This window comes from Manis javanica, chromosome 3, assembly GCF_040802235.1.
Source record: "Manis javanica isolate MJ-LG chromosome 3, MJ_LKY, whole genome shotgun sequence".
In the NCBI taxonomy this organism is placed as follows: Eukaryota; Metazoa; Chordata; class Mammalia; order Pholidota; family Manidae; genus Manis; species Manis javanica.
In genome coordinates this window covers 43,102,526-43,162,681 of record NC_133158.1, presented here as the reverse complement: position 1 = coordinate 43,162,681, position 60,156 = coordinate 43,102,526, and the positions used below count along the sequence as shown (strand labels likewise).

Here is a 60,156-nt window from a genome sequence, read left to right as displayed (position 1 = left end):
CCCAGGAGTCGGCCCCCGCGGACCCCTGGCCCCCGCCACGCGCCCTGCACCCCCCACAGTCCACCTTTCTCTACCTTCAGGTCCCAAGTCCCGCTCCTCTCTCTAAACGCGCCCAAGAGCGGAGCGAGGTCTTCCCGCCCACCAAAGGCAGGGACGCGGGTGACCTAAGCCTCAGTCCAGAAAGCACGGCTTGCTCTCCCCGCCACTTACCCAGACCTTCAGCTTCGCACCCCCACCCGTGAGAGTTTACAGCGCACAAAGTACCCTGGATTGCTTAGAGTAAGGTGTAAGGGGGAGTGGCGGGAGTTGGGGGAAACCTAATTCATTCCCAATCACGTGCGGCCTTGGCGCAGCGCCCCTTCCTGGACAGGGCTCTTTCCTCCTAAATTCTTCCCGCCCACCCTCTCCTTTGGATCCCTCCCTTAGATCCACAGGGGGAACCATCGTGAATCTGCCCGGTCCCGCGTGCTCTCACACTTTACCCATGTCCAGGGTGTCCTGGGTAGAAGGCCCTCCAGGGCCGGCTGCAGCACGCAGGTCAGGCGGACTCTTCTTCAGGGAGTCACTCACTTGCCTCTGTTTTGAATAGTGTGTTTGGAGCCCTCTAGAAATGACACCCCTGCTCTCCCACACCCCTAATGTGCACCTGACACCAGGTATGCACATCTCTACATTCAGCCCTCTTGTGGCAGATCGGTCAACATCCATTTCCCGTCTCTTGACAACTTTGCGGAATTTTTGTTAGTGTATATACACTTCACAGGAGCAGCTCACCAGCTCAGGGAGCCGACTCCACCCCAGTACTGGCTGGGGGGCATGCAGCCAGTCTCTGGCTCAGCAGCTTAATCCCATTTTTGCCAGAATTTCTGCTTTGGGGATGTGGGTAAAATTGCAGTATTTCCAGAATCTCTCACCTGGCTTTAGTGCATCTCCATATCAATAGGCTATTACAAGGAATTGGGAAGGGGAGGCATATTTGGACCTGGGAAAGTTGGTAGGGTCCTTTTGCAGCCAGGTTGAGAGAGACACAGGCGAGCATAAGTAGATGACTGCTTGTAAGCAACAAATGGGTTTCTCCCACTTTATTTCTCCCTTTGACCAATTTCAGCTTCAAAGGTTATTTGCCCCAGGCTGGGAACAGATTTTCCCCCCAGAGTTACAGGGGATGAGCACAACCCAGCCACGTGAGACACAGAAGAGAGGTGTCCTGGGGTTTGAGGGAGGGAAGATGTTTTCCCACCCTTCTAAGGGAACTTGCAGAGACCCTCTTCCTGGGCTTGGAGGAGGAAGAAGCAAGTAGCCACAGGAATTGCTGATCGCCATCTCTCCATCTCTAAGGAGCTAGTACCTGGATAAAAATAGCTCCATGAAAAAGCACAGCATAGCGATGCCAAGGACCCCAATTCTATGGCACCACTCAACCTCTGGATCAAACAAGCAAGCTCTGGAGTTAAGCCCCCCTTTGCCACTTCTTTCTTCAGTGCAAGTAGAAAATCAGAATTGTTTACCAAGGGGAGTATCTGTGATGTAATAAAAGCAAAACTGTATTATTATAAGTTAAAAAATAAGCATTAGAGTTCTGTTCATAATCATATAGCAGACTAGATATCCTGAAATAATGCTGTCACTAAATAAAGCCTTAAAATCTGGATAGAATATATATTAATAAACTTTAAAATTACAGCTTAATTTGCCAGAAAACTTGAGAAACCCTCAGACACAGAAATGCAGTGGAAGCATATATCCAGGGAAGGAAAGAAGAAATCCCAAAGTCATCTAGCCATCTCTAGTTGTACAGTTTCATCAGCAGGGGCTGGGGACAAATGACAACTAAAGTCAGGGACCTCAGCAAGGTAGGCGTTTGGCTGGGACACCACCACAGTGAGTCAATACCCGAAAAGCTCCACCCTCAGAAAAGGATGATTTTAAATAAAAAACCTGATAACCAACCCACTGGAAGTGATGATCAATAAACTTGTTTATAGTTTGGTCTTAGCCCCCAATGCACAAGAAGTAATGCTCTCCAGAGAATGTATAACTACAAGCAAGCCCTCAGATGAGAATTTAGCTTTTGAACCCAAATTCTCACTATTTTTATAGTCAGAAAAACCTCAAGCCAAGAATTTGATCTAAAGTGGTCCTAGATTGGCAATGTCCTTGGCACATGGCCAAGTGCTCCAGTGGCATGCTGCTTGTGAGGTTAATTTTATGTGTCAACTCTCCTGGGCTAAGGGGAGCCCAGACAGCTCTTCTCCTGACTTCCTGTATCAGTGTTCCTGGTTCTCAGACCTTTGAACTCAAATTAAACTGTACCACTGGCTCTCCTGCTTGTCCAGCATGCATAGGGCAGATGGTGGGAATTTTTGGCTCCCATAATCACATGAGTCAATTCTTATAATAAATAAATACACACACTTGCATACATGTGCACACACACAAATATATTCTATTGGTTGTGTTTCCTCTGGAGAACCCAGACCAATATACCCCTCAACCCAGGAAAATTCCCACACAAATTTAAAATGAGCTTTAATTTAATTAAAAACAACTAAAATAAGAGCAAGCAATAGAATCAAATCATAGACATTGGCATTATTGGACACAGATGAGAAAATAAGTATGATTACTATGTTTAAAAAATAAAAAAGAACCTAAAATGAATAAGAAGCAAGAATTATTTAAAATTACCTAGTGGAGTTAAGGAGAAAATACTAAAGAGAGCTTGTAGAAACAAACAAACAAAAAATGTAAATCTTCAGTAGCTGAAGAAGGAATCATTGATATGGACTACAGACCTAAAGAAATTATCCAAAATTCATACGGAGGGACAAAGGAATTTTTTTAAATACATGTAAAAGAAGCTAAATGGTATGGAGAATAAAGTAAAAAGACGTAAAATATGTCTGATTAGACCTCCAATACCTGGTAACAGAGAGAACAATGTAGAAGTAATAATGATTGCAAAAATATCCAAAACTGATAAAAAGCCTTGAATCCTTAGATTATTGAAGCTCAAATCCCAAGCAGAAAACAAGAGGAATCCATAGTTACACAGAGTATAGTGAAGTTGCAGAACCCTAAAGAGAAGGTATGAAAAACATCCTGAAACTAAAGACTTTGCCCCCAAATAGAAGGTGCAATGTGGGGAAGAGTGGCTGTCAACATGGAATTTTATATCCTATAAAAAGATCCTCCATTAAGAAGAAAAAGACATTTCCTGACAAATCAAGGCAGTGTGCACCACAAGGAGCAAACTTGAAAAAGATGTAGTTTGGGAGAAAGAAAAATAATCCCAGAAGGAGAGTCTTACATACAAGAGGAAATGGGGAGCCAGAGAAATGGTAAAAATGTGGGTAAATCTGAACGAATTGACAGCATAAAACAACATCACTGATAAGGTTTAATTTATAAAGGTAAAGAAGCAATAGCAACAAAAAGCAAAATGAGAACCTGGAAAATAATAGCAAGGAAACCCCAGTGGGTGGACAACACTAAAGTATCTTAGTGATTGTGTTCTTCTGGACGAGAGTAAACGTACTGATTAACTATGGATTTTATTGAGTGTTCTAGTTCAAAGGATAATTCCAAAAGAATAAAAATAGAGCATACCTTGATATACCCAAAGAAGAAAAAAATGGGATAAAGGGGAAAAAATTTAATGAAACCAAACAAAGCAAAGAAGAAGGAAGAGGAGTAGAATTAAACCCAGAAGAAAAAGAAACACGGCAAATAGCACAAAACGTAAGTGTAGAAATAAATACAAATGCATTGGGAATCATAGTACATGTAAATGCTCTAAACTGTCCAATTTATATGAATAGATTTTTTTAAATATACATAGATTATCAGATTGCCTAACTTTTAAGTCAGCCATATGCTATGCATTTATGAGACATGTAGAATGGACACATGTAAAAGAAAGCCAGTTTGAAAAAGACAAAATAGACTTTAGAATAGAAGGCTTTATTGAGAATAAGGAGTTGCTTTATAACAATAAAACAAATCACTTGGAAAATGTAACACATGTTAGCGTGCAGATACCTAACAACATAATCTCCAAAAATGTATAAAGGAAACATGTACAGAACTATGAGAAGATCTTTACAAATCCACCATCATCTCTCTTAGTCATGAGAGGTCAAGCAAACAAACAAACAAAGATCAGTAAAACTGCAGAAGAATTGAACACCCCTGTGAGGAGACTTCATGAATGGGCATATATAGATGCCAACACCAAATAATTGGCCCAATGGTTTTCCAGGATAATTCTTAGAAACATTTAAGAAACGTATTATTCCAGTTTCAAAAATTGTTCCAAGGAATGGAAATACCAAAAATACTCTCCAGCTTATCAATGCCTAAACCATCAAAGATAGTTCAAGGACAATTACCCAATTGATCAGGAATATAAATGTAAAAATACTAAACAATTATTAACAAAAGGAATCCACAATGTGCTAAAAAGATCCTGACCAATTTGGGTTATCCTAGCAATGTAATATTGCTTTGACACTAAAAAAGCTATCAGTATAGTTCAACACAGTAACATGTTTAAAAAGGAAAACCATAAAACCATTGTAATATATTTCAAAAGAGCATTCAATGGAATTCAACAATCATCCATAATGAAAGCCCTTTGCAAAATGAAATAAATGGGAATTTTCTTACCTGATAAAGGGTATCTGTATAAATCTCCAAGCATATCATCCTTAATGGTGAAATGGAAAGGTTTACTGCTGGCCCCGGTCCTCCTCGACACTGTACTGAACCTTTTAGCTGGGGCAGTAGATGGGAAAAAATAAATTAAACTAATGAGAGTTACAAAGGAGGAAATAAGTCTGCCACTATTTGAAGATGATATGACTGTTTATCTACAAAGCCTCAAAGAAGCAAGAGAAAAAACACTAAAAGTATTAAGAAAATGTATCTATCTATATTTGATATAGATACCAGACAAATACACAAAAATTATTTGCATTCTTCCACACCACAACTAACCATTGGAAATTACAATTTGTTAATGTATCAATTACCATGTTAGCAGCAGTGTGGTATTGTAGGAGAACATCATTCTTAGAAAGACTAATGTGGAAACATTTAGGCATGAGGTGCCAAAATCCACGATTTAATTTCAAATAATTGATTCCAAAAAAAGCCACATTATAGGAAAATGTTAGTAATTGTTGGGTCTAGGAGTAGGATGTGTCTGTGTATCATTCTAATCTTTCATATTCTCTGTATCTTTGAAATTGTCATCATAAAAAGTTGGAAAAGAGCTACAAAAGCATATCATTTACCTGGGAACAAAAATTAGTTGCCTTGAATAAATATACCAAAATATGTGAAAACTCTTATGGAGAAAGTTGTAAGACTTTATCAAAAGGTATTAATGACTAAATAAATGGAGAGATACACAATTAATCCATAGAGGATGTAATATTATAAGGATGTCAGATGCCTCCTCAAATTGACATATAGGTTTAGTACAACTACAACCAAAATTGTAACACATGTTAACACCAATGACAACCAAGTGGGTACTGCCAACGTGGATGAACGCTGAGGACATGATGTTGAGTAAAGCAAGCCGAACACCAAAGGATAAATGCTATGTGAGTCCATTTACAGGAGGTCCCCAGAGCAGTCGAATTCATACAGATAGAAACCCAAACGCTGGGAGCCTGGGCCTAGGAGAATGGGGAGTTCCTGTTTACTGGGGACAGTTTCAGCCAGGGAAGATAGAAAATCCCAGAGATGGCTGGTAGGGGTGGCTGCGTGACAAAGCGTATGTGTCTAAGACCACTGAACTGTACACCTTAACGCATATGTTGTAGTTATACATATTAAATACTGTATTCTTACAATAAAGTAAGCTAGGGAAAAATTTTTTTTTCAAATTTTTGCAAATCTTAAAAAAATTTCCAGTATATTAAAAAAAATCTGCACTTAAGTGGACCTGAGTTGTGCAAGGGTCACCTGTATTATTTTCAGATACAGTAAAACTGAAAAAGAGAAAGACATGAATAAACACAAAATTCAGTATTGTGGTTTCCCCTCATGGGGTGCAGTGGGCAGAGGGGCACAAACTGGGGGGCTGGAGAGAATGGCACTGGTGACAATGTGTTTCTTACCCTGGATAGGGACCACACAGGTGTTCATTTTGCTTCTTCTTTCTACCTCCTTTTTGCATCAGACATGTTCTGTTTTATGTGTGGAGTATTTCATCATTTAAAAAAAGATGTATGTATATCCATTAAGGTAATGTGTTAAATGCTTGTACCCGAACTGGTCTCTTAATGGGAATAATTCATGATCTGGCAGCAGTAAGACAACCTTTGGCCCCATGATGCTCAAGACGGAGAAGTTAATTCTGTGTTTTAGTTTTGATGTTGGTCAGCTCCAAATGTCTCAGAGGGACCCACAGTCAGAAAGAGCAAAGAATTCACAAATGCCCAGAAAAGGCAGGACACAGAGAATTTATTCTTGGCAAAAATGAAGTAGCGTTCAGCACTCTGGTTTTAAGAAGCTATATGACTCCCCCTCAAAGTGAGCTCAGGGCCTCAGCATGTCCTCAAGGAATGGATGAGACCCCCCATCCAAGCAGCACTGGGAAAATAGCATCTCCCCCTGGTCTCCATCCAGTTTCCATGTTTGCAGCAAGTCCTTCAGATGAACTCAGATCCCAGTTGTTCAAACAAGGAAAAAGCTTTCAGTGTTTGTTGGTTTTTTGTGGCTGAAGCAAGTTATCAGGCTTGGCTCCAAGGCTCAGCATGTCCTGGGTCTCCAGCCCTGTAAGAATAACAATCACCTTTTATTAAACATTTACTGTGCCAGTCACCACACTCACATTTACCCTACCTCAGGGTGACATAGGTACATTGATTTCCCCGTTTCACAGTTGAGGGCACGGGGCTCCAGGAAGGCACCTGATCTGCCTGGGTCACAGAGGTGGGGTGGAAGGCAGAGCGGGGTCTGTGGGCTTGGCTATCTCATGGGCAGCTCAGTTGAATCAGGGACCCTAGACTGTTCCCAGGGACCCCAAGTCCTATAGGTCTCTTGGCTCCAGAACCCAGAGGGAGGCAATTGCAGGGGGAGGGGTGCTCCAGGGGTGTGGGGAGGGCCACTGAAGCTGGCATGCAGGAAGAGCACTTCCCATCTCCCACCTCCCTCTGAAGGCTCCTCCAGTGCCTTGGGTCCCAGGCATCCAGCCGTGGTTCCTCCACCCAGCAGCTTGGCCTCCTGTGGGAGATGCCCCACGTGGAGGGACCTGGGATGCGTGCTGGCTGATGTGCATTCACTGAGATCAGCGGGTCCTGAGCGTGGCCCTGGAACCTAGTTACAACTTTAACTGTCCCCAGCTCACCTGACTCATCAAGTTAGAGGGAAAACAGGATAATGGCAATAAAAATTTCACTTGGGAAGGGGAGAGGCAGCATCTGACGGCCTTCCCTTCCACCCCATCCAGCAGGGAGGCCCTGGACTCAATGCCCGGGTTTGGGGTGGGGAAACTCTCCTTGCTGCTGAACTGCCTCAGCACCCCTCCCGTGGCAGCGGGACCAGGAGCACCTGCGGGGACAGGCGCCAGGCCTCTCTGGCCTCAGGTGGGGCCGGGCTTCCTTTCTTTCTAGGAAGCAGAGCTCTGGTCAAACAAGCCCGTGCAGCGAGACTCAGGCCTGGTCATCTGGACCTCATGGCTGGGGTCCTGGTGCAGAGAGGAAGGTGCTGGGAAGCCCCCCCCCACCTCGCTGGGAGACCTCCACGAGGCAGGCCAGGTGGACAGCCACCTCTGGTCTTCTCCATGATGAAGTGACTTTTTCCTCCATTGTTCTTTCTCCTCCAGAGACTATGAATTCTTGAGCTACCAGGCTTCTTCACAGGAGACTCTCTACCTCTCCCAGGGATAAGGGATGCAGCCCGGTGCCCCCAAATGCAGGCTCTTGAGTGTATCCTGGTCAGTTCCTGGCTGCCCGCTGCGCACCTGCCCGTACTCCACGTCAGACTGCAAATCCCAAAGCTGCCCTGCAGAGAGAGCACTGCCTGGGCCACAGCCCCTTTCTGAGGGCAGTTTCCTGCATGCAGGGCCTGGTGGATTGCACCCCCACTCCAGCCCGGGCTCTAACCTGGGACAACTTGGAAGGGCCACCCCTGTGCCAGAGCTCCCCGGGCAGTGAGGAGGCCTCTGCAGTGACACGCCACTCCATGCTTCCCTCTGCCCACCTGTGCACCTCATGGGTCCCAAAGGCCTGCCCCAGGAGCACTCTTCCAGAAGCTTCCTGCCTCCCAGGGGACCTGACACTGGGCAGAAGTCACTTAACCTCTGCGTGTCCCGGTTTCCTCCTCATAGAGACTCAGTTCTGTCTAAATGAGTTATGACATTTTAAAGGTTTAGAGGGGCACCCAGCACCTTCCAAGAGCCCATTATGGCCACTACTACTGGGACTCTGGACACACCGCCCCCCAGAACCCATGACCTGCTGCAGCCCTAGGCAAACACCTCCCCTGACTCACACCTCCATCTGCTCTAGAAATAAACCATAACTCAGTACGCAGCTTCGTTCATCTCTCCTCTCGTGCCTCTAGTTCCGTTCACTGGGGTCTATGCAACATGCTGAGCCCAGTTTACATATACAGACATATATGCATACACTTCTATTGGTAGGCATGCACACACATAGGTTCAGTATGTATGTATAGTATATACATTTATATTCCTTGTCGCCCTGGTGCTGAGAAGCTCTAGCTGCTTTATGAGTCTGCCCTTTGGAGACTAAGAACTGGAAGCACCGTGGCCTCCGCCCCAGAGAGCTCCCTGCCTGCCTCCCCAGGCCTGCCCCCTGCACTGTCTTCTTTAGCATGCTTTGCTATTCCTGGGAGTCTGGCCCAGGCAAACGGCTTCATCATTCATGAAACCTCGGGGCAGGCCCATCATTTCTTCATTGGCTAATTTCAACAGCTTATGCCGTGAGGTTCTTTGAACCCCTGCCTCAAACACCAACACCTGCCTTAACCCAAACTTCCAGCCTGCCACCCCACCTGGCCTCCCCTGTCCACACTCTGCCAGCTCTACTTTACCACCAATATTAATAACCTGGGCTTTGTCTGGGTCTATAGACGGTTATCTGGGGAGCCTGTGCCTGACAATAATGGGCCTATTTAATGTAGGCAGTGACAAATGACTCAATAAAGCTAATAAAGAAAATAAAATAGTGATCGTGTTCCCAGCTGTAAAAGTTTCAGTCCTGGTACAAAGTGAGTAAAACAGTAAATTATTCTGTCCTCCTCTACTGACTAAGTCCTTCACAAAGGACGGCCTACCGTGCCCCAGGATCACTCAGGCAGGGCCCTGGAGGGATGGAGATCACCAGCCGCTGTGGGCCATGTGGGCATGTGGGCTGGGGTGGGAGTGAGCGGGCCCACCTGCCAGGAGATCAGCGGGAAGAGGTCCGGGGCCAGGCAGGGAGGAGCCCCCCACACCCAGGGACGCCGGAGGTCAGATGTCAGGGTTTGCACTGCACTCCACCTCTAATTACTCTCACAATCTCATAGGCAAACTGCTTACATTCTCAGAGAATTCGTAGCTTTATCCGTAAAATTGGCGCAATAACGTATTTCAGGATTGCTGAAGATTAGATTAGCCGATGAAAGCGGAGACCCGTCTTTTCCAGGGCGTGGGAGGTGACGCTCTCTCAGGTCAGTCTACATCTGGGACCTCCACTCCAGGGCTGTCCGGTGCAGCTCTGAAAGTTGGGCACTGCACAAGGCCAGGGGGAGCCTTCCACACTGTCGGCATGAGGGCTACGTTTATCTAACATGACAGTTTTCTAGCTGATGCCAGAAAATATCTCGTGGAAAGGCCGATTTATTCTAACTCATGTGAAAGTGCTGAACAAGATCACGGTACCACGGGCTGTCCATATATTTCCTTGTAAGACGGGAGAAGCTGGCCCTCCGGCAAAAGGCTCCTCGCCGTGGTTTGTAAAGTGGAATCATAGTTTTGTAGCTTAACTGCTCTTTGACTTAAATATATGTCTAGAGGCCAGAAGTAAAAGTATTGATCATTTAAAAAATGTGTCAAGCCACTTCAGATTCATGTAGAACAGAGCTCTTAATTGGTTGTAGTGCACCAAAGTATGACAGGTCTTACTGGACATGCACAGAATTCTAAAAACATTCAAACTTAACATTTTTAAATGGGAGACTTCACATAAAATCCAGCTCTGTAGCTTCTCTTTAAAACTCGGAAGCTCCGGCTGGCTGGCTTGCCCCTTTTGGGTGGAGCAGGATGCCTCAGCAGCCCGGGAGGCATCTGATTGGCTGGCCCTGGTGTGGAACACTCTTGGAAGCACTGTCATGAGCTCTTCCAGAAGGTTCTGGGGTTCGGTCTGTGCCTGGTGCCCAGCAATGTGTTCCAGAGTCCCCATGTCCCTGGGGCTGAGGTCAGGAGCTGCTGCCCAGCAAGTGAAACACCCCGTCCATGTTCTCCTGGCCTCCTCATTTCCTGAGGTAGAGGCCATGAGGAAAACAATAGTCCCCACTCCCAGGCGCCTGCCTGTGCTCGGTGGGGCAGCCGCTCACCCTTACTGAACACCTGGAGGTTCAGGCACTGTGAGGCACAGAGAGCAGAATGGGGGCCCATATGCAGCTCCTGTCCCCCAGAGAAGGCAGAAGCAATAACTACATAGTGACCCTTGGTGCTAAGTGCTAAAAAGACAGATGGAACCAGGACAGGGGGACAGAGTGCTGACAGGAGGGGCTCCTTCTCTGAGTGTGGTGTGCCTGCTGGGGGAGGAGCCTTCCCCGCAGGAGCAGCCTGTGAGGGAGAAGGGACAGAACTGCACTAGGGGAGATGGTGCAGGCCGTGGGGTGGGGCAGGGCTTGGGAGGCCGCAGGGCAACACGGAGAATTCTGGACTGTGTTCCAGGTTGGACAAAAGTGGAGAATTCACATGACCCAGTCTGTGTTCAGAAGGCACCCTGCTCTCTGCCATGAGGACACTAAACCGCCAGGTGTGGGGGGCCATGCTGGTGAGGGTGGTCGCGGAGAAGCTGCCCTCAGTGGGGACAGGAGTGTCCCCTGCCACTGCGGGTGTGGTGGCCAGAGAGGACGCGCATTGGCGGGTCAGACACAGGCTGAGAGAGGAGGGAAGTCAGGGGACCCCACAAGGTGATAGAATGAGTCACAAGAAACACATACTTGGTCATTCAGATGGCCAAATTGTATTTCCAGGTGTATTTGGTCTTCACCCACAGTTCCTGCGAACACTGCAGAGCCTTAAAGGGAAATGGGTGTCTTGCCATGTTAATGAGAGGCTTTTGGACCCCCCTCAAGGGTGGGGACTGGAGGTTGAATCAGCCAGTGGCCAGTGACTTAGCCAATCATGACTGTGCAGTGAAGCCCTCACAAAACCACTTAGCTCTCTGGGATTCTGCTTGTCTGTGGAGAGAGCTTCCATGCTTGGGGAACCCAAAAGCCATGCCATCAAGCTGGGCCCCAAGCACTATGAGGACAGAAGCTGCTTTACTTGGGACCCTGCCCTGTGTCTCTCTTCCTCTGGCTGTTAACTTGTGTCTTTTATGGTGTCCTTTATTAAACTGGTAAATGTAAGTGCTATCCTGAGTTCTGTGAGTTGCTCTAGCAAATTAATCAAACCTAAGGGGGAGGTCTAGGAACCTCCAATCTGTAGCCTGTTGCTCAGAAGCACAGGGAACAGCCTGGGGCTCTGGACAGGCATCTGTAGTGAGGGAAGAGGGCAGTCTTACAGGACGGAGCCCTTACCCTGGGAATCAGGGGCTGTCCCTGGGCAGACAGCATCAGAATTGAGTCGAGCTCTCAGACACCCTGCTGGTGTTTGAGAATTGCTTGGTGTTGTGCATGGGAAGACCCCCTCCCACCCCCCACCCCCACACAGGAATCGGGTCCAGGAACCCGGAGTTATTATACTGCTATATATACTACTGCTGCATAATAAGAAAAAGCACATGCACTTTAGTCTCAACTAGAGTAACTCAGGTGCCAGGTACTGAGAAGGAGAAGGTATGTGTGGGGGTGAAATCAGGAAAGGGGTCTTGGGCATGCCACGCTGAGGCGCGGTGAAGCCCAACCTCAGGGCCCCGAGAGGACTGAATTTGGAGGCACAGCCGCTAAAGAGGTGTTCAGTTAAGACGAGGCCACGAGGGTGGCCCTAATCCTATCTGACCGGCCTCCTTTTAAGAAGAGAGAAGACGAAGTGAAGACCCAGCAAGAAGGCGGTCCTCCAAAAGCCGAGGTGAGAGGCGTCCAATGCCACATTCGGAGGAAAAATAACTCCAGCAAGACTTCATCTTCATCTGACTGAAAGTATGAATACAACTAAACAAGCAAACCAGACAGAAGGTGCTGTTTGGAAGAGGGGTTGACCAGACGTGAAAGATGAAAGAAATGCCATCACAGAAGCCGTGTGTGTGTGTGTATGTGTGTGTGTGCGTGTGTATCTGTGTAATATCTCCAGCAACTCTCAAGTTTCATTCTATGAAAGAATCACCCAGAAAGTCTGATTTAAAAGATGCAAATTTCTGAGCCCGGCCTCAAAGGGCCATTCCTTCTTGGGTGGTTCTGGGGCTAAAGCTGATGCTGGTGGTCAGAACACACTCTGCATCCCCCTTCCCAATAGTCTGTGGGCTCAGGGAAGGTGAGGCGGCCCCTGAAGGAGCTTACCTCTACCTGGGTCTCATCTGGAAGGGTGAGGGACCACCCTGCACTGCACTTCACCAGGGAGGTGTCCTCTTGTCTTCCCCGAACAGCACGTGCCCCCACAGCTTGCTGTCTTGCTGGCTTTCTTTCATTAATTTAAATCTTTTAAATCACCAGAAAAGAAATGACATATTAAAGGTGACTCACTTGATCCTGGCTTTTACACTAACACTGGGAATGTAAGTTTACATTTTGAGTCATGCCCAGAGGGTATTATGCTCAGTGAAATAAGCCAGGCAGAGAAAGACAAATACCCTATGATTTCACTTGTGTGTGGGACCCAAAAACAAAGTAAAACAAAATGAACAAAATAGCAGTAGACTCATAGACACTGAGAAGTGACTGGGGGTCACCATGGGGGAGGGGACGGGGTGGGTGGTCAGGGAGGGTGAGGGGGATAAAGAGGCACAAAATTTCTCAATCGTAGGTTGGTTATGGGGATATAGAACAGCACAGAGAATATAGCCAATGATTCTGTAGCACCTTCCTGTGTTAACAGATAGTGACCACACTAGTGGGGGTGAGGATTTAATAATGTGGGTAAGTGGTGGACCACTGTGTTGGATACTTGAAATCAATATAATGCTGTGTATCAACTATACTGCAATAAAAACAGTTTTGAGTCATGAAGCAATATTTTGACCAAGCTCCCCACCTCTTTTCCAGCCTGCAGTCCCTGAAATGCCTTCAGCATGAAGGTAAAAAGAAGGCTGGGCTTAAACTCCACTCCATGGGCAATGGCTTAGACCCACCCCATGGGCAAGCACGCAAAGGGTCCACATTCGCAACTGGTTAGCGGTCTTGCATTTCACAAGTCTTAGTGAAAATCAACCGGACTCTCCTTTAAAATGACACATACGAGCATTGAGGGATTGAGTGGGGGACCCAAGGGGCCTCACCTGGGACAACTGGTTGGGTGGCAGGTGGGGGGCTATGGGGCATGGGGATATGATGGACAAAGGGGCCCATCTGGAGGATGCCTGGAGAAGGGGTGGGAGCAGAGTCCATCATGGTGCCTCTGCAGGCAGGGGAAGGTATGACGCTGGCCAGAGGGATGCGAGATAATGAGACAGGCAGGGAGAAAAACCAATGACAGGGCCAGTTTCCCATCATTAACAAAGCTGGTCTTTGCCTGACAAGTAGTTTTGCTGGAGCTAAAAGCTCCACAAGGCCAGACACTGTGGCCCCTTGATTACCTCCTGATCCCAGGAATTAGCTCATTCCTTGGGACAAGCAGGTGCTCCGTGAAGAGGGGCAGGCTGACCACTGTGTTCTGTTCAAAGTGGTTAAATATTAATTCTTCAAGTCAGACAACTGGTTTTAAACCCCGGCACCATCATTTGTGAGAAGTGAATGTGAAACGTGGGACAAACAGTGCCTACCCCATGGGGTTATTGAGAAGACTAAAGGACACCTATATGGAAAAGCTAGAGCACCATGCTGGCTAGACTGTTACCATCACACATGGACCATGCCTGACAGTTGCCAAAATTCCTTCACACATTTTCTCCAGGCCCCAGTGAGATAGGGACCATGGGCTTAGACAGGGTAGGGTGAGGGCCTCTGGAAAAAAACAAAAGCAAGATAATCCATTGTGAGATGTGCTTTGGCCTGCTGAGGGGGACCCAGCTTATTTTTCTGACTTTACCCAAGTACTGCTTTTCTTCCTCCAGCCCTAAACAAATGATTTGTTGCAACTTAGGCAATGTAGCAAGCAAGCCCAAAACAACATAGTAAAAACAGGAAGGATACCATCTTAAACCCAATTAGTTAAAAAAGAGTTTTTTAACAAACAGAAAATAACTCAGCCCACCTTGGGAGCAAAGCAGGCAGCCTTGAGTGATAGGCTCCCAGACCAGGAAGCTGCTCTCCTGGGAGGAAATCAGAGCAGTAAAGTTCTTGTAAATAACCAGCAAGACTAATAAGAAACTTAGTGTTTCTTCAAAGGTATTTGAGACCATTTAGCAGGTGTACATCCCTAGCCCTTTGTCTCTCAACCGCCTATAAAACCCCTAGACCACGCACCACCCCGGGGCTCTCTTGTCCCCTCCTGGCCTGAGCCAGGAGCTCTGTCTTTTTGCTTTCTCTCTAAATGAAAGCCTCTGCCTTGCTCTCCTATCTTGACTGTTAGCAAAGTTCATTTTTTGGCTCCCCGAACAAGAACCCCGGCATCACCAGGTTACCCTGGGAACTAGAGGGACAAGAAAAGGGGTCTTTCTGATTTTAGAGAGCAGCAGTGATGATTGCCTGACACAGAACTGCAAGGCAGGATGAGCCAGCCCAAGAAATCAAAATGCCAAGGGCCAGGTTTGGGCCAAGAAACCCATGGCCCAGTTCTCAGAACCTGGGCATTTTTGTCTGGTTGACTATAAACATGAAACTCCTAATTTGACTCTTAGTGTTAGTGATGTCAACCTAAACTTTGAACCCTGCCCAACATTTCTTGACTTCCGTGTATGAAGTGTCTTCCCTCCTCCCAAAGTTCAGTGAAGAGGTGGTAAGAACCACATGCATAATGTTTTTACAAACCCTGGACTAATAATTTCCATGAGGAAGACATTAGCTAAGCACCATCTTGTCAGGGAGGAGTTTGGGAGGATAAATGAATTTCCCACTGCCATGTAGTTCTTGTTTAGTGGAAGCCAACAAAAGGCACCCAAGGCGACAGGAAAAATACTTGAGAAGGGAGAGTTTACGGTCAGTACTTTTGGGATATGACCTCCTCAGGTTCTGGGAGTAACGCTGGGAGTGAGGGGGCATCAGCTGCGCCCTGCAGAGGGGGCACGAGACTGTCCAATGTTGTTCTGAGCTGCAGGTGGTCAGGGACGGGGCCAGGATTCAGGAGGGGCAGGGGTGCATCCATGTCCACTGCACGTCCTGCACTGTAGTCGGGCTGGGCACCCACGTGGCCAGCGGGCTACTGTCCAGGTGGGTGAGACATGGGGAAGGCGCCAGGCTGGTGGATCTCCTCACCTGGGGTGGTGGCAGTAAAGTCATGCCCAGGCCTGAGCCCTAGAGGCCGTCCACCGCTCCAGACTGGAGCAGTAAGTTTGTTGAATTTGCAAGCTTATTTCTGGCCACAGAGGAAGTTCTGGCCAGGTTGTGAGAAGCACGTGGCCACCTCTCCTATTTGGGAGTTGGGCTGAAGGCTGGGAGATGGATGGTGAGGCGGAGCAGGTAGATATGGGAACTTGGAAAGGAGGAGGAGAGGCAGAGATCAAAGTGAGGCCTGACCCTCCCTCATGGGGCGTTGCAGCCAGGGCACTCAGTGTGCGGGGCCCAGGCCTCCCCCAGGGCTGGCCTCTCCACCAGGGGAACCTGGGTGGGCTGTGTTTATTTGTCCGGTGGCTCCACTGCTGGTCTTCCGGCTCTTCGACTCCTCACTGCATGTGAATCGGGAAGCATTGTTCCTCTTTCTCCTGGCTGTAGCCTGGCCGGCCAGTTTTTCCAGTCAGGCCAGAAACACCTTCAGAGGCACGTTAACCCCTGGGGCTTGGGAGCATCTCCCTCTGGGCCTGCAGGAGACAGCAGTTTGCTTGCACACATGGTGGCTGTCCCTGGAAATTCATACTGCATCCTCCCCGGACATACATGCATCCAGGCAAGGACTGGAGTTTCTGGAAATCTAGGTTTGGGTTCCAGGCCTGCAGGGTGGCAGCCGGCCAGCATCTGAGCACACACTCCCACCTTGGCCCCTGTCAGCGGGTGTCCACCCTGTCCACGCAGGGGCGTGGTGGCTGCCCACCAACTTCACTACGCCAACGGTCCCAGGAAATGACGGGTCTGAAAGTGGTTTGAAACAAGAAGAAAATGCTAAACTGAGGCACAGAACCACCTAACCTGCCAATGCAAATAGTCAGGGACAGACGAAGGGGGCGGGGGCACTGGGTTTTCCTCGGCATTGGCTCATTCAAGCTCTTCCTGTGTATCAACAATGGCAAAACAGACTTGGTGTTTGCACAAGCCCCGGGCATCTTGTGGTGCCTCAGGAGGGTGATGCAGATTTGCACCAGGGCCTCCCAGGGCCAGACCCATACTGTGTGGGGGCTGCAGCTCATCTGATTGGGGAGGACCCTCTTTAAGAAGAAAAGTATAAATACAAGAGCAGATCGAAAGCAGACATCTCTTTAGAATGAGAAAAGGAACCACAGTAAATTACAAATTCTAAAAAGCTAACAGTACCACAATACCACAAATCCAGAAAAATAACAGACCTTTTAAATTTCTATAATAACTTTTAAACTACATGTTTAGCAAACACACTCTTAACTTCCTTCTCATGACAATTGAAAAATAACATTTCTGTGAGGGAAGGGTCTTTCTGCCTCTCCTTAGTAGGTAGCTTCTGGCTCCGTATGTCTAAAACCTCTTCTCTACTCCACATCCCACAAACAGGGTGCCAGGCACCCCAGGAGCTCCCGGCTGGCACTGGGATTGGTAGGAGCATTGATGGAAGCCATCCCCACATCTCACAGTTAACAGCAAATTACCTACATGATAGCAGGTGGCACGAAAATTACTCATCCCAACCGCAGTGCACCCAGCTCAGCTTCGCCTTAGAATGTAACCATCCGAATGTGCCTGCGGCAGCTGCAACAAGAAAACTGGGGCAGGGGAGCAGGGGAAAAGTGTGAGCAGGAAGAGACAGTGGTCCTCATGATTGCAGTTAAAATATTTTATGTTTAAAACATTTGCAAAATGTTATGACCCAGCAGGAAGCTCCCTGGGGCTCCAAGTCCTCTATGTCATTAGCTTCCAGGTAAACCCTGCTCAACGGGGAAGCTCTGGAACCAAGGTCTCTCTGCAGGGCTGTGCAGACACCGAGCCAGCACAGACCTGCTGGGAAGACCCTCACCTGCACCCCTCCAAGCCCTCTGGCCCCTGTTTCTGGAGGTGACAGGGAGACAGAACCAAGCAAAGACCCCCCATCAACTGGGTGCCATCTGAAATTTACAAGCCTCTGTGCCTTGATTTATCTGCAGCCTCACTTAGTTAGTTTGGAAGAAAGGCACAGGCAGCTCCCTGTCTTTCTGTAGTAGTGAGAAAGAACAGCATTCAGGTGCTCGCGCCTACCTGGCTTTTGGCTTGACCATCTGGAAGGATGGAGTTGTCATCAGCTGCAATGAGAAGGAGCCGGTCTTGGGGGAGATGATCAGGGCAGGTTTGGACAACTGAAACCTGTAGTGCAGACTCCACATCCAGATGCAGATGGGCAAGCAGACTGAAGACTCAAAGGGCTGGGCTGGGCACATGCAGGAGCCATTTGCATGTAGAGGTGGGGACCACAGTTGCAGCCTGAGGCTGGATGGGACCAGCAAGGGGCTGAGGAAGGAGATAGAAGGATGGAGCCCTGGGGGAAGCAGGACCAGACAAGGGCCCTGTCGTGGGCTGAGCTATGCGCCCCCAAATTCATATATTGAAGCCCTCACCCCTGGGACCTCAGAATGTGTGTATATTTGGAGATAGGACCTTGAAAGAGGTGATTAAGGTAAAATGAGGCCATGAGGGTGTCTCTAATCCAATCTGACTGGTGTCCTTATCAGAAGAGGACACCAGGACACAGACATCCCAGAGGGACAGCCACATGAGAACACATGAGAAGAAGGCCATCTATACGCCCAGGACAAAGCCACAGAGGAGAGCCACCCCTGGCCACACCTAGGCCTCGGACTTCCAGCCTCAGGCCTGAGACAATCAGCTGCTGTTGTTTGAGCCTGCAGCCTTCGGGACTTTGCGGCAGCAGCCTGGGCAGACCACTGTGGGTGGGGCCACGGAAACCCCGGAAACCCGGGAGACGCAGGGCCACGGAGGGAGGGATCACTTATGATCATGTGTCCAACGCCTCCCAGGCGCAAGTCAGACAAGGGCAGGCAATGTCCTTCCCAATTTGTGTTTTGAATTTTTTTCTGATAATAAATGAGCAGATGCTTGAAAACAGTTTAAATGTTGTAGAGATATAAATAAAGAAGAATATAGAAGCTGCTACAGTGTGTGGTACCTTGAAACGTTTTTGTCATCTCAAAACACACAGCAATGACAGACCATGCATGTAAAAGAAAACAAAGACACACAGGCTGAGAAGCAGAGCAACCCCTTCTGTGGGGCAGACCTGGACCAGAAGTGTCCAGCTCCAAAACGCAGCCAGGGCCTGGATGACAGAGTTCCTACCCGAGCTCACCAGGGCAGGGGGTGGCTCCCAAGGGTCATGGAGACCCAGGGATATCTGGAGAAATGGGGAGCTTGAATTAGACTCTGGGGCTTAGAGAGAGGCTGGGGTAAATCTGTGCAGACCTCTCTCCGGGGCAGCCTAGGAAGCGGGTCCCAGGAGGCGTGCGCACAGGGTGCTTCAGCCTGAATGGGGGGCCACGCTGCCTTGGGCTGCCCTGAGGGCAATGAACTCTGGCCCAGGGCTGCTCGGCAAGAGTGGCATTACCATCATCAATATCTAGATCTTCATCCTCCAAATTTGCCACCTTACCCAAGTTGCTCTGGCGAGGTGGCTGAGGACAGGGCCCTCCGTTCTACCTGGCCCTGCCCTTCCACCACTTGCCGAAAGTAGGAGGAGGTAAGAGGTGTGTAGTTTGTATGCTCAGCTTTAGCAGAGCCTGTGAAAGCCCTAAAGGAATCCTCAACTGAGAGGTCATTAAAAGCATGTCAATAATTAGTTAACACTGGAGCCCTCTGTGTGCACCAGACCCAGTGGGAGACCCACGGCTGGTAACCCATGACCCCACCTGCTCTGAGATGGGAAGTGCTGTGCCAGCTGATGGATGGGACAAGGCAGAGGGCTTAATAACCTGTCCGAGGTCACAACTACTAAACCTTCAAGCCTGGCTTATGGTAAGCACACACTTGGAATGATTTCAAAGATGGCCTTTACTCCCACCTATTTAGTTAGGCAAGCCAGTTTTCTCAACATTATATTGATAGATCAAAGGGCACGAATCAGAATCACGCCCAACTGTCTCATTCATCCACAGAAACCTAAACAAAGTGGGAAAATTGGACAGTGTGTCCCCTGTATTCCTACAACCCAAGTTCCCTGCTCACCGTAGTCAGGCAGCGCCCGGCTCCAGGGAGCTCAGGGTGTATGAGGTGAAAGAACGGTTGGGATTCATGTAGATTTGAAGTCTGGCTGGGCAGGGTCATTGGACTGGTGCCACAGGATCAGTGGAAAAAGCCACAGGGGAGTTGTGAGGAAGGACATGGAAAGAATCTTCAGGCTGTCTGGGGGTACTCTCCACCGAAGGGCTGGTGGCCTTCCTGTACTGAAAGATGGAGGCATCAGCCTGAGAGCTGATGGCTGGACTGGTGAAGTCATGCTGATGCACTGTCAGTTGTGTGTATGTGTGTGTGTGTGTGTGCATGCACGTGTGAGGCTCTCATTAATCAGTCCATTTCATTAACAGATACATTTGCAATGAAAGGTTATTTATTAAAGCAAGAACTTAACAATTGCATCAACATTTGCACCATGTATTTCCACTGTTGTCATCAACTCTGAATTAATCAGTGTGATGGTAACTCCAATTCTGGAACTGCTTTCTGATACTCAGTGCCTTATCTCAGATCATTTACAAATTACATTTCTTCCAAGGGAGCACAGCAGGTTAACCCCAAAAGCCATAAAAGTAGATGGCCAAATTGAAACCCAGTCTGGACTTAGTAAGGACAGGCTTTATGAGACAGGGCATTGTCGGGGGAGGGCAGGACCGTGGCAGTGGGGGAGGGGACTGTGGCAACGGGAAGGTGCTGTGACCCCAGATGTGCAGCATTTCCAGATCTCAGTGTCTCCGAGGCTTTCTTCCCTAGGGAAGAGCAAGCGAAACTGGGAAGAACTGGGTCTAGGACGGGAGGTATGTGTAAGGCGGCAGGACCCTCAGCAGGTGGAGAGGCTGTGTGTTTTCAGGGGCCTGTCTGCTGGCTGAGACCCAAGTGCAAGGGCCTGGGAGCAGAGACCCTCAGCTCTTAGGTTAGCAAGCGTTTTGTTCCGGAGGTTCAGTGGGAATAAGCGCCTGAGCTAATCATTCATGAGGCAGAGTGGGAACTGGGGGGTCCGAGTCTGGGCTTGCCACGGCAAACCAGGCGACACCCTGAGTCTTACTGAATCAAATGGGGAAGGGTATTTCTTTGCGGTAAGTCATTTAGGGAACGCAAAGGGTAGGGGGCTTTCTTAACCTCCAGACGAAATTCAGCATTGTCGATATTTAATATGTTATATTCAGATGAAATTGGCAGGGGCGCTAGAGGGGAATTGCAAGTCCAGGGGGAAGAGAAACACAACTCCTGACCATGGGACGAGAGCTGTTTCTCGTGATCTTAAATGGTCAGAAACTGGCGTCAAACCGCCAGGCAATTTAGATTCAACTGGGTACATTTTAAAGATGATAAAAATGGTATTCAAAGTAGGCTGGATTCCATACTTCACTAAGTAAACATATGATAGAATAGTTTAGGTGTCAGCTTAGAAGGTGCAACGGGAACATAAGCTTTCAAAAGTATTTTCAGGAATACAAGAAAGAATTTGAAGACATTTCCCCCAGGAGTGGGTGGGAGCTGGGTCTTAAAGGTGACTGTCCGAGGCTGCTTTTAGTCAAGGGTGTGGGGCGGCCCTCAGGCAAGGAGAGGAGCCAGAGGCCAGGAGGGGTCGGGCTGGGGCTCAGCCCTCCAGCCTGGAGGCTGCTGGTGACTCCTCTAACCTGACCTGCTCTAGCAGGCATGCATCCTTCCCCACCCTCACCTAATCACCTAAGAGGCACTGCTCAGTCCTGGCCGCCCCTTGCTCACCCGGGAAAACCAGGGATGCTCCCGACACCGCTGGGCCACTTAAGTCCCGATCCCCGTAGTCAGGACCCAGCCTCAAGAGGATTTTAGGCTCCCAGAAGATTCCAAGGTCAGCCCGGGTGGAAAGCCTGTGCGTAAAGGGACCTGCATCATGAGGAGCGGTGTCTGGGCTGACCTTTTAGTCGCCTTGTTGATCGGTGGCCCCAGAAAAAGACAAGGTGGGTTTTATTATTCAGTGGCCCCCAGGCCTGAGGCCTCAGGTGTCCCATGTCCACTTTGTAGAAAGTCTCTCTCCCTCACCTCGCCCTGGGCTGGCTTCTGTCCCCCTACCATCCCACATGTTTGCCCATCTACACCAAAAATGCACAAACTTTGTCCCTTGGGGTGGCTAAGGCGGGCAGAAAGAAATGGTATTTTTTTGGTTCTTACCTGGAAGAGACAAAATTATATTGACTTTTGTTTTTGTGTAAAATCATGGACTATTTGCTTGTAGCCTATGAAATGAATTACTAAAGATTACTAATCCTTTGCAGGCACTAGATGAAATTAGCATGCTGCTAATTTACTAAAAATGCAAAAGTAGTATTTGATGGAGTGGCTCAGGGTCTCCCACTTTGCCTAAATTCATGAGGCTGCTCCTTGTCTCTGAAGACGTGGGACACCAACCATTAGAAGCATTTTCATATGAGAAAATTCACAGAAGGATAACCAAATTAAATAGCCAAATCTTTACTTAAAAATGTAATTTATGAATTTCATTACACACATTAAAAAATCAAATGTCACATATGTGGATTACAAATAACCATACTGCTGAGTTTCTGCACCCATTCAAGGAAGTCTTTTCAATCAAACTGTATGTACACATTTGTCAGCCAGTTCCCTTGCCATCACAGCCACCACTCCGGAGCTAAGAGCTTTCCGGATACATTATATGATATTCAGTTCTGACTAATTTGTTTGAGTCAAAGCAAGCTGACTTGATCAAGGTATTGTCACCAGAAACTTGATCCCTAAGTATCTATGTACACAACATGAGAACACTTATTCTTTTTCATGCTTTTTGTAAGTGAATTTACATAACATAGACACCTATTAGTTTTAATTTGGTCTTTGAAAAACTTTTTTTTGACACCTTAATCCTCTGAATGTGAGGTCACACCTCCTGGAATAATTCAATGGGCGTTAAATATCTTTTTAACTTTATCTTCTGTGAGTGATTCAACGAGGTGGCCACTCCAACATCCCAGCTAAGTACAACCTGAGGTCATCTCAGGCTGCTGTGCTTCCAGGAAAAGAAGCTTGTTTTTTTGTAAAAAAGCAGCTGGCATTGTATTTCACAATAAAAAAAAAAAACATTAAAAGCAAGTATGAATGCCTTGTGAGAAACTTTATAAGAACCTAAATAGAAGGCAACCTAATCTTTCCTGGGGGATGACCTTTTGGGGGAAAGCCCTTGACTGAGGGATAACACAGAGAGCAGGTCACTGAAGACTTGGATGTCATGGCTTCGTCAGTGGGGTTTTGAGCAGGCTGTGGTTTTCAGTTGCCACTACTACGCTCTCTGCTTATAAACTGCTGTTATGTTAGTCTGTTATTACCAGTTTAACTTGTTTGGGGTTGCTTGGTCATTTGAAGAATGATGTGTCAGACAGATTTTTGGTTTAGAATTTCCTTATAACTGAACTGTGCCGCGGGAGTTCATGCGCGCTCCCCAAACCCTTCCTGGTGAGCAGGCGTAGATGGAGGCCTCTCCGGGACAATGGTGAGCATCAGCCACCAGCACACAAAGACTCAAGTATTTACGGAGTTGTCTCAGGGAAAGCATAGTAAAATTGTTGGATTATTGGGCCTCTATAAAGCACTGTTTATAAAACCAAGTTGGAGGGATTCAAACAAGCCTCCTTACAATGCACTGCTTTGGCATGTGGACTGTTCTGAGCTGAAGGCAGTCGAGACCCGGAGGACACAGGGAAACCTTTGCCCCTCCCCACCTAGCAAGGAAAACCTAAACTGGGGTCTTTCCCAGAATAAGGGTTATTACCAGAGATAAATTTATCTGAGTGACCCATCAATATGGAGGCCTAGCATCTCATTACCAAGCACCTGCCCTTCTTACTGCCCCAGGCATCGCCCTCCCCCCTTGGAGCCCCAGGCCTTACCCCATTCTTTGGCTCAGGATGGTAAGTTGCCTCATTTTCCCTGTCTTTGAACTTATCATGTATGTGGGGCTCCCATACTTACAAAATTAAATTTGATTCTCTCCTCTTAATCTGTCTCACATCAACTTAATTCCTAAATCAGAGAGAAGAACCTTGAAAGACAGAGGAAAATTTTTTCTCAACAAAGTAATGTGATAAGTTGATATTCTTTACCACTGGAGGTATAAGTAAGCGAGTCCTACATTTCTAGGGCAAGTTGAATATTTACTTCTCTCCATTTGCATTGTTATCACCAAGTTCTTTTTCTGCTTCAGAATGAAAATGGGTTGATGTCAGGTAGACCTCTGGGTCTCTTGCTTTAAATAAATTCATCAGGATCGAAAAAGGTTATGCGTTAGCTGATCTTTAAATCCTATTCTACGTTTTGATTTCTAGGATCCCAGGACATATATGCATGCAGAGAGCACATTTGTGTGTGCATGCACACACATGCACATGCACTTCTGCACACACATGCTCATGAGCACATATGTGTACAGGATCATGATCTCAGGCATGCAATCTCTTACATGTATATACATGTGTGTGCTGTATGTGTATGTCACACATGTACATATGCTCAAACATGACTACACAAACACACTCACATGCACACATGCACGTTTTCACATACACACTCTTGTCATCCTTTGTGTTCTTCTCAGCAGTTCTACTTTCTAGGTCAAAATTCACCCAGGGAGAGTGGGTGAGCTTTCAATTTTACTGATAACAGGAGGAGGGAAGCTGGAAAAGAGGAAATGGGCTGAAGAATCATTACAAGCTTCATATGCTTGATACATAATCACCCTTCACAGTTATAAGGAATGATCTGAAATACTTGGTGGAATTTCTCATTTCTCTTCTCATGAAGAAACTTCCTTATATGATGTATCTTGAAAGAAAAAGTGCCTCAAAGTCTAGTTCCATGGAAAGAGGTGACACTTGACACTAAGTCGGGACTGGACCCCTGACCCACCATGAGCAATCCCCCAGGCGTCTGACAGCGGTCCTCGGGGCTGCTGTGTGGTCAGACTGGGTCATGGGTAGAGTAGGATGAGAAGAGCCAGTCCAGCCTGGCTGGCAGCCTCCCCACTGGGAATGGATGTCCTCCTGGGACACAAGATCTCATTCCATCCTCAAGGCAATTCCCAGTGATCTTCATTCTGTGTCAGGTAAGGAAACAGCATTTTGTGTCTTGGTAGTAGCCTTGGATTTAGGAAAGGGATATGAAGGTTTTAGGAGCCATTATTTTCAAATGACGAGTGTCTTCTGAATGGAAAAATTCTGTAGAGTGCCAGGCAAGCAAACTGTCATGGAAACACACCCTCAGATTCACCATGTCATCCTCTGATCTCTTCACAATTAGCAGAAATGGGGTGTTGTCTCCTTATCTTTCACTTCATTCCCCCCCCCCCAATCATGTAGCAGCAGCCCTGTGATTGGAGGATGGATCTCAGAGCTAGAAAACCTAAGCCAATCACAGAAATCCCAGCTTCTTTGATAGTGATTGGTCAGAACAACTCTATCTAAGCCAACCATCAAGTGGCATTTCTCTGTTGACAGCAACTGGCTCAGGAATGGACATGTGACTGTTTGTGGCCAATGAAACATTAAAGGAGGTTGGCTGGTAGCTTCTGGGAAAGATTCTTTGCTATCTGAAGGGATGGTCTCTTTCTCTCTTACCGAATGTTAACATGTATCCAGAATTACTGCTGGCAGCCACCTGACAATCAGCCACCTTTAGGAGGAAGTTCATACTGTGGATGGTAGATTGGGAACAGAAAAATACCTTGATCTTTGGAAACATTTTTTATCAGGTAGAGTTCCAGGAGATAGCACACTGAAATTGGAATAATTTGGGGAGATTTTAATAAAGTAACCATTTTAAAAGGTGCAGAAGAGGTAAGTGCAGTGTCCACCTGGACTTAGTCATGAGGGCACCTATTCCATCCCACCCTCTACCCTTAAGTCCTTAAAGGGACAAGGAGACTTCCCAGAGCCAGAGGCAGGGAGGCTGGGTGGAGACAGCCTTCTGAGGAGTCAGGCCCATCCTGGAGCTTCAGCTGGCTTGAGAGCTGGAAGAAGGAACGCCTGACTTCACACCCCTTTCTTCTAGGAACTCCTGTTGATGCTCCCCATTAACCAAATTCAACTGGAGGTCCATCCAGGCAGGCTGCTGGGGCAGACAGCACAGAGAAGGCTGGGAGGAAACTTGGAAGGACAAATGGAAGCTTTCCAGCACATTGTAGAGCAACAGGACCAAGAATTGCTGGACTTGCAGTTATAGAACACAGTAAAATTCCTCATTTTAAAGTCACTTTGAATTGGCTTTTCTGTTTCTTGTGTGGTAAAGCATCCTAATACACACACACAACACATTTTACATACATGGCCATCCTTTAAAAAAAAAGGTATGGGCTAGAAAAATAGAATGAGGAAACTCATAGAAGGGGCAGAAGCCACCAGCCTATTATTGTCCAGTCCTAGACACAGGCAGTGTCACCAGGACGTCAACTCCTAAATAAGAAAGGGCATCAATGGCACCCTGTGTCACAGGAGCCTACAGACAGCTCACTCCAGGAAACAAAGGGCAAGGGTGTGGCTTCCCTCCCAGAACTAAAAGCTGAATTGCTTTTGATGAAGACTGCTTGCCTGACCTTGGAAGGGGTGGACTTAGGGTTGGAGTTAACAGAAAGTCAACCAGCCAGAACAGGGTGAGGGAAGAAGAGAGCTAAACACGCAAAACAAAAGAGCTTGCGAAATAATGTTTCAAAGCATAGAGGGAAAACAAATGCCTTGGAAACATTTCCAGTAAATGCAGCAAATGGGAGAATGTTCCTGAGGAAATCTAAATAATAGAGCCATCGTCAAAGGACTTTAAGTAGCTGTATTTGTTCTTCAAAGAGATGGAAGAAAGGGTAACAATAGAAATAAGCAAACAACAAGATGCCGTGAAACAATTCAACAGTTATGGATTGAGAAGTGGATAAGAAAAATGATAGATACTGGAAATTTTTTAATTCTGGGAACATTGAGATAAACAAGATAAATCCAAAAGTGGACACAGTTAAAATTAGAGAAATGGGAGATTGTACCAAGGAGTTATTGCTAATGGGGAAAGAGGCAGAGAAATGAAAAATATGAAAAAGACTCAAATAATATGGAGACTAAAATGAGATGCTCCAGCATACATCTAATAGGACTTACAGGATTAGGGACCTCCTGGGAAAGGATGGAGCAAATATTCAAATGATAATAGCTGACAATTTTCTAAAACTGAAGAAAGGCATGATTTTTCCAATAGAAGAATAACACTGAGGAGCAAGTAGGAAAAATAGAAATAAACCCACTGTCAGATGCATTACAGTAAAAATACAGAACATTGAAGACAAAGAGAAAATCTAAAGGATCCCAGACAGAAAGAAGATAGATAACCTACACCAAGGAATGGTAAATAGGCTAAAAGCTGGCATCTCAACACTGAGAATGGACAGTGGTCAGTGAAAACTTTCAAAAGGAAGAGGAAAATGACTTCCAACCTACAATTCTGTAAGTGACCAAATTATTAAAATTAAATGCAAAAAGTAGGACTTCAGACTTGAAAAGAAGGAAGAGGTTAACACAGATTTTTTATGAAATAATGAATCAGTGGCTCCCGACCTTGGATACCCATTAAACCACTTGAGGAAAACTTTACAATTCTAGTGCCCAGGCCACTCCCCAGAGCCAGGTGCCAGTGCGTCTAAGTCTTACTAGGTCATTGCAGTGTTCAGCCAAGCCTGAACTGTGCGACCTGCTAACTTCAGGCAGAAGAAGGGTTCCAGGAGAGGTTGCCAAGAGCACACAAATCAGTTAAACTACGTCAGTTAATATAATTAACTCCTGTTGGGGAAAATTAAAATCCTTTGCCACAATTTCATTGATTCCTGTAAAGTAGTTACTGAGCTATCTGAACTTTGCTTGGTTTATTCTATCCTGAGGGATTTTTCCTCATTCATTTGTCAAGTAATTACACATGTTTTGAGGACAAAGGTAAGTTCAGTAGTGGGACTGATTATAAGAAGGCCATCCTGCTGCACTTCGGAAAGTGCTCTGAACCCCTCAAGGCCGCAGCTCCCTCCCTGACAGTCGGCTTTAATTAGTAAGGGACTGGGCTTCAACAGCAGGGGCTTTCAGATCTCCCCAGGGCAGTCTGAGAACCCCCTGAGTTAGGGATTCTCTGGACCAGAGGACACCAGAAGCAGAGAAGGCAGAAACACTGAGTCCGATGAACTGTTCTGAAAACCTCCTGGAAATAACAGGTTGTTGAGTCTTTTTGAAAGTAGAAATACGGCTCACTCTCATTCCTTGACAAAGAAGTCATGCACTAACCAAAGCAATGTTTTCTGAACGGGAAATATCTAGAGAGTTGGTGGCTAATTGTGAGTCGTTTGCTTGTATTTCTTCTGGGCCCACTTCTGCTTTTCCCATCTGGAAACTGGTAGGTTCATTGGCGGGTGATGGTAGCACAGAACTCCTGCCTCAACTATGTTTTCACCCAGGGGACTTTGGACAAATCAACTCACTGTCTGGTGGAGTTACTTCCTTAACAGCCGAGTGGGAAGCCTGACCAATCCTGTGTATCTGTGTGGTTATAAAATCATTGTTATTGAACTTTCAGGAAGGTACAGGGTGTTTATGGCAGAAAAGGTGATTACCAGGGACTTCTGTGGAAGGCTTATCACCTTTGCCTAGGTGTTTCATTTTGATTCATTCCAAGGAGCATGTACCTGGAGCCTCCACTGCATACAGCCTCTTGCCCTGACATAAACGAGTCCAGGATGAATAAGATAGCAACCCTCCTCTGAAATTTGAACTCAGTCTCAAAGAACCATCCTTGGAACAGGAGTTGCAAACTTAAACACCTCAAGAGCCAGACAATAATACCTTGCAAGTCCAAAAGCCAAGCTAACAGGAGAGTGTTGCTCATAAGGGCACTCAAATCAACATGTCTTTTAACACAGCTGCCTACACCAGGTGCATTTCTGGGCTGAGTTAGGTGAGACCTTCTCACTGAAACAAAATAAAAGCTGGCCAACTTTGGAAGGATTCAGGTATTCCCTTTTGTAGATCAAGCTTTGCTGACCAGCTTCTCAATTTCCACACTTCAATATGCATGAAAAACACTTGAGTGCCTGGTGTAAAATGCAGATTCCCTGCATCAGTGGCCCAGGAATCTGCATTATAAAGCAAAGGTCACACTTTGAGAAACACTGCTCTTCTTCCAACAGGTGCCCTTCATTGTCCGCCAGGTGTGTCGCCACGTTTCTCCTGGTGTTGCCATCCTTGGGCCAGGGGTCATTTCTGTGATGCCCTGACATCCACCACACAGCTGGAACAGGGAACTATAATTTATTTTTTCTTTCCTGGAGCACTTCATCCGTAAGGATGCTGCATTGCTGGGGACTCAATTGCTCCCAGGACAGCTTTCTCCCTGAAAGGCCATCCCATGGGGAGGCAGGGTGCCCGGCTGTGGGCACATTTAGGGCCCCCACCAGCGGTGTGCTGGGGTGGCTGGGCTACTGGTATATCTCTGGGATGCCAGCTGCTTTCATCCCCTCACTCAGCACATGGGGAAACTGAGGCTGTAACCCAGGCTGCACAGGTTGTCAAGCCTGGATCTGTGCCTGCACTGAGTTTTGGGGAAGGCCGTAAACTACCCCCTGCTGGCAGAATAGCTCTACCTGCAGTGGAATCACCACCTTTACTCTGGGACGCAGGGGTAGATTTTTCAATTGAATTTGGCAGATAATATCTCTTCTCTCAGGGGGGGGGGTGTTTGCAGCACTCTCTCCCTCTGTCCCTCACACACGTGTGCACGCATGCACACACACACACAGCCCTCCCTGATTAGGGGCCTCCACTGGTCTCCTCAGGTCAAAGCACAGCTCTGGAGGAAGGAAAAAGCAATGTGACCAGAACAGGGTCACCCCATCATCGTCAATGCTCCCCAAACAGTGCAGACAGAGGAGGGCTGCGGGATCAGACTGGGGGCCCCCACTGCGGTGGCTAGAATGAGCCTTTGTCCCCTAGATTCCTAGGGCCCATGGCCGAGGGGCACAGACAAACAGACCCCCTGCAGGAGCAACAAGTGGCCTTGGGCAGGTGACTTGAGCTGCCACCATAGTTACATGTGGCTCACAGCACTTTGCATTTTAAACAAAATCAAATGTTGGCAGGGTTCTATCTTACAAGTAAGAAACTAAACTTTAAAACAACAATCGCTCAATAGAAAAAGAAAATTATGAACAGTTCTCCTGTGGCAGCCCCTTCCCATCCCCAAACTCGTAGAGGGTTGAGCTTATTTATCCAAACACTGCCTGGTGGGTCGTCAGCAGTGGGAGGAGGTACCCACGGTGGCAGGGGCCACCCTCTGCAGCCACTGTGGCCATGCTGACCCTGCTACAGTCCCAACTTCTGCATCCTCTACCTTCGTATGTTAAATCCTCACCCCCAAGGCAATGGTATTAGGAGGCAGGGACTTACGGGGGTTATTGGGTCGTAAGGATGGAGCCCCTTATGAATAGGGCGAGTGGGATCAGTGCCCTTATGAAGGAGACCCCACAGAGCTCCCTGCCACCTCCTGCCATATGAGGACACAGTGAGCAGACAGCTGCCTGTGCCCAAGGATGGGGCCCTCGTCAGGCACCACACTGGCCCTGGCTCCCGGATCTTGGCCTCCAGCTTCCAGAGCCATGACAGCAGATGTGTGCGGCTTATAAGCCGCCGCCGCGGAATTGTGTTAGAGCAGTGGGGCTAAGGCGGACCCTGTCTCGCACCGTCCCTTCCTGCCTTTCCTGGTCAGGCCTCTCAGAAAAGCATCTGCCACCTGCAGCTTTGCCCTGCCCTCCTCCTCCACTCTGTCCTGGAGTGCGGCCATGGAACTCTGGGAAGTGCCTGGGACCTGCCACAGTGACCCGCCAGCCCCTGTGCTCTCTGTCCCCTCACCCCCGGCCCCTGGCTCCTTGACTTTGGCCAACACATGCCTTTCTGGGGACTCTGTGGGGGGAGTCCTGCTGGGTCCTCCCTTCTGGCTGCAGCTCAGGCAGCCGGAGGACCAGGAGCTCGTCCTGCTCCATCACTGGGGGGCCGCTCAGGCACGCGGGAGACCAGCCCCCAGGAGGTTCAGCAGCACCTCCAGGCCTAAGTAGACCTGTTGAGTAAGGGTCTCAAGAACAGAAGGTTCCTTGGGCTTCCAGGCAGCATTAGCCCTGATGGAAGCAGCAGGAACCGCTGCCTCTGAGAGCCTGGGATCCAGCCAGCTGCCCTGCATCCCCCACAGGGAATGGCTGGTGGCCCAGGGGTCCCCAGGACCCAGGCAGATATTCAGGCCCCCAGTTTCAAGACCCCTGGGTGGGTTGTGGGGTCCTCAGTTGGTGGAATGGCTCTTCAAGGGCAGAGTTCCCCCTGGCTTTTCCTGTGCAGCAAATCTCTGTAAAGTTCCAGGTGGACTCTGATGGCAGGACACACAAAGCAGGACCCCAGGAGCAACAGAGAGGGGCCCTCCAGGGGACAGTCTGAGGGTAACGGGCACCACGTATGAAAGTACGAAGCAGGGAAGAACGGAAGTGAGCATCACTTGGGCTCTGAGTCAGCAGAGATGCGGCACCAGGAGGGGCGGCTTCACATGGCAGCATCTGGACACGCCTGCCTTCCCCAACCCCACTCCCTGACCCCCTCCCTGTCTCTCTCCCTGTCTCTCCCTCCCTGTCTCTCTCCCTGTCTCTCTCTCCCTGTCCTCCCTCCCTGTCTCTCTCCCTGTCCCTCCCTCCCTGTCTCTCTCCCTGTCTCTCTCTCCCTGTCCCTCTCTCCCTGTCCCTCCCTCCCTGTCTCTCTCCCTGTCTCTCTCTCACTGTCCCTCCCTCCCTCCCTGTCTCTCTCCCTGTCTCTCTCTCCCTGTCCCTCTCTCCCTTTCCCTCCCTCCCTGTCTCTCTCCCTGTCTCTCTCTCCCTGTCCCTCACTCCCTGTCCCTCCCTCCCTGTCTCTCTCCCTGTCTCTCCCTCCCTGTCTCTCTCCCTGTCTCTCTCTCCCTGTCCCTCTCTCCCTGTCCCTCCCTCCCTGTCTCTCTCCCTGTCTCTCCCTCCCTGTCTCTCTCCCTGTCTCTCTCTCCCTGTCCTCCCTCCCTGTCTCTCTCCCTGTCCCTCCCTCCCTGTCTCTCTCCCTGTCTCTCCCTCCCTGTCTCTCTCCCTGTCTCTCTCTCCCTGTCCTCCCTCTCCCTGTCCCTCCCTCCCTGTCTCTCCCTCCCTGTCTCTCCCTCCCTGTCTCTCCCTCCCTGTCTCTCTCCCTGTCCCCCCATTCCTGTCCCTCCCTCCTTGTCTCTCTCCCTGTGCCTCCCTCTCCATCTCTGTCTCCCCACTCCATCATGCCCACCTTTTTCTCCTGAAATGAAAGGTTAGAAAAAGATGAAAATGTCACATTTCATTTTCTCACTATGCTTTATTTTTATGCAGCTTACGGGAAGAAGTAGGTTTCAAATAATACTCTCTGCTTTTAGACTTGATACTCATTTTCAGCCTGAGGATCACGATTTTTATTATGTAAAACATCTAGGTATTCACATGCCCCCATATCCGGGGGATCAGCTTGCCACCAGCTGCTTTCAGAAAGGGGCCAGGTGGGGAAGGGGTACAGCGTTTGCAGATAGACCTGACCTGGGCTGGAGTTCCAATGGGTGACCCTGGACACCTGCGCCTCTCCTGGGTCCGCTTCTGGCTGAACGCCACCAGATCGTTACAGTGCCACAGGGCATGCAGGGCGCCAGGCCCCACCAAGGAGCCCTTCCTGCTTTTCTCCACCAACTGCAGCAAACACTGTTCCAGGGGTGCTTGGTGTGCTTTATGAGTCACCCACTCCTGGAAACTAGAGCAAAGTGTAGGGTGTTTAAATGCCTAGTTGTTTCCTTGTTGCTAAATCTAATTTTTTTACAGCTTTCTCTTCAAAGGGCTGTAGATGAATATCTAAATCAGCATGAACTTCCTCCCTGGGCGACCCCTCCTCTCCTTCCTCCGCAGAATCTTCCTCCTCCCACATGATTATCATCCCAACAGCTCCAGGACAAGCAACCTGCATCTCCTGGTGCTGGAAAGTGCCTACGTTCCCACGCAGCCTGTTCTGACCGAAGTGATCGCCATGACCCAGCAAAGAATGATGCAGAAAATAGTGCAAACTGATTTTAGGTTTAATGCTTGGAGACACATGATGAGAAGGGGGCAAAAAATGAATGGAATCTGATCTCTGAGCATGTCCTCTTCTTGGTCAGACCCTGCCAGTGGTTTAGAATAAGGACGAAGGTGCAACTGAAGCACACGCCAGGTCTCGTCCACCCTCTGGCCTGAAGCTCACATTTGCTCTCCCTCTCCTGCCATTCTCACTGCCCACTGGGATCCCATACATGCTGTTCCTTCTGCCAGGATGCTCTTCCTTCCTCTTCGCCTGAATCACCCTCTGCTCTGGCCTAAAAGCCCTCCTTCCTCAGTGAAAATTTCCCTGAGGGACTTTTTGTGGGTCACCTGGAAGGGCTTGTCATAGTAAGTGCTTGGTAAGTTTGTCACAGTAAATACACCGGTGGAGGAGGAGGCACTGCCACCATCCCACTTCATGGATGAGGGGATTGAGGCTTAGGGATAGTAAGTGTGTTGCCCAAAGGCCACAACGGGTGAACGGTGGAGTCTGGATTCCAAAGCCAAATTCTTAACCATCAAGCTAAAGATTCCCCAATTTATCCTTAGATTAGATCTGGCTTTGGCTACAATTGTCCTACAGTCGGCTTCCCTCAGGGCTCCTTGAACCCTGATTTGTAACCCAAAGGGCAAAGGGGCCACAGAGCCCCTCCAGACTATTCCTGGGTGGGGAGGTTGGCCCAACACTGAATTCCCTGTCTCCTGCTCAGTTGTCTCTGGAGGGCTCTCTTGGAAAACGGGGCCAGGGAAACAGCTATCCCATCTCCGGGAACCCTCGTGGAGAGCAGCGGCAATGGACACCACTTCCCACACGGAGGAGGCATGTCCTATGTCCGGCCATTTGTAGGAGGGGGGCTTCATCTGCTTCTCCAGTGAAATTAAATGGTGAATGGGTGACTAAGTGAATGAATCCCATCAGCCTGGCTATAATGGCCTGGGTGCCACTTTTAGAGATTAGTTTCCATATTAAATGAGATTCTCTCCTGAGGTATAACTTAACACAACCCTTATCAGTCTTTTACACTTGAGTAAGAAGTAGTATTAGCTTGCCCTCCTCCTACCTGCTGACATCTGGCTGCATAGAAAAGAGAAGGGTTGGGGGAGCATCTGGGTTCCCAAAGCTGAGGGATCTAAAGGGATCTCCACAGGAGGGAATGCAAGAGCCCTGGACACAATCTTGGTCCAATTTACAATCTTTGCTGGATTGGCCCTGCCTTGGTTGTAAGTCCCAGATAAGTGACCTGGTATCCAAGAGCCTGGAAGAGTAGGGACGGTAGAAGAACCAATTTCAGCTTCGGGGTCAGCTCACTTCCCCGGGTCCCACTGGTGGGCAGGTGGCACGAACAGCCATGATCCCAGCCCTGGGGCCACGGCACGTGTGATGGGCCCTCAGGAGACTTAGGAGGCTGCTCTGAGAAGGGGCACTCCCGATGCCCAAACCACTCCGGTTTCTCTGGCCTTGCCCCCAAATCCCTTTCCCCTGACGGAGTGGCTGGGGTATCATCCATTCAGCAATTGTTTATGTGCCAGACTCCATATGCGACCAGGAATGTCACAGCGAGCCAATAGGCAGGGACCTGCCCTGAGGGGGGTCGGGGCCAAGCCCACCCCTGTGGAGTGTGCATTTATTTTGGAAGCAGCACAGCATCTTGCAAAGAACAGGCACTGGGAGTCACAGGCCCTGCTCCAGTCACCTGTGGCCCCAGCATCCTGGATGGCCCAGACCTGGACTTGTCCACAGAAGCCCCAGTGAGTTATTCTCATCCCTGCAGGACCCAGGTTCCCATGGCAGCTGCAGGCCCTGCATCCTAGCGCTATAGTCTCCCCTGTCTGTCCTAAGGCTTTGCACAGACCCTGATGCCAGCCTGGCTCTTCCTAATTTTACTGCACATGGCCTTGAGCTACAAGAGCAAATGCTCCTTACACCTAATCTTGGGACAACACCTGGTCCCTATTTGGGATATAAACTGTGGTTCTGAACGATCTGGGGCCATAGAGCTAGAAAGGTTTGGGAGACAGGAGCATGTGGGGAAGAGGAAGGTATGGGAGGGTGGGCCTTCCCAGCAGGACAGAACCTGGGCAGGTGGGCAGGGGGGCCCCGCCTCCAGGGGAGGGCAGGGATGAAGGCAGCAGCTGGGTTCTGGGGAGAGAGCCATGGGGAAGGACACCAGTGGGAGGCAGGCTCCGTGTCTGCCCTCCTTGGCCTTTCTGGTGAGTGGAGACAGTTCAGGCAAGTTGACATCACACTTAACAGCGTTTAAGTTGTAACTTAGCATTTCATGCTGTTTTATAATGCTTTAAAATACTTGATCGGTCTCAAACTTTTCTGTAAAGTAGCTATGTGCATTTTATGGCTGGAGATGTGCAAACGGTCAGGCAGCCGGTCCGAGGCTGAGCAGAGAGGTCAGCTCCAGAACTGCTGGTCCCAGCCTACTGGCATACTCCACCAGACAGTGCCCCCGGCCTGGGAACTCTGGGCTCATCTCTGCCCCCTCCTGTGTAGGATGCCCTCTCCAGAGAGAGAATGAATGGGAGGCTTGGTAAAAAGGGAGCAGGCAGCACTGGTAAGGTGGTGGGGGAAGAGTGCCCACCGGCAGGCAGGGAGTCCAGGAGGCACTGAGAGCACAAGGCTGCAGGGAGGCCGCCGCTCCAGGCTGCTCCTTGTCCATCTGCCTCCAGATGCACCCCATGAGCATGGGGGCCTTCCCAACACCTCATTCACAGCCTCCTTATGAAGCACCCAGGCTGTCATGCAGTCCCCTCTCCTAAATCGTGCCTGATGGTCACCGCACAGCAGAGGGGTGGCTGGGTCACTCTTATCCCAGAGCCCATTCAATCATAGACACTCTCCCTGGGGACATCCCTAGGCTAACGGAAGATGGTGCATCTCCCCTGCAGAGGGGACAGGGAATGGGGGGAGACCCTCCCAGTGGGGACAAGAACTCTCTGCGTTCAAGTACAGACGGAGCTGAAGGGCAGGAGATAAAGTATCGGATCCTCCAAGATAGGGAGACTAACGGGAGGCCCGTGCAGACAGCCGGTCCCGGAGACTATGCCGTCGGTGTACAGATGACTCGGAAATAGGCCCGCTGTGCCTAAGGAGACAGCCATAGGTGCTCCTGTTTGAACATGTTCTGGGTAGAGTGAAAAAGTCCCATGGCCCAGGCTCACTACGTATATGGCCTCCAAATCCTCCAGAAGAAAGTTGAATTTAAAGTGGGTTTGTAGTATCGCTGGATGCCTGGAAACCACAATGGAAACCTTTCTCCAGAAATCCCATCTTCAACCCAGGCCTCAAACTATTTGTATGGATAGAGATCCTAGAGAAATGAGCAGTCTCTGCTTTTTTAAAAAAAATTACAAAACTTACAAGGAAAGCTGGTGAAAACCACAGACAACTGGAACAGACCCACAAAGAGTTCAGGTATTGAAATGATCAGAAGTCTATAAACTAAGCATGTTTCTTCTGTAGCAAGAAAACGAGAGCTTGAAAATACAAGCCCATAAAAAACAATTGTGCAGATTTGAAAGATAAAAACATTTAATAGGAAACAGGAAGATTGAAGTTTTTAAAAACCTACCCAGAATGCAGCCCAGGAAGACAAAGAAATGGAAAGTACAGAAGAAAGCCATGGAAGATGGAGTAAGGAAAATCTGATAAGCATCTAATCAGAATTTCACAAGGAAATAATAGGGAAAATAGAAGAGCTGCAACATGGAAAAAGATCATGGCTGAGAATTTTCCAGAACGTCAACAGACATCGACTCTTACATCTGGGAAACTAAGAGACTCCAAGGAAATAAATAAAAAGGAAATCCGTAACTAAGCACATCATAGAAAAACCACGAAGCATCAAAACAAAAAGGAAGAGCATGAACACAGATAGGCTGATAATTTGAAATCAGGACCAGGCAAGGCTGTCACCTCGCATGACAGCTCAGCATCTTACCAGGAAAATACATAAAAGGAATAACGATGGGGCAGGAGGAGTAAAACAATGTTTATTCCCGGGCACCGTGATGGTGTACGCCACGGCAAAAGTCCTAAGGAATCTACAAGAGACAAACAAGTGGCGAGAACTAATAAATACATTTAAGAGGGTTGCAAGGTCCGTGTCTCAAAATATCAACTGTTTCTATACACTAGCAAAGAAAAAATGGGAAATGAGCTTTAAAAATATCATTTCTGGCCCCAGAATTTGTTTAGAGGATGTGGGAGCATCCTGGCCTCACCGAGAAAAGATGAGCCCCAAGCCAGAAGGCCCCAATTCTCCATTAATTAAGGGTATGGCCAAGTATTCCTCAGGTAAACCCTGGCTGCTTCATGCCGAGCCCCACATTCACATGCAGACAGCGCACATGGTGCCATTTTCCAAGACAAAAGAGGATCATAATGACATCTCACATTGCTTTCTCACTGTCCCCCCCAAGTTTGTCTAGTCTCTTCTTTTACTCAATTAAATTAAATCATACTCATTATATAAAGTTCAGAAAACTCGGAAGAAAAAGAAGAAAGTTAAGATCAAAAAAATATCATTTATGATCGCACCCAAATAATAAAACACGTGGAGATAAATCTAACAAATGCATGAAGTGCATTGAAAAGTAAAAATCAGTGCTGAGAGAAACATGGAGATCTACATGGGGAGACAGGGCATACCTGTGGGTCAGAAAACTCAGCTAGAAACAACATTGCGTCAGTTGCCCCAGGTGAATCTGCAGATTAAAGGTACTCTCACGTGAAATCTCAGCAGGCCTGTCATTGTAAACATTTTCCGGTTGATTATAAAATTCTCGTGGAAATGCAATGGACCAAGAACAGCCAAAATTGTTCTTGAAAACTTGTAAAGTTGGAGAACTCACTTCCTGATTTCAAGATTTGCTTTCCAGCTGCAGTGATAAGGACAGAGCAGTACTGGTCTAAGGACAGAGAAATAGATCAGAGGGACAGGATAGAGGCCAGAAATAGACCTTACCTGGTCAATTGATCTTGTTTAACAAAGGAGCCAAGGCATTTCAATGGGGAGTAGAAAGCCATGAGCTGGAAGAGGCATAAAAATGATGTCCTCTGTCAAAAACATGAGTCTCAACTGCTCTCTTATGCCGCACACGAAAATTGACTCACAGTGGATTATTGACTTCAGTGTACTAACTAAAACTACAAACTCCTGTCTTTGGGTAGGCAAAGATTTCTTTAGACACGCAGAAAGCACTAGACATAAGAGAGAAAACTGATCATTAGATTCCATTGAAACTAAAAATCATTGAGAAAATTAACATGCAGCACAGACTGGGAGAGACTATTTGCAATCCATGCATCTGACGGACTTGTATCCAGGAGATCTGAAAGGCTGCTACAACTTGATAATGAAAGAAAATAATAATATAAAATTTAAGAAGACAAATAACCCAATAAAAATAAGGGGCAAGCTTAAAAAATACTCCACATAAGAAGATAAACAAATGTATCTGAAGGGCCCCATCAGTAACATGGCAAACTTCCGGCTTCTCTTCGGGGTCCTCGGTTCCCACGGGCGCCACCTGAAGCCCAATCACCTCTCGCCCCCCTCCCAATCCCAGCACCTTGCCAATAGCCACCAGCCCCGTAGAAGTAACACCACAATCACCCCATGCCCCTTCCTATATAACCCAGCACCTTTCCATAATAAAGTGGAATTCTCCAGTGAATTGCTGCTGTGTGTCGCTCCTTTCCTTTCATTGGTGCCGAAACCTGGGAGACGGGACACCCCAACTGGGCCCCGTCTTCCCCCCGACACCAGCAGCAGCTTGCCCTCGTCCTCTTTTTCCGGCGCTGGCTCATCACGCTCACCACTCCTCTCGGCCTTTAGGTAACTTTTCCCCGCGGAGTGGGCCACTCTTCCCCGAGCTATCGCAGTGCCATTGACCGTGATCGTCCGGCAAGGCCCTGACGCTCGGGGACGAGGAGGGAACTCTCCCCGCCTCAGGCCTTCATGGCTGTGGCAGACCCTCAGGCCCCTCCTCCAACAGCCATAAATCCCCGCCTCAGGCCTTCACGGCTGCAGCGGACCCTCAGGCCCCTCTTCCTACAGTCATAAACGCACTCACCGTCCCTTCCATCAGTGCGGAAACTTTTTAAGCAAAATTTCCCCGGGGTGGGCCACTCTCCCCCAAGCTATCGCAGTGCCATTGACTGTGATCGTCCGGCAAGGCCCTGACACTTGGGGACAAGGAGGGAACTCTCCCCACCTCAGGCCTTCACGGCTACGGCGGACCCTCAGGCCCCCCTCCAACAGCCATAAACGAGGTGACTCCTTTGCAGATGAGAACACTCCCTTTTTCCCCCCTCCTCCTTCTGTTCCGTCTGCCAAAATCTGTTCTGTCTGCCGAAAATTCCTAGTACTAGGTACCTCATGACTCTGGCACTCTGCCTTTTTACGGAAGTCTGGGTGATGACGCACACTTCCTAAGAAACTCCGACTCGTATACGAGTTTCTGCAGACCACCAAGGATCATCAGGGACACCCTTTGTCTCCTTGTGGTCTGCTTCCAGTCCGAGGATCTCCGTTTGTCTTCCCCTGTTTGTCTCTTTCTCTGTCCTTTAGCCATGGGAGCCTCCTCATCCCTCCCTGAAAGTTCACCTCTTGAATGCCTGCTTAAGCATCTGGCTACCCTCTCCCTGATGCCTGATATAAAACCAAAACTTCTCTGTAAATATTGCTCCCAAGATTGGCCGACATACCCCCTAGACAATAACAACCAATGGCCCGCAGGGGGAACTCTTGGTCCTAACATCACTCGCAATCTTTTTAACTACTGCCAGCGCCTGAAAAAATGGAGAGATTCCCTATATCAAAGCTTTTCGCATCCTAGCTCAAAATCCCAGCCTCTGCACCACCTGCTCCCTGCCCCAAGATCTCCTAGCCTGCAAGCCCTCTCCCTCCCCTCCCCACACTCCCAGTCCCTCTTCAATTACCTTTGACCCAGCCGATGAGCCTCCGCCATACAGGCTTCCCCCTTCGGCCCCTCCTCCTTCTACAACCCCTCCACCCTCCACCGCCGCTGCTGCCTCCACCCCCACAGAAGCCTCCCGTCCTCTCCCTTCCCCCTCCTCCCCTCCCTCCACCACCATCTCCTCCCCCACCTCACCACCTCCTCCTCCGTCCCCCTCACATCCCCCCTTCTGCAGATGGAGCCTGAGCCTTTCAGCCCCCCTCTAACTAAGTTCCAGGAGCCTCCTCCGTCTTTGCCCCCTCAGACTCCCGAGGGCCTCCCAAAATTATCGCATCTTTGCCCCCATCACCTGTTTTCCTCCCACAGACTGAGCCAGAACTCTTCAGTCCCCCTCAGACTCGGTCCCGAGGGCCTCCCAAAATTATCGCCCCCCCCTCCAGGAGGTAGCAGGATCCAAAGGCATTGTGCGCGTTCACGTCCCTTTCTCCTTAGGAGATTTAGCCCAACTAGAGAAATGCCTAGGTTCCTTTTCCACTGACCCCACAACATACATCAGGGAGTTTCAATGGACCCTCCATTCTTACAGCCTCACACATCATGACATTTTCATGCTCCTGGCCAATACCCTCCTCCCTGAAGAGCATAGACGAGTTTGGGACTTCACCCAAACGCATGCTACCGAAACCCACAGGACTGACCCCACCTATCCCACTGGCCCCACTGCTGTCCCCGAACAAGACCCGCACTGGGATTATAACACCACCATGGGTCTCCGCTCTCGAGATATTTTTGCCTCCTGCTTAATAGCAGGTCTGAAAAAGGCAGCTCGTAAAGTAGTCAGTTTTCAAAAGCTCCAAGACATAATTCAAAAGAGAGACGAAACCCCCTCCGAGTTCTTAGACAGACTCACTCAAGCCCTATTACAGTATGCCAGCCTGGACCCAGAAACACCTGAAGGAAGACATGTCCTTATGACATACTTCCTAGCTCAAAGCTACCCCGACATTAAAGCTAAACTCAAAAAGTTAGAACAGGGCCCCGCTACCCCACAGACTGAGATCCTAACAGTGGCCTTTAAAGTCTTCCATAACCAGGAGGAGGAGAAAGAACGCCGTAAACAAAAGGCTGATCAGGCCAATTTCCAAATGTTGGCCCAGCTGATAAAACCACAACCTGGGCGCCCCTCTACAAACAAGCCCCCCCAGGAGCTTGTTTCAAGTGCGGAAAAGAGGGACATTGGTCAAGGGCATGCCCCTCCCCCAGATCTCCTACCACCCCATGCCCCAGATGCCACAAAATGGGCCACTGGGGGTCTGATTGCCCAACCATCCAAAGGGGGGGCTGGACGAACAACCCCCATCCTAAGCCCGCCATAGTGGGGCTGGCAGAAGAAGATTGATGGGGCCCGGGGGCTTCTTGCCTGACCATTGCCATCACCAAACAGGAGCACAGGGTTACTTTAACAGTAGACAGTCGCCCCATCTCCTTCCTCCTAGATACAGGAGCCACCTTCTCAGTCTTGCGAGAATACCGGGGCCCGACCACGCCTGCCATTACTCCTACAGTCGGGGTAGGAGGTAAACAGATCTTCCCATTAAAACCCCCCCCCTTTTATGTACAATCCAAGACAATCCCATACCTTTCTCCCACTCCTTCCTGGTTATGCCCCAGTGTCCCATCCCTTTACTAGGACGGGACATCCTTTCTCTCCTCCATGTTTCCATAACTATATCCACTCCCACAGCCCCCAGTACTCCCTTTCTGATGGCCCTCATAGCTGATGACCCCCCTCTACCCAATGAAAGCTCCGGTTCCACCCTCATACACCCTGTAAATCCCAAAGTTTGGGACATTACAAGCCCCTCCATGGCCCTATGTCCCCCTATCAAATTACATGACCCCTCTCAGTATATCTGTCAGGCCCAATACCCCCTAACCACTTCAGCCCTCATAGGCCTCCAACCCATCATTCAAGATCTCTTGAACAAAAATTACCTCAGACCCACTCACTCCCCATTTAATACCCCCATATTAGCCGTTAAAAAAACGAACGGATCTTTCCACCTTGTCCAAGACCTTCGCCTCATCAACATGGCCATTGTCCCTATCCATCCCTTAGTTCCAAATCCATACACCCTTTTATCGCAGATCCCTGCCTTGGCATCCCACTTCTCAGTCCTAGATCTCAAGGATGCATTTTTTTCTATCCCTCTGGACCCCTCCTCCCAAGATTTTTTCACCTTCACCTGGACGGACCCATGCACGAGACATTCTGAACAACTTACTTGGACAGTTTTGCCACAAGGCTTCCGAGATAGTCCCCATATTTTTGGACAAGTCCTAGCTCAGGACCTCAAACAGTTTCATCATGATCACTCCGAGTCCACCTTATTACAATATGTAGATGATCTTCTACTCTGCAGTCCCTCGTGGGAACAGTCTCAACTTGACACTGCTTCTCTACTTAACCTTCTAGCTTCCAGAGGTTACCGGGTATCCCCCGTCAAAGCTCAAATCTCTTCCCCTTCTGTCACTTACCTTGGATTCCTTCTATCTCAACAAAGAAAGTCCATTACCTTAGACAGAAAATGGCTCCTCTCTGACCTGCCCATTCCCAAAACCAAGACAGAAATCCTTTCCTTTCTAGGCCTGGCTGGGTATTTTAGATCATGGATCCCTAACTTCTCCCTGTTGGCAAGACCCCTATACGACCTCAGCAAGGGCCCCCCTGAAGAACCATTATCATCCTCACCCCGACACTCCTTCATTAAGCTCCGTCAAGCCCTTGTGGAAGCCCCAGCTCTCCATCTCCCTGATTTGTCAAAACCCTTCTCATTATACATTCATGAAAGATCCAGTCAAGCTCTAGGAGTCCTAAGCCAATATTATGGCCCATCCTTTGCCCCAGTAGCTTATCTCTCCAAGCAATTAGACCCCACAGTTTGGGGATGGGCCCCCTGCCTACGGGCATTAGCCACTGGGCAGCTCTTGCAGAAAGAAGCTCATAAACTAACATTCGGGGCGCCCCTTCCCATTCTGTCCCCACATCACCTAAAGGACCTCTTAACCTACAAAAGTTTACAGAATCTCCCTCCCTTCAGACTCCTGACCTTACTGTCCTCTTTCCTCCAAAATCCAGACATTTCTTTCCTCCCCTGCCGCCCACCCCCTGAATCCGGCCACTCTTCTTCCTCTACCCTACTCTCCTCATACTCCCTCGCATGACTGCCTGGAAGCCCTTCACAACTTCCTTCTGTGCCACTCCACGATCTCCGAAGGAGCCCTCTCACACTTCGACCTCATCTGGTTTACTGATGGGTCCTCCTTTAAACATGAGGGCACCCACTACGCAGGATACGCAGTAGTCTCCCTCGAAGATGTCACTGAGGCATGAGCCCTACCCCCTGGTACAACCAATCAACAGGCTGAACTCATTGCGGCCACCAGAGCTTGCACTCTGGCCCGGGACACGTCTCTCACACTGTACACTGACTCCAAGTACGTATTCCACATTCTCTTGTCTCACACGGCAGTATGGAAAGAACAAGGCCTCCTCGCCACAAAAGGAAATTCCATCACTAATTCATCCTTAATTACTAAACTTCTAGAGGCTTCACAACTCCCACACCGACTAGGCATAGTCCACTGCAAATCACATCAAAAGGATGACTCCCCCATTGCAAGAGGTAACAACAAAGCCGACAGAGTAGCCCGGTCAGTTGCCCTATCAGAAGACACACCAGACAACAATCCGTCTGCCCTTGTGGTTTTAGCCTTATCACAAGACACCCTCTGTTCCCAGGACAAAGAGTCTCTCTTCCACCTCTTACATGATCTGTTCCATCCTAGCCCCCAATCCTTGATCCATTTTTTACAATCTTTTTTTTCTCTCTCTCCTGAAGACAAAACCCAACTTAACCAAATCACCTGCAGGTGCACCATCTGCCAACGCACTAACCCTAATACACCCCTCAAGGCCTGACCCTTCCCAGCTCATCAAGCAAGGGGTAATGTCCCCGCCGCAGATTGGCAAATAGACTTCACTAACATGCCCCCTGTATGGCATACCAGATACCTACTCATGTTAGTAGATACATTTTCAGGATGGGTCGAAGCTTTCCCCACCACTAACAAATGAGCGTCCGCGGTTGCCTCTATCCTCCTCACTCAGATATTTCCTAGGTTCGGGATGCCCACTTCCCTCCAATCAGATAACGGCCCTGAGTTCACTGCCCAAATTATCCAGAACCTCTCCAAGTCGCTCTCGCTCCCCTGGCATTTACATTGTCCTTATCGACCACAAGCTTTGGGAAAAGTAGAAAGAGCCAATAGGACTCTAAAGGACATCCTGACCAAACTATCTCTAGAACTACACCTTGACTGGGTTTGCTTACTTCCCTTAGCTCTACTCTGCATTCGGGCCCAAAGAAACCTTCCTTCTTGTCACCCTTTGAGATCATGTACGGCTGCCCAATTCTACCCCCGGGGCTCCCTTCCCACAAAGGACCAATTCCTCCCAATATGGCCCTTCCACTACTCTCTCTCCTCCGCACTGAATTGTGGAAATATCAGGATTGGCTCCTTCCTGATCCATCCGCCTCCCAAAATCCTCCTGTCTTACAGCCCAGCCAACTAGTGTTTTATAAGCCGCCAGAGGATCAGCCCTCTCTCACCCCAAAATGGGAAGGTCCACACCCAGTTATTCTCTGCACCCCCTCGGCCGCCAAGCTCTCACTGCCTGATAACTCTGTCACCCCTTGGATTCATATCTCCAGGTTGAAACCAAATACCCAGGACCCACCTTCTCTGGACACCCAAGACCCATCAGTCACAACCCAGAGTCCTTCGGATACAGCCCAAGACGCTGTCTACTCTACCACGCCTCATCCCTCTGATCCCTTGAAACTCTGCATCTCCCGTTCACCCCCTTTGCCATCCATACCCGAATCATGACTATTTCCTCCTTTACTGCTCTCTTGCTTTTTTTCCTCATTCCTATTGTCTTCCCCGCCACCCCAGCCTCCTCTGTATGGCGATTCAAAGTCAGACAGACTTACACACAGCATCAAACAAAAGTTACTGCCCTCATTGCCACATCAGACTGCCCTCTGGAAGGCTGCTCTAAGCCTTTATACCTCCACTTTCCTCCCTCCACCGAAGTGTTCACTAGCAGCTACCCTTATTCTCCCTACCTCTGCTTCCTCTATGACCAAAGACAAGCCTATTGCAGGCGATGGCAAGACACCTATGGGTGATGTCCCTACTGGTCTTGTGCCATTCACTACATGGGTAACTTCCAGTACCCACAGTATTACTCCTCCAACCGTTTCATGAAATATCCCAACGGCTCATTCTCCTTATCAATCCCAGATCCCTGGGACTCTCGATGGGCTGCCGGAGTCACAGCCTCAGTTTACTACGGGGGGTCCTCGACCCCCATGGTACCCTTCATATCTCTCGAGAGTATGTTCCCTCTCACTCCCAGATCTCTCAAGTTGCATCAGATAGCAGACATTCCAAAAAAGTCATTATCCAAACTCTTGACGGCGCCTCTACATCTTATTCCTCCTACTCTTGGTTACAGCGCATTCAAGACACCACCATCTTTCTCAACCACACCCTCAACACTGCCAATTGTTTCTTGTGCGCATCACTACAGCGCCCACTGCTGGCCGCCGTGCCCCTTAATATTTCCAACTACTCCTTCCATGCAGAAAGACAACCCCTCCGCCCCCTGGCAGACATACCCCTATGGGAACCAGAGTACGCAGATAATCTCACCATCCACCACTGTGTAGGCCCAACTCCACCCCCCTCCAGTGCACTTCACTGCCTCTCTATCTACACCCCTACCTCCGGCTCTAAGACTTTTACGCAACCGGGACACTTCTTTTGGTGTAATGGAAGTCTTTTCAACTCACTGCCTCCCAACTCTGATACACCCTGCATTCTCGTCACCCTAATCCCACAGCTTACACTTTACAGCATGGCAGAATTTCTTGAGCTCCAACCTCCCTTGCCCTCGTGCACAAAAAGGGCTGCTTTCCTTCCCATCATGGTCGGTATCTCTTTGACCACCTCAGCCATTGGGGCAGGGTTTTTGGGAGGAGCCTTGGGTCACTCTCTATGGGCAGTTAGAGATCTCAACGCCAAACTTGAGGGGGCCCTGACATCCACTGCCGATTCCCTAGCCTCTCTCCAAAGACAGGTCACTTCGCTAGCTAAAGTCACCCTTCAAAACCGGCGGGCCTTAGATCTGCTTACAGCCGAGAAGGGCGGCACCTGCGTCTTCCTCCAGGAAGAGTGCTGCTATTACATCAACGAATCCGGCATTGTAGAAACTGACATCACCAAACTCACCGACCTTGCCTCCAGTCTCCACTCTGCTTCCAATTCCAACCCATTCTCTTCAATACTAACAAACCCCCTCCTTACCTGGGTCTGGCCCATTGCAGGCCCCATAATAATCATTCTTCTCGCCTGTCTCTTCTTACCCTGTATAATAAAGTTCATCAAATCCCAAGTCGGAAAAATCTCTAATCAAGCTTTCAACCAGCTTTTACTCAGGAACTACCAGCTTCTGGCCACAGAAGATCCCTCACCCTCACGTGACCTCCTCACCACACGCTGAGATGGACCCCTCTCTCCACTGGAAACTGTTCCTGGAAACAATGGCCGCAGACGCCTGACTCCTGACACCCGTATCCTCTTGGCACCATTGGAATCAACAGGTCCTCAACCTATGGTTACAGGGAACCTTCATTGATTTCCAACCTGAAGAAGTCCACATCTACTCGTCCTTACTGTGGGGAGTCCTATTAACCCTTTCCTCCCAATCCTCAAGCCCTCACTCCCTTCTCCGCCCCCGTTCAGCAGGAAGCAGTCAGAAAGAAAGCAACGTCCACAACCCCATAGAGGAGAAAGGGGGGAATGAAGGGCCCCCACCAGTAAGATGGCGAACTTCTGGCTTCTCTTCCGGGTCCTCGGTTCCCGCCGGCGCCACCTGAAGCCCAATCACCTCTTGCCCCCCTCCTAATCCCAGCACCTAGCCAATAGCCACCAGCCCCGTAGAAGTAACACCACAATCACCCCATGCCCCTTCCTATATATAACCCAGCACCTTTCCCTAATAAAGCGGATTTCTCCGTGAATTGCTGCTGTGTGTCGCTCCTTTCCTTTCAGTATCAGCTATATTTCAATTTTAAAAAAAGAAGATACACAAATGGTCAGTAAACACATGAAAAAGTTCTCAGCATCATTAGCCATCAAGGAAATTCACATTAATACAACAATGAAATCACTCTATCAATATCAATGTTATAATATTAATTAATTCATTAATTAATATAATAGTAATAATATTCTATTAGTCAACATGATGGGTAAAATTAATAAGACTGACAACTCTAAATGTTATTGAGACAGGGACCATGGATGTAGTCAGAGTAGGGTGAGGGCCTCTGGAGGGGGCAGGGCAGGCAGGATATTTGCAGTCAGAGCAATGTAACTACATGCAAGGAAACCCTCCTACTAAAACTCTATGTTAAACATTGAGCTCTAGAATCATTCTTCAGTGAGATCAGTTAATGTTCCCCAGATAAAGAGCAGCACATGTTTTATTATGCTAATCATTTGTAACCATGTGTAAGATTCACTTTAGCATGCTAAAAGGCCCAAGCCTATGTGCTGTCTTTCCTCCTTCAGATCTGACAAGGTGATTTTGCAAACTGAGCAACTAACTTGGCATGCAGACCCAGCTGCAGACGGCATGGTTAAAGGCAGGAAGAATTCCATCTTAAAGATAAGATTGCATTTTAACACCCAGGAAGTTCAAGAGGCAAGATTCTTTAGCAAGTAGACAATACCTCAGCCCACCTTGGGGGCTGGGCAGGCAGCCTTTTGATATGCTCCCAGACCAAGGCACCAGTGTCCCAGAGAGAAATCAAGGCAGGAAATTCCTTACAGTTAAGTTAATTTTTAATATTCAGGGACCACTTAACAAGTCCCCACCCCTAAGTATTTTCATGTTCTCGAAAAATCCTCAACTGCCTATAAAACCCCCTAGACAACGCACCACTACAGACTCTCTTGTCCCCTCCTGGCGTGAGCCAGGAGCTCTGTCCTTTCACTTTATCTCTAAATAAAAGCCTGTTCCTTGCTCTCCTACCTTGACTGTTTGTGAAGCTCATTCTTCGACTCCGCAAACAAGAACCACGGCATCATTATCAAAGATGTAGAAAAATGCAACTCATACCCAGCAGGTGGGAATGTATAATTGTACTCTTTAGGAAACTTTCTGGCAGTTTCTTACAGAGTTAAACACATTTCTACCCAGTAATTCTTCTCCCAAGCATTTTTCCCAAAATAAATAAAAACTGATGTCGACAAAAAGACTCGTACATGAATATTCAGAGGAACTTACTGATAGCCTAAAATTGGAACCAATCCAATGTGCATCAATGGAAGAATAAATACAAATGCTGGAAAATCCATACAACAGAAAACCACTGAGATATGGAGAGGGCAAACTACCCATGACTGCAGCAATGGGAAACATTCCACTAAGTGGAGAAGCCCACCCAGCACACGAGTAGAAACGTAAGCATCCACCTATGTGATATCTGTAATGTGCTGACTTTGGGAGGAGGTAGACACATCTATGAATGTAAGCACACACACAGGTTCTGGTGACACCACCCCAATCTGGACACAGAGCAGTTTCACTCCAGAGCCTCCCTCCTGTTGGCCCTTCATGGTCACACTTTTCCTGTTCCCAGTCTCTGGCAGCCCCTGCAATGTTCCCCTTCACCATAATTTTGTCATTTTGAGAATATCACTTAAAGTGAATCATAGACCACATAGCTCGTAAGGCTGCATTCTTTCCCTAAGCCTTTGCTGTCCACCTAGGTTGTTGTGCGCACGCAGAGCTCATCCTTGTTATTGCTGAATAGTGTTCCATGGTGTGGACAGACCACGGTGTGTTTACCCACTCACCCTTGGAAGGACATTTAGGTTGTTCCCAGTTTTTAGCAATTATGAACAGAGCTGGCATGAACTTAAAAGTTCAGGCTTTCGTACAAACTTTTTACTTTTCTAGGATAAATTCCAGGAGCTGGGTTTCTGGGACATATAGTTTGTGTGAATTTAACTTTTTTTAAAAAAGCCTTATTTTGGGAGGGACTGAGTGGGAAGTACGGAGATTTCCTGTGTAGCCTCTGCCCCAACACGTGCACAGCCTCCCCCACTATCATCATCCCCCACCAGATGGCACATTTCTTACAACTGACGAAGTTACACTAACACTTTACTATCAACCAAAGTCCACAATTTATCTTAGGGCTCACTCTTGGAGTTTTGACAAAAGTTAATGCCATGTATCTGCCCTTGTGCTATCATACAGAATAATTTCCCTGCTCTAGAAATCCTCTGTGCCCTGCCTGCTCATCCCTCCCCGGCTCCAGTCACCACCCCCTCCCACAACCACTGGACTTTTTACGGTCTTCATAGTTCTGAGTTTTCCAGAAGGTTAGGTAGTTGGAATTATATAGTATATAATCTTTTCAGATTGTCACATTTCACTTAGTCATACGCATTTAAGTTTCTTCCCTGTGTTTTCCTGGTCTGACAGCTCATTTTCTTTTAGCACTGAATGCTATCCCATTGTCTGGATGTAACACAGTTTATCCACTCAGCTACTGAAGGGTGTATTGTATGCTTCCAAGTTTAGGCGATTATGAATAAAGCTGCTATAAATACCCGTGTGTAAGTTTTTGTGTGGACGTAAGTTTCCAACTCCTTTGGGTAAATACCAAGGTAAATACTGTGGTTGCTGGGTCAGATGGTAAGAGTACATTTAGTTTTGTAAGAAACCACCAAACTGTCTTCCAGAGTGGATGCAGCGTTTTGCATCCCCACCTGCAATAAGTGGAGAGAGTTCCTGCTGCTCCACATCTCCACCGGCATTTGCTCTGCTGTTGGCCATTCTAACAGGTGTATAGTGGTATGTCATTGGTGTCTTAATGTTTAGCTTTTGAAGAAACCGTGGAACTGTTTTCCAGCATGGCTGGACTGCATTCCCTCCGGCAATGTGCGAGAGCTGTACTCCCTCCCCATCCTGGCCAATACTTGGTGTGGTTGTTTTTTCTGATTTTAGAAACACAGTTTCCTATATGCTTCTTAAAGCTTCAGTAATAAATAGAGTCCAGGCATGGCTGAGCTGAATTCCCAGTTTAGAGTCTTGCCAGGCTGTAATTGAGTTGTTAAATTGATGGATTCTCATCCAAGGCTTGAGCGGAGAAGGATCACTTCCAAACCCACTTGGGTTGTGGGCAGAATTCAATTCCTTGTGGCTGTTGGACTGAAGGCTTCAACTCTTGCTAACTGTTGGCCAGACGCGCCACCTTCAGCCCTACAGGCGTCTCCAGGTTCCTGTCACACAGAGTTATCCCATACGCCTACCTGCTTCCTTAAGGACAGCACAAAAGCAGAAGAGAGAGAGGGAGATGCTAAAATCTTATGGGATCATAATCACACCCACCCGGCCACTATTGCAGTGTTCTGCTGGTTAGAAGCAACACATAAGTCTTTCCACACTCAAGGGGTGGGCATTACACAAGCGTGTGAACTCCAGGACTGACTAGGGGTCCCAGGGACCACTTCAAGAGTCTGTGCACCACAAATGTAAGTGTAGATGTAAATCATAGCTATTACTGGACTTTTGGGAAAAGCTGTAATATACCAGTAATGCTACAGCAAATAAACTAGAACTGAAAAATGTGAAGGACACAGAAATTATTCTGGGACAGGAAAAAAATATTCAAACAGTCCCTCCCTTTAAACAGTTTTAAAAGACATTTTATCCAGTTATTTTCACTGCGATTGTTGGACTAAACAATCTATTCTATCCAAATAACCGGAAGTGGAACTCACTCAAAGCCCTAATGAGCAAACACAAGTCACGATATGCTCTCATTTCATTCATAATTCCGCCAAGTCTTGGCCAAATGCTGACCGTACTTCAAATAATTACATCACAGTTTCTATGATCCATAGCCGTTCACTTTAATAAACTCTTGTGAGTCCAAAGTGTTAGTCGTGACTCACACCTCACAATGGTTCATTTGTATCCTTTGCCATCTGCTCAAGATTACGTCTGTAACCTGAATACCTCCGAACAACAGGAAGTGGGGCCATTCATTCCAAATAAGAAAGACGCACAGGCAAGTGGACGGGCGCTAAACACACAGCTGTGCCTGTTATAATGAAATGTGGCACGAATTTTTAAGACCTGGTTTTTAAGGCAAACATACCCACACACACCTCTGCCACTGGGGTGGGTTGTTGTGGGAACGCAGTGGGGCCTACAGCGTCAGTACAGCACAGTGTTTGCGGGGATGGGGGCTTGAAACAGCTGTTATCTTCTGATAAGAGAGAATCTCACGTCCACGGCACACTTGTCCAGCCAGGCGCCACCTCCCTAGCCTCTCTCCTCTCTGCCTGCACAACACTCGTGCCCGGCTGGCGTGCCCAGTGTCTCTTCCCTGAGATACTAGAAGGATGGACCCGTGATGTGCAGAGAGGGTCCAGGTGAGGACTGAGACCTGGGTGGGGTGGGGGCAAACGGCTCTGCCGTTAGAAACACCCTGTGAAGCAGTGAATCAACTTGACGAGGCGTTTTTCTCTGCGGTGTCCAGAGAATCAGGCTGGAAGCCAGGACTGTGTGGCCAGAGAAAGCTCTGAAAGGTGCTGCGGTGCCACAGAGTTTCATTTTAAAGTCTAGAAGCTTTGGGACCCTGAGAGATGTGGGAACTGTAAGAAGAATTCAGGGTTCCCATTAAATTCAAGGATCATTAGAGCTGGAACCAAAGTAAAATCTATCAAATAAGAAGGCTGCGCGGATGAAGGTCTCAGACCTCCACGAGAAGAGGCACCCCCCCTCCCCCCGACCCCCGGCTCACCTTCTGGGTCCTGTGACATGCTGACTGCCTGACGGGGCTTTCAGAGAGTTCAGAGCCGGCAGCGGCTGGAGCGGAGGGGAGGCTGCTTGGAAGCTGGGGGCAGAGATCTCTGTGCCAGCTCCTGAGAAAGAGGAGGAGGCCTTGTGAGTCGTTTTTCACATGATAGAGTAACTCACCGTGTTTACAGAGAATTTATGAGAATTAAACACCTTTTTCCTTTTTTCTCTTCGCTCAGTCACCTGCCTGGTGACCTGCGTACTATACCTTCCAATGGGTGGCCCCCCGGCTGACTGACCCTGAGACCCTCAGCTTTCTGGGCTGCAGGAAACCAGAGGACCCGGGGGTCCTGGAGTCTGAGGGCCAGAAAGTCAGGGGCCTGAGACGGTGTGGGAGGAGAAGGGGAGTTGGGGGAGCTCCTTCGGGGTCAAGCAGGGGATGGCAGCATGGGAAGGGCAAGAAGGTGCCCTCCGGACAGGCCCTGGGAAAGCAGGGGAGGAGGGGGAGGCCGGAGCCAGCCTCAGATTCTTTATCTGTGGGTGGGAGACTGCACCCCAGGCCGTGAAGGCCTCAGCTTCCCAACAGCCCTTCTCCTGCCTCCCTGCCCCGCTGACAGTGACCCAGTCGCTTCCCTCCCTGAGGCCCTCTTGCCGGTGACTCACCCAGGGGCAGACCAGGCAAAACGCGCCGACAGGGCCGTGATGCAGAGGCGCCCTGCTTCCTAACTGAGTCAGGGGCACACTGGGAGCAGATGATCTCTGGCACCGGAAAAGCACCTCCGGGGGCCTCTCGGGCAGCTTCCCCCACACCCTGTTGGCAGGGGCCACTCCCAAGCCTTCCGAAAAGCCTTCAGTACCTCATGCTCGCAGTGACCTCAGATTCAGGTCAGACATCACGCCAGGCCCCAGGAGGGTTCCCCACAGCCCGTGCAGCTGCGCTCCCGCTGGGGACAGGAGCCGGGCACAGCCGGAGAGGGCCTCCCAGGGTTCAGGAAGCACCTCAGGTCCCCAGGCCACAGTCGCTAGGGACCCGGCCCCACTGCTGACTGCAGGCAGCTAGCACCCTGCAGGGAGATGCTGAAATCACCAGGGAACAATGTGCCCGGGTCTCTGAGGGTGCTGAGGCAGGAGGGCAGGAGGGCAGGACAAAGGGGAGGCAGGCAGGAGGAGGGGGAGGTAGCCACGGTTGGAGCAGCACCTGCTCAACAGAAAGAAGCTTGTGTTCTCCTGTCTCCATCTCTGTCTCCTGTCTCCATCTCTTTCTCTCTGTTTCTCTGTCTGCCTGTCCCCTGCTCCCTCCATCTGCATTTGCAGCGGTGCCCAGGCAATGCTCCGCTGGGGAAGCACACAGTAGCCAGATCATGTGAACAAAGAGCCGTGCTGGGTGGGTGGCCCAGGGTCAGGGCCGCTTTGCATGCTTTCTGGGCAGGGCAGAAGGCTGCAGGATGCCCATGATCTGCTCTGCCTGGCACAGGGCCACATGGCTCTGCCTCTGTTTATTTACCTTGTTCCTGGGTTTGCAGGCTCACACACACCTCTGTGCAAAGGGTGAAGGTAAGCCAGGGAAGGAGTAAGAGCAGGAAGGGGAGTCAGGGCAGTGGAGGGGGCCATATCCTGAAGCTGTGCATCTGTCTGAGGAGACGTGGGACCCAGTGCCGTCTCCTTTAACAACCAGTCCTTCAGCAAATGCCACATTTCCACATGACTCCCCCTCCCCCATATCAGAGGTGTTTTCCCAGCCCTCCCCATGGCCCTGAATCTTGGGTGTCCTGTACTAAGCCTTGGCTTCTGAAGCCAGACCCTCATAGTGGGTGAAGAAGCCAGGAGCAGGCCCAGGATGATGGAGGTGGGTGGTGAGAGGCAGGCTGGGGACATGGGACAGGGGGGGCCGTGGAGGTGCCAGAGCAGGGGCGAGCCGGTTTCTGGGCCCTGGAGCTGTGTCCCACCTGGGAAGGTGCCAGGCGGACTGGGGCAGAAGTCAGCGTGCAGATTCACTCGGACGGAGGGATCCTGGCTCACCACCAGGAGATGCTGCAGAGCCACCAGCATGTCCCCACAGCTTGCAGTCACCACCCCACAGGGGACCTAGAGCTGAGCCCAGTTAATTTGGTTTAGAGAGCAAAGGCATTCTTGCTTCTGGTGTTCTGTTTGTTTGACCTAGTGACATCCTGCATCCTTCACTGTCCCCAGAGCCTGGGCTTGGGGCCAAGCCTCCCTCCCATCAACAGCAGTGGGACACAAGACCTGAGATCCCACTTGTTGAGCAGTGATTTCCTTACAGGTGCGCCAAGCAGAGGAAACACCACCTTCCCACCACTCTGGGCCAGACAAAACTGAGCAGCCAGCCGTGTTCTCTGCAAAGGCTGTCCAGTCAGGTGGCTGAGAGGGCCTCGTCCCCACAGAAGCCCCGTCATTAAAGCTGCATCTAGCAGGAGAGACCACAAAGGCACAGGGGGACAGGGCCCACAGACCAGGAGGCAGCCGCTGGCGAGCACGGGTGCCGGCCGCCCTGGGAGGGACTCCGGCCACACGCAGGTCCTGTCGGGGGAACATGCGTGGGTGTGCACTGGGGTCTGGGTGCTGCCTGCACGGCTCCCCGCCAGAGGCTGGTGACAGCCCCACTGCTCTCCAGTGTGCACAGAGACAGACCACAACAGATTGCCCTCACGGCCTGTGTGAGCCCCCGGGGCAGCACCCAGCATGCTGTCCACACTGGGTCGGTATTTGCCATTCTTTATTGCACGTTTTCTTCAAACAGCGGACAGCCTGGGGTTCAGATTAAGTGAAGAGCTGGAGCAGTTTCAGCAGGTGGACCAGTCAGGCTCGGGCGCCCCCCTATCAAGTGAGTCTCCTGTAACACCTGCCAGAAGCGGCTTGGTGGGGCAGTCCTCTCCTGTGCCTCATAGGCGTCATGCTCGGGGCCCCACCCCCGCTGTCACCCAGGCTAGCTGAACAGAGTTTCATTTCACCAAAATGCACCAGCGTCGACGTCCTCAGTTCTTTAGGTTAAGGATTCCTACATGAATGTTCCCCAAAGAATGGGACAATTTAGCAGTAAGACCCTATAATTTTTGCAAGACACAAAGAAAACACAGCCTGTGTGTGTGCTTGCCCCTCCTCACACTGAATTTACTGGCTTTTAAAGCATATACCTCTCCACTGGGCAGAAATCCTGGTTTCCTCACTTCACCCAGTCTACCTACTGGGGCAGACACCACTAATTACCAACTCAATATCCACTCCCCCACATTCTAACTAATAGGGCCTCAATTATGTTCAGGTAGGTAGAATGCCCCACTAAAAGTATTCACTGTTTCAGATTCTCTGGAAGCCAGGGGTAGCCCCATGACACTTCTGGCAAATGAGACATGAGCAAAAATCTGCTGGAAAACTTCCACTTCCCTGAAGTAGGTCCACCCTTCCTTCTCCTAGTCTTTCTTCCTCCTTGAACCACAGCAGCAATGCCTGGAGCTGCAGCAGCCATACTGTGGTCATGAAGCAATGATCTAGGGAATGAACGCCAACATGAAGGATGGTAGAACAGAGAAATGAAAGGAGCAAGGATCCCTGACAGCATCACTGAGGCCACCAGCCCGATATGGAGCCTGTGTTAGTCATTATGGGGCCTGGGTTAGTCGTTATGGAGCCTGAGTTAGTTGTTACAGGGCCTGGGTTAGTCATGGAGTCTGGGTTGGTCATTATGAAGCCTGAGTTAGTAAGGGTGCATGTTGTCTGAATGCCCCTAAGATGTACCAGAGCTTAGATGGGAAGCTTTGTGATGTGATCAGATCTGGGCTGAAATCAGGGGGCATTTTGGCTGCTCCCTGGTGTATTGTTGCTGATAAAGACATAGGAGGCACCTGGTGAGGACTCTAAACAGGGCTCCCTGGGCACATGTTGGCTGTTGAAACTGTTCTGTGAGGTTTTTCCTGTTCTAAGAGCTCTCCACCATGTCTGTGCCCAGTGGGATGGTCGTGGAGTTCCAGGGGTCCTCTAATGAAATGGGTAACATAGAGGCAGGATCTCTGCTTTTCTGGACCTCAGGTTTTGTTTGTTTGATTTTCTTTCAGTTTTATTATAAACTAGGGTTTCTTCTTGATCTAACCCTCTCTGTGTCCATCTTAGGGGAGCAAGATTACCAGTACATGGAGGTGGAAAGGAGAGAGATTTCACTGGAAAACATTTCCTGACTCTGATAAAATGACCATGTACTATTAGGGTTGGGGATGGGAAGGTAATCCCACTTATTTTTATCAGAGAAGTGTTTAGTTTTTCTTCCTGTTTTTACAAGAACACACATGAAGTATAACTGGGCTTGGTATGAACTCAATCACCCTGAACCCAAATATTTACATTCCAGGTGAATTAGTCTTGCTCTTGTCTGCTGGATCAGCTCAGGGGCCAGCATGCACACAGGAAAGAATGTCCCACCTGGGACGGAGGAGCCTCGGGCTCCTGAGGGTGTCGCTAAAGCCTTTCACCCTATTTGCTCCGCCCCCAAGGCCCTGCCTCTATAAGCACTCAGCCTCGGGCAGGCCCACCCATTGCACTCGGTGAAAGTGAACAGACCACTCCCAGGCCACACGGTGATGCAGCCCCCTGCCTGCTTGGGCAGAGCTGCCTGGGGCTGCCTACAGAGATGCCCAAGCCATGTCACTACTATAAGGCAGGGCTCTAGGGCTTAGGGGATCAGCAGACACCTGAGCGAGATTCCCTGCTCTATTCTGCACCCCCACTAGCCCCCCAAATCCAGCAATGGGGAGCTTCCTTATCTGTCCCTCTACGTAGCATCCATACATTTTTTCTATCACCCTGTAGACAACCCAGACTGCTCACAGCATTTTGGGGCAGGAGTTGGAGGAGAGACGCTGGCCGTATACCTCTCCGACAACCCTCCCCACCCATCCAGGTTGGTCCCACTGGGCTGTACACTCCAGGGAAGTTGGGGCCATGCTGTTAATTTTGCATCTCTGGCTGGAGACGTGGTGCTTGCATACAGTAGGTTCTCTGTGCTTGTTGCATTGAGATATTCCTTTTCTATTTAAAATAAAGACATGTTTTTGGCTTTGAAGAAAAGGGCTCTTTTGCTTTTTGCTTTTTTTTTTCTTTTGAAATGCATAAAGAGATGTGGTGATGCTACAATAATTTAGGCATCTTAGGGCTTTCAGATGAGATACATCAGAAGGTGTTTGATGTTCACAGTGGGCCCGTTTGGGGCAGAATACTAAAGAACGAACACACACACGTATGCACACACACACGTGCATGAACTAGACAGGCTATATTTTATCAAAACTAAGATCTCATCCATAGTAAGATGTTCCATTATTTTATGTACCTCTAAGCAAAAATAGCAGCTGTCAAGTAAACTACAATACATCCTCATTTGGAAGGTGTCTTCCCTTTTCCGTGATGTTAAAATGGGGCCTTGAATCAATGCAACACAGTAGTGACTTAACTTGATTTATGTGATGTCACGTTGGGGAAACCAGACTTACATACAGAGATACTGTGGGCTTGGTTCCAGACACCACAATGAAGTGGGTATCTCAATAAAGTGAGTCTAATGAAATTTTTGGTTTCCCAGTGCACATAAAAGTTATGTTCATACTATACTGTAGTCAATATTAAGTGAGCAACAGCATTATGTCTAAAAAAATGTACATACCTTAGTTTAAAGATATTTTATTGCTAAAATACCAACCATCATCTGAGTCATAATCATTGATCACAGATCATTGTAACAAATGTAATAATAATGAAAAGTTTGAAATATTGTGAGAATTACCAAACACAGCACAGAGACACAGTGAGCAAGTGCTTTTGGGAAAGTGGCGCCAATAGACTTGCTTGAAGCAGGGTTGCCACAGATGGTTAACTTGTAAAAAATGCAGTCTATGCAAAGCACAGTAAAGCAAAGTGCAATAAAACAAGCTATGCCTGTACATGAAAAAAAATGTAAAAACCAAGACAATCCATAATTATGAACTACATGGTTTGGCATAGGTGGTGCAAGATTAGGGTTGGGGAATTCAGGGGGCAGAAATGCCTGCTAGTGCCGAGGAGGATTGGGGAAGTGTGTGAAACAAAGATGAGTTACATGAGCCCTGAAGATAGATAGATAGATATGATGATGATAGATAGATAGATAGATAGATAGATAGATAGATAGATAGATAGATAGATAAATAGATAGATGATTGATGATTGATAGATGATAGGTAAAATATCTAGATAGATGATATAGATTGATAAATAGATGATACAGATAGATGATAGATAAATAGATAGAATGATAAAGTCATACCATAAGGCAAATATAAAACAAAAAACAAGTTAGGAAAAAATATCTCCCACTTGTACCACAGAAAATGAGCTATTTATCAAATTTTAGAGCTGCCAAAAATCAGGGAAGAGAAATACCAACAAATCAATTTTTTAAATGGGCAGGGATATGAACAGCAGTTCACAGAAAAAGAAATGCAAATAGGTTTGAAGTACAAGAAGATGCTCACACTCATATTAAGAGAAAGATAATTTTTTAAAAAACAAGAGTACTATTCCCAGCTATCAGGTCGATAAAAAGCCAAAGGCTCAATGACATGTTCAGTTGGAAAAACACACACATTCGCCAAGACATTCTCACACACAACTTGTGAGAATGCAAAATGGAACAAACAGTACAGAGGGGAATTGTGAGAATATCTACCAAAATTACATAATGACCCAGTGTTAAATCAGAAAATAAACTCTAGGACTTTATCCCTAAGATACACTGACAAAATTAAATGATATCTGCCGAAGACAACCATACACTGTAGTATTATTCAGAATAACAAAATACTGTAGGAAAACAATTGCCCACCAACAGGAGACTGGTTGAATAAATGAGGCTACATTCATATATGCAGTGGAATGTAGCTATAAAAAGGAGTGTGGACACTCTTGATAAACTGTTATAGAGTGGTCTCCAGGATATACTGGCAAGTGAAAAGTGTCAGGTGCAGGCCAGTGTGTATAATATGCTAACTGTTGTGTAAAAAAGGGAAATAAACACACACATCCATGTTGTTGGTTACATTAAAAAGACAATGGAAAGATAACCCAAAACCTAATAAACCTACAGGGGGAATAAGGCCACAGGTGGAGGGCACCGGGGTGGAAGCAGTTACTGGAGATGGTTCTTAGAACCCAGAATCCCCAGAGGGAAAGTGATAGTCAGTCAATTATGTTACTGCCAGCTGTGTGCTGGAGCCAGCAGGGGCTGACTTGGACTAGCTGGCAAAAGTTGATTATTAAACATTCAGGAATTTTGCAAGCTGGTTGTTAAACTTACAGCAGCTTTATATTGGATACAATCAAGGTGTTCCAGTCTGAGGACTGACTCAGATACAGGAACTGGTCAAAGAATCGAGACTTTCTATTGGGCTGACTGCCCTCCCTTCCTGATCAACCATATTGGTTCTACTTTCTTTTTGGTTAGATTTTAATGAGTATGCAAGCAATATGCTGGTAAATTGATCTTCCAAAAAAAGGTTATGATTTGTAGTGTTTGCCAATTTCTTTGGTGTAAATGCTCCCACCCCACAAGGAAGGACTCGGAAATCAGGATGAGTATATGTAACCATGCTTCTTCCAGTCTGCCTCCTACAGCATTTATTCATGCAACAATGCACCAGGAAGGGGAGTACCCTGACATTTCATGGTCTGTTGAACACAGGGTTCAAGTTGAGATTGACACCTGAAGTCCTGAAACATCACTGGGCTCCCACTAAAATAGGACATAGGAACTGCAGGTACTTAATGGGATCTTGGCTACATCCAGCTTAGAGTAGGTCCACTGGGCCCACAGACAAATCCTGTAGTTATTTCCTGTGTCCCATAATGTATGACTGGAATAGACATACTTGGTAGTTGGGTTTGGAGACAGGGTTATCCTATTGGGAAGGTAAGAATCCTCTGAAACTGCTTTCTCACCCCAACCCACCCTGCCCAAGTCAAGGTAGTGATTCAAAAACAGCACTGCAACCTGGAGCAATGGCAAAATTTAGTGGCACCTTAAGAAGCAAAGGGATGGGGACAGGGGAGGTGTCCCGTAAGGTGTCCTGTCCGTTCATCAGTCTGATCCTTGCACAAACTGGATGGATCCTGAAGGATGACAGTGCAAACTCAGCCAAGTGGCAGTCCCAACCGCAGCTGTGGCAGATCTAAGATCAGTGAGATAGAAGGCTAACCGCCAATTTCACATCAGAAACAGCGAGGCCAGAGGGCAGTGGGATGATGTACTTAAAGTGCTGACAGAAAAAAACTGCCAACTAAGAAGTCTATACCCAACATA

The 60,156-nt window shown here is 48.5% G+C and overlaps 1 long non-coding RNA gene across 2 annotated transcripts; it reads right to left on the bottom strand.

Moving 5' to 3' along the window:
- Nucleotides 1-6,441: 6,441 nt before the first annotated feature.
- On the bottom strand, nt 6,442-53,173 carry LOC118971755 (uncharacterized). 2 transcript variants are annotated; one of them, XR_012128697.1, is made up of 5 exons: nt 53,017-53,173; nt 51,823-51,943; nt 17,803-18,051; nt 17,224-17,333; nt 6,442-6,789 (listed from the first exon to the last, which is right to left on the bottom strand). It is a non-coding gene; the product is annotated as an uncharacterized lncRNA (long non-coding RNA). The 2 variants fall into 2 exon arrangements; XR_012128698.1 differs by lacking the exon at nt 53,017-53,173 and adding an exon at nt 52,676-52,987.
- Nucleotides 53,174-60,156: the final 6,983 nt, after the last annotated feature.